Source organism: Mauremys mutica, chromosome 9, assembly GCF_020497125.1.
Source record: "Mauremys mutica isolate MM-2020 ecotype Southern chromosome 9, ASM2049712v1, whole genome shotgun sequence".
Taxonomy (NCBI): Eukaryota; Metazoa; Chordata; order Testudines; family Geoemydidae; genus Mauremys; species Mauremys mutica.
Window position 1 is genome coordinate 52,380,199 of NC_059080.1, and position 72,089 is coordinate 52,452,287.

The 72,089-nt window shown below is 44.8% G+C and overlaps 1 long non-coding RNA gene across 1 annotated transcript; it reads right to left on the reverse strand.

Annotated features, from left to right (window-relative positions):
• Positions 1–6,405: 6,405 nt before the first annotated feature.
• On the reverse strand, positions 6,406–36,886 carry LOC123378012. Its single transcript, XR_006582422.1, has 3 exons — positions 36,796–36,886; positions 9,250–9,342; positions 6,406–6,624 (listed from the first exon to the last, which is right to left on the reverse strand). It is a non-coding gene; the product is annotated as an uncharacterized LOC123378012 (long non-coding RNA).
• Positions 36,887–72,089: the final 35,203 nt, after the last annotated feature.

Consider the following 72,089-nt stretch of genomic DNA (forward strand, 5'->3'; position numbering starts at 1 on the left):
GTCATCCTCAGGAATGGCTCTTTTCCAGCCAGGAGTGCCCTCTGCAGGCCGGTGATCCGCCTGTCCTCTTGGCCCCTGTGTTTCTCCCTGGTGCCCTTTTAACTGGGGTGCTGCCCCCTGGTAGTACCCCACCAATCTGGGTCTCCCCTCCCTGGGGAACCCCCAACCCACTATCCCCACTTTGCCTCAGTTTTGGCTACTGCCCAGTCTCCATCTAGCCCCCATTTACTGGGGCAGACTGCAGTATCAGCCACTCATCATAGGCAAAGGGGTTTGGACCTGCTGCCTCTGCCTACCCATGCAACCCCAGTACCCAGCTGGCCTTACCCTAGGCCTGCAGCCTGGAGGGTTTCCAGGCCAGAGCTCCCCAGCTCCTCTTGCCTTCCCCTAGCCCTGCTCCATCTTGGGCACACTCCCCAGCAGCCAGGCCCTTCTCCCTCTAAAGGCAGAGAGAGGGACTGTTTGCTCCTGGCTTTCCTGGCCTTTTTATACAGGCCAGCTGTGGCCTGATTAGGGTGTGGCCCAGCTGCAGCTGCTTCCCCAATTAGCCCAGCTCTTAGAGGTGTAGCTTTTAAGCCCTTCTTGCCCCAGCCACACCCCTCTCCTGGGCTGTTTTAAGCCCCAAAGGGCAGGAGCGGGTAACCACCCTGCTACAAGGCCCCATGGTTTAGGGGCCTGTAACAGTGTTGGGACTCACGACCACAGCACCTCCTGCTGGTGACTCCAGGAATTGGCTCAGTCCAGTGGAGCACCCCCTCCTGGTGGTGTCCCATCCATTGTCTCACCCTTGGTTGGCATGTGGACCCACATTGCTCCCAACCTGCAGTGTCCTCTTCAAGCCACTGCCCTCTGGCAGTGCCCCTTAGTCCATCCTCATCCCCCTTCCTGTGTGTGTCAGTCAGTCAATCAGCTGTCTCTCTGCACCCTGGCCAATGTGAGCAACTGCACTCTCAGTCACACCCCTCTTGGCAGGGGATTGGTGCAGCCCTAGACAGCCAGGTGTAAGGAAAGGGGGAGACCCAGGCCCACCCACTGCTCTGGGTCCCAACCCAGGGACCCTCTAGAGGCAGCCTTCCTTCTCTCCCTCTGTCTGTCCACATTCCTGGGCCACTTCCCCTTCAGCCTCTCACACTGACTAGGCCCTTCCCCTCAGGGCCTGCAGCCTGGCAGACACCAGGCTAGAGTTCCCTTCTGCTCCCCTGGGCCTGCCCAGCACTGTCCCAGGTGCTAGTCTCCCAGCGCTGGAGACAGACCTTCCCCTGTCAAAGGCCTAGAACAGATTGCCTGCTCCTGCCCTGAGCAGCCTTTTTATAGGGCTGAGACTGGCCCTGATTGGCTGCCTCCAACCTGGGCCCCGATTGGCTCCCAATAAACCCTTCTCTAATTGGCTGCCCATCTGCATAGGCGCACTGGCTTGCTGCAGCTCACTCTCAGGGAGTGGGGCAGCTGTACATGTTTGTTTGGGGGAGGGAGGATGGATCCCAGGGCTGGGATAGCAGGTGGCTGTGGGTCAGGATGCACACAATTGTGCTGCTAATTGTGCAGCACAATTGTGTGCATGGGGATCCCAGTGCTGGAAAAGCACATTGAAATTGAGAGGCTGTGCTCTGTAGGGGGGGGCAACCCAGGCTGGAAGGGCACAAGGAATAGCATGTTGGGAGGGAGTGGTGTTGTCAGAGCTGTGTGTGTGGGGGGGGGGGCCCTGCAGCTGAAATAGCAGGGAGCTGTGAGTGGGGGTCAAGGGGCATTAACAGAACTGTGGAATTGGGGGAGCCCAGTGCTGGAATGGCAGGAGAGCTGTGCATCAGGACTGAGGGGCCTGGGTAGAGCTGTGGAAGATGAGCCCAGGGCTGGGAGAGTGGGCAAGGCTGTGGATCAGGATGGAGGAGCACTGGCAGAGCTGTGTGAGAGTGTGTGTAGTGCACTCTGGGTGAGATTTTATGCAGATCATTTAAAGAGATAGTTCATAACCAATATGCACCCCCCTCCATATTTCCTCTTTAAAAGGTTGATGAGGATTTAGTGCAGGGGAAAGGCATCTACCTATCTGACCACTGTAAGTGACGGCAGGCCTCCAAAACCTTTCTCCTCACAATGTTCTTTGAAGTCACAGCTGCACTTCCTTTTCCATTAGCTCCTTAGTCCAAGGCCTTAACCGGGGGCCTGCTGGAATGAAGGCTATCATGCAAGCTTCGGTCTTTGCCCCTAGTAGGGCGACTAAGCTCTACATAATCCCATTTGATGATTTCCTCCATGAGGGAGCCCCCACCCCATCTCAGAATAGCCACTAGGCCAGTGGTTCAGGCACTCACCTGGGACTCAGCTGAATCTGTCTGATTCAGAGCAGGGATTTAAGTGTGGGTCTCCCACAGCCTGTCTATTGCCTTTTCTAGAGTGGGTTTCTGTCTCATCTCATCTCTTCCCTTCCCATCCCAGCCTCTCAGAAACCTCCCAGACCCAAGTTTAAATGAAGCCAAGGGATTTCTGTGAAAAGTTTTGGCTTCAAGAAATTGGCATTTTCGTACCAAAAAAACAGTTAATCAAATAATACCTGCCCAGCTCCAGTCCTCTGTGGTGTTTAAACCCACAATATGCCAAACCATAGCAAACATTTCTTCTACTGGAGCTATAGTTGAAACTGGATGGAGACTTGCAATTATCTCCCATGTGAGCCAGCCTATGAGGAAGGACATGACAGAATCTGTCTGCAGATTAAATGTCTAACTCCAAGAATGGGATGTTAGGAGACAGCAATAGAATTGATGGCAATGGGACTAAGTTTATGCTCAGCGTTAAGCATCCCAAAACTGGGGAGAGAACCCAGGAGTCCTGGCTCTTAGCCCCTCTACTCTAATCTACCAGACCCCACTCCTCTCCCAGAACCAGTGAGAGAATCCAGAAGTCCTGCTCTCCAGGATGCTGTCTGATGCTCTCTATGATTCTATGTGCTTAATTGGTTTGCTGGGTCAGGGCCTTATGTGAATTAGTCTATTTGTCTCAGTCAAGTCCCTAGAACTGTTATCATTCCATGCCACAAAACCACTGTACAGTTCAGCACCAGTAAGAATCCCTCTCAGAAGCTGGAATTGGAGGGTGTCACCTGAAAGGCTTAAAGTGCAAGGGCAGAACTGGGGTCAGGGCTGGGATAGCAGGGGGGCTGCAAGTCAGGATTGAGTAGTGTCAGCAGAGCAGTTGGGGGGGCTCCATCACTGGGTTTGCAGAGTACATCAGAGGGCAGGGAGGGGCTGACCGAGCTATAAGCAGGAAGCATGCAAAGCACCTGCATCCACAGCTGGGCTTTCTGGAATTCACTCTCCTAAACAGTAAATTCACTCACATTTAAAACATATCTGTTTGGTTGCACAAGATTGATTGCACATTTAATCAGTCCCTGTTTGGGTATAAGGTATCACTGAAATGGAGAAATAATAAAGAAATCATTCTTTTAAGAGAGTAACTGCATTGCAGATCAATTTCTTCAAAACCTTCATGTGCACAGAAATCCTGTGGGATGAATATTTCATAAGGGGAATAACACTGTTAAATTAATAAAACCCTGCATGCCTAGTTATGAACTACAATGATTGCTGAACTTGTTAAAATCCTGTTCATATTTTGTGCATCAATTTATGCCAGATCCAGAGCTGGACCCTGAAGGCAAGTAAGGAGAAAAAGGGAGTCTTTTGAAGTGAGACATTCTCAGAGAGTTTTACGGACACAATGGTCCAGTGAGAGGAGGCTGCAACACTGGGAAGCTGAAATTGGTTCTTGGATGGGGAAAATGAAATGGTTGAGATTAATTAGGCTGGGCAATTCCTTCCATCTGGCCCATATCATTAGTGAGCCATGACGACTTGAGTGGATGGAGTTAGGGGAAACAACTAAATCTCTGAAAGCACGGTTTTGTCAGCAGTGTACTAGTCTCCATTAGAGCCCTCGGGTTCCATTAACTTCTGAGGCCCAGGTCATCAAATCAGGCTCTCTGCCCAGCAGGAAAGCTGGAGCCCTCACTCGAACCTTAGGAGACAGAGGAACAGGTACGACATCCACCCTGCCAATTCTAAGCCATGCTCCAAAGCTAAATGGTGACCAGTGTTATGAGTTGGGCCTTCCCCCCTGGACAAGCCCATGGTCCTCATGGAGGCCATGAAATCCTTAGCTGACTCCGACTTGTCCTCTACATGGATGTTAAAATCCCTGAGCACTCCGGTCAGGATTCTCAAAGTGACCTAAAGTGCCAGGTATCCACCTTTCAATGGCTTTCACTGGGATTTAGGTGCCCAACTCCCTAAGGCTCCTTTGAAAATCCCTCCCCAGGACCCTTGGTGACCCACAGCCTCTGCGTTGAGCAACCTGAGCCACTCCCACCAGCTCTGCAGTGCAGCAGGACAAGCTGTTCACTAGCACAGGATTCACACACCAAGTGAACGCACTGTCAGGTCCAGCGGACAGGACATGCGATGTATGTGAACATGGCCATGCTGCCTCCCCAGCTCTGACAGCATGAATACGTGGCTGCACCAAAGCCTATCCTGCCAAATCCTCCCACTAGGCCTCAGCCATGCCAGGCCAGTGCCCCCCACCCCTTCCCAATTCATGACTAGCTGATGTTTTAATAACTCTTTGTGCATTGAACAGCCCGAATCGCAGCCTGGGATCTGTAACCAGACCCTTCCTCCTGAGAGCTAAACAGACATTACTGCAGGTGACCACCTCACATGAAATTTGTTTTCCCCTACCCAGAAGCATAGGAAACAAATGCCTGATCCTTCACAACCACCCCCACTCCTTCCTGCAAGCCTCCATCTCCCCAGCTCAGGACAGCATCATTCCACCCTCTCAGGCATCAGAAGGTGGCTATAGCAGGGCCATCGTTTCTGTAGCCCAAGGCAGGTTGCAAAGCCCAGCCCGAGCAGTAACCAGCCCTCATGCCCTAAGAACTCACATAAAACTCCCTAATTCCCATGATCCAGCCAAAATACACCCCCTTCCTCCCATTCATCCATCAACCCCAACCATCCCCTGGGCCTCCCATGACCGCTGGGGTTCTACAGCAAGTATCTGCCCTCCCCACTCAAAGTAAACTCCTCCCCATAGTTGCTCTACCCTCCAAGTGTGCCAGCCCTTGTCCCCCTTTCCTCTCAACCCCAGGCACCAAGGCTGGGATTCTGCAAAGTGATTCAACCACCTTTTCCCACCACTGTCACCTGCCCAAAGCGGGCACTCCCAGTGACCAGCCAACAGTGCACCCCTGTCCCCCACTGAATCCCCCACCCTCAGCCCATCCACCACAATTCAACATCCCGCTACCAGGGCCAAAAACTGGAACAAGCTCGCCCAAGCTGACCCAGGGAGAGAAAAGTGGCCTAACAAACCACTACAAAGGGGCATCATTTACTCAGCACCTTCACCCTCCCAGAGGAGTCACACCCCACCTTTGCAACTTCAGAAGGACATACCCCACACCCATAAGCACAGTTTGATTTCTATATTTGAGGGGGTGGTTCCAATCAGGCCAATGGGGCCATGCATGGGTGGGGGAGGGCTGCTGAGGCTTACAGTTTGGAGGCAATGCCTCCCTTGCTCCTCCAAACCATGCCCATGCCCATACCTCTCATTTCCATAGCAACCACCCTCCCCAGGGATTCAGGTGTAACCCCTCCCAAATGCTGCTACCCCAATGCAAGCCCATTGGCCTCGTGCATTGACTCATCACGTTATATGTGCACTTAGCACAATCAAACCAGTGGCAATCCCCCTCTGGTTTGGCCAGTTCTGCCCTCTGACAGATTACCTGCAAAGCACAGTTGCATAAATGAGTATGACAATGAACAGAGACATAACACCTTCCTGACGCCCAATATTATCCATAGCAACACAAGCTTCCCATCTGAAAGGCAAACCATTCTTCTTACTGTCAGTTTTTCCTCTGGCCCTTTCTCTCCCGACTTGCTTGTTCAGCAATAACGTTTGCCAGTGCATTGCTCCTACCGGTGGCTAGGAAATATAACAGGTGCGGATCCGTTTTTACAAAAAAAGTCAGAGAAGGCTCAAAAACACTATATTGACCTTTTTCTTTGAAATCTTCTAAGCAGCACCAAATAAAAACATTGTAACACTATGTCACAACATTTTCTACTGGTAGCCGACTTGTCTGGTTGGCATTATATTTTTTCTCCAGCAGGGTGGAGGGTGTGGAATGGAAAGGGGGACATGGGCATGGAATGAGTAGAGTAAGAATGTAAAATTGGGTGTTTTGATTTTTTTTTTAATGTTAACTAGATAATGTATTCATAATCTTCTCTGCTTATGACAAAAAATGAGGACTCGCCTTTTGAAGCCTTCATCTGGCAGACAGAGATAGCAGATTTCTAAGAGCATATTTTATGCTCCTTTGATGACTGGGAGAGGAAAAAAAATACAGAGAGCCGAAATGACATTTTTCTATAAATTTCACACTGCTCTGCAGGCATGTACGCATGGCGGCATTCATTAAGATTAGTTAGAATTACTTAAGCGCCGTGAATTTTCTCCATCAAGTTGGTAACTGGAACGCTACGGATTAGTTATTGATCAGCTGCCATTAATACTCGGGGCTCTTTCCATGGCTGTTGAGGGTTGGATCTGTGAAATTCACAAATTAAACAGACTTTCCTCAGTCTTGCCTTTGTTTTTGGAACAAAAAATCAGAATAAAAAAAGCATTCCTTTGTTTTCTCAGATCTTTAGCTGCACAGCCCTTCACCCCACATCCAAAGCGATGGGCTGCCCAACGTCCCCCACTGCAGCCATTGCACACAAAGTTGTGAGGGGAGGATCCCCTTGGTGTCTTTGAAAATCTCCCCCTTTATCTTTTGTTTCATCATCTTTAGCAGCCAGGCCCTGTGGAGTTCATATTTTTAGACACCGACCACCACTGATGAAAGCCAGCTACTCATCACCACTGCCTCTGATCCCAGGCCCAACCCAGCCTGTACATTTGGTCACCAATCCACCATGGAAGCACATGTGTAACTTTAAGCATGTGAGTTATCCCATCCCATCAAAGTCAATGTGGATTTACTCATGCTCTTAAATTTATGGGCATGCCTAAGTGCTTTACTGGATTGGAGACCTAAAGTGAGATTCCCAGGCCTATGTTATGCAGGAGGTCAGATTAGATGATCACAATGGTCCTGTCTGGCCCAAATCCATCTATCATGCTACTTTAGGGTCACCTTTGTTAGTTGCTCTCCTCCTCATTGCTCTTGCCACCTGTAGTAGAAAGAGAGTCTGAGGCATATGGCCTTGTCTCAGAAGCCCAGTGTGAGGCCTGAGGCCTGAACTAAAGTACCAGTACTACCCACATCAGAGGGGCCTGGAAAGGCCCACCCTTCACTGCACTGCATCCATTGTCACGGGCATTCATGTGCTAGTGTAACTATAGACATTCATCTAGGGAGCAAGGGCCGTGCTTCATTGACAAAAAACCTGGCCTGGCGCCTTCATATCTTAACAGATCTTGTGGTCATTGGGTGGTTGGCTCAAGGTCTTCTGTGCCAGCTGCCTGCGCAGAGCTAGAGCGGCACACAGAGAGAACACACACACGCAGTCAAATATCTGATCACATTGGGGCCTAGCACTTCTTAGGAATGTGTGTGTTTTTTGCAATACCAACCCTGTCCTTGCCAGATTCGGTGAGCTCGCAAGCAGGCAGAGCCTGACTTCTGCTAACTTTGCTTCTTGCTTTATATCAGCAAAGCTTGACCACTACTTTAGTTCAAGCTTCACATCAGGCTTCTGAGACAAGGCCTTATGTCACAGGCTCTATTTCTACTGCACCACCTTCTCAACTCACAAGTGACATGTCCTCATAGACACCTGCCACTGGAATCTGCATTCCTTCAGCTGATTCTCCACACTCCATTCCCACAGACATGGGGTTCTGTGGTGTTAGAACCATTCTACAGAGTACTGCCCTCTCTTGGAATTTCTGAATCTCTTCCTTTCTCATGTTTCTTTCCTGTGGAGATAACTGCTCTCTCTGCCCTCCCCAACCCCCTGAAACAGCTGGGATCTAATTTCTAGACCCCAAATATGTTTTAAGAGATACCTTCCTTTTAGCCCTCATGCGGCCTCTTTTGCATAACCCTGAGATTCCATATGTAACAATTTCCTTGGATACATAAGGTCTGACCTCAGGACCTGTGGCTATATACTGCACAAGGATGTATTGCCTGAGCTAAAGAATCACATCTCTTCAGGGAAATAGCAGATTTATGAACCTCTACACATGCTCTAGCTACTAGCAAGCGACATGCTGTGTTAACCTGGTGTCCAGCCACACTCCATGATGTGCTGCCTACAAAAGCTACATCATGATGCCAGTAGCATCAACATGATGGGATCACTCACTGAGCAGGTTTATTCTCCATGCCAGGAATATGGGCTCCCAAATGTCTCCCCTTGCCTACAGCCTTTGCTCTGGATTGGGCCAGCTCTCTCTGATTGCCAAAGGCAGCCTGCACTGAGCTGAGAGAAGCTGCATGAGTATGTCTCCGCTCAATACATCTCTTCTTAAAGCATCTGCTCCTCAGTAAACGACGGGGGTTGGCCCTGCAAGTGAATAGTACAACAGAGCTCAGGGGAGCAGCTGCTTCAGGAGCAGGTTAAGATATTTTTTTCTCTTCCTACAGTTGTTTATGTTCCTGCTGTCACTCTCCTTGCATGAAGGTCAGTCAAGCCACTGAAAACAATGAATGCAGTCACTGCGGGCTCTCGTCAGCTAAACATGAACATGGTGCCTTGAGCTCTCCTAGAATTAGGGATGCATCAAGGTGAAGGTTTTGATCCCCTCAAAGGCATGGAAGATAATGCTCTCCATTAACCAAATGGAGAGTCCAGAGGGCCTTGCTTAATTTTTAAGGGATAATTTAAAGGGGGAAAATAGAAAAATTCTGTATGCCTGAGAGAGGAGGGAAACTTGGCATCTCAGTGCATAGCGCACCTCAGTGACAACTGGTCCTTCCTCATTAGAATGATTTTATATTAGGGCTAATGAGACGTCACTAGCATTCTGTGTCTTGAGCAGGAAAATCAAAGCTATTCACGTGTGGACAGATGAGCTGGTGGTTAAGGCACTGGCTTTAGCTTCACAAGATCTGGGTTTAACCCCAGCTCTTCTCCAGGCTTCCTATGTGACCTGAGACAAGTCAGTTAACTTCTCTGTACATCAGCTCCCCATCTGTACAGTGGGGTGAGTAAGACTTACTTTGTCTGTTTATTCATCTTGTAAGCTCTTTGGGGCAGGGACTGTTACCGTGCTCTTGGCCAGCATGTAGCACTACGGGATCTGTAGGTCCTTCTGTAATATAAAGAAAGACAAAGAAATACCCATTGTTTAACCTTGAGAAAGTCACCTAAACACTCCATGCCTCAGTTTCCCCTCAGTAAAAATGGGAATGGGGCCATTATAAACAGACAGAGAGGCTTATGCCAGGATGCTCAGGCTGACAAATATCTCCAAGAACTTTACAACCGAGAACTTTGGAGAAGTCCCTGATCTTTCAGGTGTTGCCAATCCTAACTGAACCCACCCTCCTCACTTTTTTAAAATTCATGCATCACCAGAATTGACCAAATGAAACTGTTACCTAGGGAAAGAATAAGGACTCTGAAATGGAAGCTGTTCTCTGGATTTGAAGCAGGAGCCTCACATCAGTTGACAGCAGTGGTAAGAAAGCGATTCTTAACTATCCCTCCTTAGGGATGACTGATGACTTGTAGTATGGTATGTCTGCCCCTTCCCTTCATGTTTTCTGCTTCATTCGATATTTCACCTTGGCGAGGTCTAGATGAGGCTGGGCGGATTTTTTGTGCTGCTTAAATTCCAATTACAGAGGGATATTGAGGGCAATCCATGTTCTAACTTCCTCTCTTAGTGGTGCTCGCTCAGGATCGGGGGAGGGGGGGAACCCTTGTCTTTCCTGCCTGATTTTCAATTATCCATTTTGCATATGCTGTGTGTCTGATGGAGCCTTAACTTAACTGTTCCTTCCGCATTCCTTTCCCTGGCTGTGCACAGACAGCACTGGCAGTCAGCACAGCTCTGGGAATACCCTTTACTAATTAACTGCTGTTGCAGAATTAGCACCAAACGTTGGGCCTAATTCAGCCGTGGGCTCTGCCAGTGTAACACACAAAGCCCATAGCTATAGAGAGTGTGCCAGGCAGGACATTTCCCCAATTGCCCTTTTAAGCTGCCCTCCTCCTGGGTAGGCGGGTGCTGGAAACAGTTGTTGCTCACCCTGCTTCTGGGATGAATCTTCCCTTGAGCAGAGAGGTTACTGCTTGCATGCAGGTCCAGCTTGGGAGGTTCCCATCAGTCTGAGAATGCTATTGACAAACAATTATAACTCATGCAGAGCTTTGCCACAAGCCCTGAGTAGCCAGGACCCAGATGTGACTCGGGGACTCAGGGTCATGGTTCCCCTCTTGTTCCTACCTGGTGCAGATTGTTCCACACTGACTGAGCTGCACTGGCTAGTGCATTCAGGAGGTGGGGATATTCTCCACTCCCCACCCGCTTGCTCTTCCCCCATTCTGCTACCTGAGAGATAGATAGCCAGGGCAAAGGAGCAAGGGGCTGCCTTGAATCCCCTTACCGACCTGAACGGGTGCACAGAGCATTAGAGTCCCTCCTATACCAATAAAATGTCAAATCCAAACTCCTGTGAAGTCAACAGAAACGTTCCCATCAACCTCAGCAGGTTTTGGATCAAGCCCTAACAGGCTTGGAATTTCTTACAATATTCCCTCTGTTATAATTCAAAGAGTAAGTGCCCTAAGCACGCTGGGTTGGGCCACACTGTCTTGCCCCTAAGCATTCAGCCCGGAGGATCATGGGAAGGCCTCTGTGAAGGAGAAACACCCGACATGGCCAGTTTCCGTCAATGCAGCAAGGAGGGGCAAGAGGAATACTCCACTCGGAACACAGGGGATGGAAGAGGGCAGGACTCATGACCACACTGGTGGTGGGGTGCAGGAGAGGAGAGACAGTGCTGCCAGATTGGAGAGAAGGAAAGAGTAAAGGCCTGGAAGCTAAGAAACCACATCTATCCTGAACACCTCACCCATTCACTCCCATCAGGGATAGCAGCTCATGGGCCACCTTCTTAAAAAATTGTTATGCTGTGACTTGATGGACTGTCAAGCCCATGTCAAACAGTGGAACAGGTGCCACAGTTCAGAAACCCCTGGTGTAAATAACTTACAGAGACATTTACTTGAGCTATAGGTTTCCTGGAATGGTGGGAAAAGACATACATAAGTGAGGGGATTAATGACCCCATAGGCACCTCCTAAATTCAAAGAAAAGCTTAGCCTCTATTTCGAGAGAGAGACTGGGAGTCCGGCACTGTCTCATGAAGGAAAGTGACTCCATGCTTCACCAGCCTTGTTAGGAGAGATGTTCAGGCCTAGTTAGGAGAAAGAGAGATTTTGTGACTTTTAATGAGGTAAGAAACCTTCTGACTTTCACTATTACTTTTAAACAGTTTTCTGTCTTACAAGGTTACGACCTAACACGAGAAAACGTGACCAAGTTGTGTAATCATGCTGATGCATAATTTCAGAGTTGTTTTTTTCTGTTGTATGACTTGACCTTGTCTTTGTGAATAGTTTAATAACAGAGTATGATTTGACTGCTCAGTGGGCGGGAGCATGGGCTAGTTAGAGCAGGGGATGAGGAATCAGGACTTCTGGGTTCTTCTCTTCCTGCCTCAGTCACTGACTAACCATGTCCCTTAGGGCAGGTCACGGCATGTAGGGCTAAGCTGTGGCTGTTTGCAGGCATTGCAGAGCCACTCTGCCTTGGGGGAGCTCCAGGAGGGATTGTGCCCAGAGGGGGACCCACAGCAGGTTTCTCCAGACCAAGCCTGCAGTAGCTTGTGTGGTTTCCTCCTTCCCTGCTGTGGCTGGGAAGGATGGGTTGTAGATCCCTGATGATGCGCTGGAGGGGTTTTAGCTGGGGACTGTATGTGATGGCCAGTGGAGTCCTGTTGGTTTCTTTCTTGGGTTTGTCTTGCAGTAGGAGGCTTCTGGGTACACGTCTGGCTCTGTTGATCTGTCTCCTTATTTCCTCGTGCGGGTACTGTAGTTTTGAGAATGCTTGGTGGAGATTTTGTAGGTGTTGGTCTCTGTCTGTGGGGTTAGAGCAGATTAGGGTGACCAGATGTCCCGATTTTATAGGGACAGTCCTGATTTTTGGGTCTTTTTCTTATATAGACTCTTATTACCCCCGACCCCCTGTCCCGATTTTTCACATTTGCTGTCTGGTCACCCTAGAGCAGATCCGGTTGTACCTCAGTGCTTGGCTGTAGACAATGGATCTTGTGGTGTGCCCGGGATGGAAGCTGGAGGCATGAAGGTAGGCATAGCGGTCGGTAGGTTTTCGGTATAGGGTGGTGTTAATGTGACCATCAATTATTTGCACCGTAGTGTCTAGGAAGTGGACCTCCCGTGTAGATTGGTCCAGGCTGAGGTTGATGGTGGGGTGGAAGCTGTTGAAATCGTGGTGGAATTTTTCCAGAGTCTCCTTCCCATGGGTCCAAATGATGAAGATGTCATCAATGTAGCGTAGGTATCATCCTGGAGAATGTAGCGTAGGTATCATCCTGGAGAATGATCCCACACTTTCACAGGCCTTGGGTGGCAGGCCAGTCCTCGCCCACAGACAACCTGCCAACCTGAAGCATATTCTCACCAGTAACTGCACACCGCACCATAGTAACTCTAGCTCAGGAACCAACCCATGCAACAAACCTCGATGCCAACTCTGCCCACATATCTACACCAGCAACACCATCACAGGACCTAACCAGATCAGGCACACCATCACTGGTTCATTCACCTGCACGTCCACCAATGTAATATATGCCATCATATGTCAGCAATGCCCCTCTGCTATGTACATCGGCCAAACTGGACAGTCTCTAAGGAAAAGGATAAATGGACACAAATCAGATATTAGGAATGGCAATATACAAAAACCTGTAGGAGAACACTTCACCCTCCCTGGCCACACAATAGCAGATCTTAAGGTGGCCATCCTGCAGCAAAAAAACTTCAGGACCAGACTTCAAAGAGAAACTGCTGAGCTCCAGTTCATCTGCAAATTTGACACCATCAGCTCAGGATTAAACAAAGACTGTGAATGGCTTGCCAATTACAGAACCAGTTTCTCCTCCCTTGGTTTTCACACCTCAACTGCTAGAACAGGGCCTCATCCTCCCTGATTGAACTAACCTCGTTATCTCTAGCTTGCTTCTTGCTTGCATATATAAACCTGCCCCTGGAAATTTCCACCACTTGCATCCGAAGAAGTGGGTATTCACCCACGAAAGCTCATGCTGCAAAACGTCTGTTAGTCTATAAGGTGCCACAGGATTCTTTGTTGCTTTTACAGATCCAGACTAACACGGCTACCCCTCTGATACTTGACTCCATGGGTTGTAACTCGCAGAGCTTCTACTTAAAGAAACAAGAATAATCCACATAGAAGGAGCAGGGCACTGGGTGTGTGTTATTTCTGTCACTGTGTGTGGCCATGATCACCATGTGATACAATACATTGTACCCTATGAATCCTTGAGTTCTTAATTTGCCCTTTCCCCACTCATCCAGGACTCCGTCCGCATTTCAGAACTGAGCCCTTTCAAGAGCAGCCGTGATTCCAAAAATAACCTGCCACTCATATCCCTTCTCCATTCCCCTCCACCCCCACACAGAGACTCTTGCTCCCTGGCAAAGTTAACATTGGCCAAAGGTGCAGGATAAGCAAAGTTCAGTCCTGAACCAGTGGGCTTAAGGCTCAGTAGGTCATGAATAAGCTTGGCAAGTAATCAGAGATTTATCCCTCCAATCCAATGGAGTACAACACTTTTTCTAGCAGGGGAAAATCTTGAATACAGCTGGGTAAACAGTGGGGGAAATTATCTGTGAACATACCACTGAATTAGAAATTGAATTTTCGCTTGCCATGTTCTCACCATCTCTGCATTTGTTTTTCAGGAACTTCCATCCAAGTGAAGTTTAGAGTGTATAAACATTCCGCAAAAAAACAAGAAAAACCAAATTCTGGTCTGTAGCCAAAATTAGTTTTGTGATTAAATGAAATTTGTTTCAGATGCAAATGAAAGTGTCAGCGTAACAGCTGCCTAAACTAAGGCCCATACATTAAATTAGAGATCATATTCACTGACAAAAAACTTCATTAACACAGAGTTAAGGATGCCTGGTTGTATCTTGTGCCCTTCCAGAACGCTGAATTCAGCAGAACTCCTACCTCTGAAAACCAGGAAATACAGAATTAAAGTATTACAAACTTAAATTTCTGAAAACCGAAGCACAGAATTAAGGTGCATGCTGGCACCCTGCTATTTTAGGATTAAATGAAGTTGGTTTCAGTGTCAGCATAACAGCCACCTAAACTGAGGCCCATAAATTAAAGTAAAGAACCATATACCAGCAATAGCAACAGAAGAGGTGGAATATCTTCTCATGCAATATACAGGATGTCACAAATAATTTTTGCTGACAGATCTGCTATGCTCAACTAGGGAGATATGCTGCTTTTTCTTCAACAGAGTGCAGCCATTCCAAGGTATACACAGAGATCCCTCCTACAGATCCTGCATATTGTGTGATTATATATGAAGATAAAAATTAAGAAGTGGTTGAAATTGTTTGCCTAAAATTTTCTCCAAAAAAATAAGACATTGAATGATAATGAGCATTTTCACAAAAACTTTTGCATCTTTGGAAATGTTTTAATTTCTTAATCAAAATGAAAACATTGTCACGTGATGACATCAATGGAAAACAAAGAGCATACACACACCCTGAACACAGATTGTGGGCAGGCATCTGTTGGCTGCAATCATGTATCCATTGAATGATTATGAATAACAGTTTTACAAAATCAAAGTCTGTTCCAAACAAGCAGTTTGCCAAAACAGGCCCAAATTCACCAAGAAATTGGTTACAATGTTCACTCAATTCTTATGAAACATCAAACTTTCAAATCACGTTCATATTTCTAGAAAAGGTACTTTAGATCATCTTTGTAGATTCCAATACCAGAAGGGACCACTATGATCATCTAGCCTGACCTCCTGCATAGCACAGGCCAGAGAACTTTCCTGCTTTAACTCCTGCAAGAACTTGAGCAAATCTATTAGAAAAAAAAATCCAATCTTGGTTTTAAAACTGCCAGTGGTGGAGAATCCACCCAAACCCTTGGTCAGTTGTTCCAATGGTGAATTAGCCTCACTATTACAAATGTACTCCTGATTTCCTATCTGAATTTGTCAAATTTCACTCATTTTCTCTTGTTATATCTTTGTCTATTAGACTGAAGAGCCCATGATCAAAGTTTTTGTTCCCCAGGAAGATCTTTATAAACTGCGAGAGGTAGAAAATATTTATGAATCTCAATTTTTGCTAAGACCTGTAGAATAAGAATCATGTCTGATTTTGCAGACAGGGGGATATGAAAAATAGCACCAATAAAATATTTAAGATGGTCTAAAACATTTCCAAATGGGACTTTTTGTAAAATATGAGGCTTACCTAAAATAACGGCTGATGCGGTATGTGTGGTGCATCGGATCATGGGAACTGCCATACTGGCTCAGTCAAATGATTAGTGTAGTCCAGTATCCTGTGTCTCCAGTAATGTGCTTGAGAGGAAAGTGCAAGAAGCCCTGCAGGAGGGAAAATGTCTTCCTAACTCCTATTCGTTACAGGCTGGTTCATGCCCTGAAACATGAGGATTTATAGCCTGTCCATTTTTTAAAAATCATTACCATTATAATATTAGGGGAAGGATCCTCAGCTGCTGTGAATTGTACTAGTTCCTGGGTGTTCTTGTTATTCACACAAATGTCCAATTCTTTTCTGAAGCCTGTAAAGTCTTCAGCCTTGATGACACCACTGGCAATGTATTCCACAGGCTACGTGAATGAGAAAAAATCTCCTTTCCTCGGCTTTAAATGTGCTGCCCTTGTTCTTAGATTATGAGAACAGAAGTTCCTGATCTACTTTCTCTGTTCCCTATGTTATTTTCCACCCCTCTGTCCTGTACAGTACTATGCTGCTATGGTGCTGTTATGCATTGTCAGTACAAAAGTCTGCAGCAGGTTGGAAAAAGAAAACGATAGGACAGCATAAATTAAATTGAATATCAAAGTAAATAACTGCACAGGCTGGGTTATTGCAGTGTAAATTGAATTCATTTAACGCTTCTAATTTCAATGTAAAAGAAGCTGCCACAGAATTTTCAGGCAGCCCCACCAGCCATGGAATCTAGGGACCTTACTGAACAATTGAAGTCCAGTTTGCTGTAGAATTCTCCTTCCCAGGAGGAGGGCCTTGTCTTTGACATAGAGATTTTCTGTGACCATTGCAGTGGGAGCTCTTCTTTGGCTAGATCTATACTGTTCCCTCTGACCTCGCTGATATATTTGTCAAATATGTTTTACCCCAGAGCCAATATAATCTATTTCTCCATTGGTATTCCATCTGCCTTCCACAAATTCCGAAAACCTTGCCTTGGCCGCTTCATTTGTATGCACTTAATCTGGCTTTATCCTGTTTTATGGAGTGCCGTCTTTAAATTGATTCAGGCAAAAGCATAGCAGGGGCTTTGCATAGATTTTGCATGCATGACATTTCTGCACAGTTGGGGCCCATTATACACCTTACTGAGCACATTCGGCACATAAAAATTCCATATTAAAAAAAAAGGCAAATAAATGTGTACAAATAAATACAATTGGGGGTGGGAAAGACAAACTGACCACTGCCTGCCTCATCAATACGTTTAGTGGTTTTTCCATCTTTAACCTTTGGGGATCTAGCTCTCCACACCACTCGACTATAGTTCCCCTCAGTTTAGGGCCCAATCCTGCAGCATTGAATGCAAAGGGAGTTTTTGCCATTGATTTCAATAGGATCAGGGCCAGACGCTTTATTTCTCAGGCGTCCCCCTTTCCCAGTCTGGGAAAGGCAAGTAAGTATCCCAGTTGCCAGCTCTTCCTCTCTGCTGTGCAGGGAGGAAGGTGTATCCAGCAGGGGGATGGATGGCCTCTTTAGAGCAAACACACTCACATGGGTGGCGGGAGGGAGGGGACACAACTTGGCTGCCAGTGCTAGGGGGTACAGCTAAAGCAGGGGAGAGAGTGATGAGACAGATACTGCTGTTGGCCATGTCAGATCTCATGCTTGGTAGGATGGAACTGGGGCTCTGTGCTGGCTGTGCGTTGGTTTCACCTGTTGAACAGTTTAGAAAATCTCATTGACCTCTATGCTCCCCCTGCATGGTGCCTTACAGAGTCATGAGTTCTCCAGCCACCACTGCTTTGACAGAGCACCTTCTCCTCTTGTAGCACAGGCTCAGCCTCCGGAGAGGCATAACTGAACCCTTAGAGGCAGATACCCAGCAGGGGAAAATCTCTGTAGCTGCATTGACTTCAACCTGGCCCTTAATCCTCATATTCAAACCCATCCCAGGGACTTCTGCCAGCCTCCAGTTAATGTAGAGTTCCCTTAGCCTTGTCTCCAGGCCTACATATTCTTTCTTATGCAGACTTTTCAATGAGGGAAGAGAGAACACTCTTGTCTTGGGAACTCAGGCTTCCCTGGCTCTTCAGAGACTATGATCATAGAATGTCAGGGTTGGAAGGGACCTCAGGAAGTCATCTTGTCCAACCCCTGCTCAAAGGAGGACCAATTTCCAGACAGATTTTTGCCCCAGCTCCCTAAATGGAGCCCTCAAGGACTGAACTCACAATCCTGGGTTTATCAGGCCAATGCTCAAACCACTGAGCTATCCCTCCCCCCTTTGCCTGCCCCTACAGAGTCCTATAATAATTTCTGGGGAACCTGTAGCTCTTACTACCTTGCTCAGAATATAATATCAAAAATATACATGCTAGGGCTTCCTTGATAGTAGCTCCTATAGATCCATGTCCTATCAAGATGTGCACGTAAGTGCTCAGTGACATACAGTGTGATGTCCAGTAAATGCCATGTTCACATATATGCAAGAGCCACATCAGCCTATGACCTCTGGCACCTTACCATTCCAAACTGGTTGCAGTCACTTTACAGAAGATACATTATAGCTTAACAGTGCAGTTTGCAGAACTGTTCTAATGAGCTGGGGGGAGGCAGAGGAGGATGAAAGATCTCCTATGACTTGATTAAGAAAGTGATTGAGAAGTAGCATTGTGGCTATCTCTAGGCAAAAGGATTCCAGAGGGAAAATGCTAAATAGCTGAAGCAACATCTGTCCATTATGGCACATATAAGCACTGGAGAGACCTGGGTCCTAGCACTAGATTAAATCATCTGAAAATTGTGGAATAAGGGATAGATCAGAGAGAGAGAAAGAAAACTCTGATCAAGATTTCAGCAGGGAGATTGGACTGGTGTAAACTGAGCCTGAACTGAAAACATATACTTATATGTTTTACGTTGCCACAGAACCATAGCAGCAACAGTTTTGATCAGCTGAAGACTGTTAATTTATTTGGCCAGATGCCAGCAAAAATGTGTTAATCAATATTTTATTACTGAGGATTAATAATTTTAAAGGAAACTTAATGATTTAATAATATTTTTGTTATGTTAGAGACAGAAGAGAGTTAGCAGCAGAGCACTTACATTAATATCTACGCACATTAAAAACCCAACTCCACTTAAAAGGACATTGTCAGGTTACAAATGTTATATTTTTAAAAGTCAGATTTCCATAGCTATGCTGCAAATAACACCTTAGATTACTGAAACTGAAAGAATAGCAATACTTGTAATTTACTTTTCACTATCATGTTATTTGGTTGATAATTGCATTTCTCAAAATGGGAGATGACTATAGATTAGTCAATTTCACCTTTGTTTGCAGTCAATTTCTTGACAATTTCACATGTAGTTTCCCATGTGCTAGAAGAAATACTATGAAATTAGGCCCAATGCTGAAAGCACTTGGCTACTTGAGCAAATCAGGCACCTTATCTGGAGTGGCTTACAAATGAGAGTGCCAACCTCAGTGCAGACTGCCAAAAGCAGGGTAGACACCCCAAATTGCTGGTATGTTCTATAATTGGATTTCACCAACCCAGTAACAAATGCGAACTCCTAGATCACTGTAACAGTCCTACCATGGAGTGATAGACAGTCCCCTTGGCCTCTCCGTCTATCTTGCCACCCATGCAAGCTGGATTTAGTGATAAATGGTCACGTACTCCAAAAATCTTCTATTGCACATCAGCACAAGTCTCCTGAGGTGAATGGAGGAGCTGTATTGATTTATAAACCCCACAGAGTCTGGCCCCAGGCATTTTGAAAACTTCTCAAAATGTTAAACAAAGTTTAAATTGTGGCTGAAGAGGGCACAAAGCGCTCCCATGCAAACAAACCCCACATCTACTCTGGGAACTCAGGGGGTGAGGACTCGGCTGACAAGAGGCTAGTCAACTACTCCTATTCACAGAATGGCCTAAATCCCCTTTACTGTTTGGAAATTTCCCTTTTTCCTTAAACAGACCAGTACTCACTAGACTCCACTGCCTCAGCAAGAACCCCAGTCTTCTCACTACTCTGTACAATACAAATGTTCTAAATGCTTTGAAACAGACCCGGCAGTACACTATGGGTCCTTTTGAACCTCCACAGTGCCACCAAGAGGCCAAAATGCCTGCAGAGCTGGCTACTGGGAACTACCACAAGGTGGGATTTCCACCACAAGCGGTCCTGGGCCCTGAGTTAGGGCTGCAGCTGCCAGCATACCCTGCCCTCAAATCCAGCCCTTGGTTTAGTGAACAGTTCAAGTAGAAAGAGCCCATCACTCTTGAGTCAGGCGATTCAGGTTCTGTTCCCACTGCTGCCTGTGTGATCTGTCACTGACTCTGCACATCACCTCCTCATCTGTAAAATGGGGATAGTAGCACTTTGTCTTGTCTATTTACATTGTAGGATCCGCAAGGCAGAGATAGTCTCTTATTACCTGTTCTGTACAGTGCCCAGCACAATGGGGCTGAGGTCTCAGCTGGGACCTCTAAGGCATGACAGCAACATAAATAATAAAATAAATGTGCATTTCCCCCTTGATCTCCTCTCCACCACTGTTGCAGAAGCAAGCTTGTCTATGCCACAGAAAAGCCCATACTGAGGAAGCATCCTCCACAATGGAGAAGGAACTGGGCCATTTTCAGAGCACCATTACCATCAGATCCAGAAAACTGAAGCCATCATGTCAATAGTAATAAAAGATAACCCCCACTCCAGAGGATGTGAGACCTGCGTACTCGGGAGTGCTGTCTCTGCCTCCTTGCCCTTGGGATTCCAGCACTCACAGTATAGTAGATGAAGCTTTCAGCACAGTTGTGCTTCCCAGCAAACTTTAATTTCTCCACAGAGAAGCCTCACAAATCATGAGCCTTTGCTTTGTGACGGAACTAGAGTCAAGTCCTATCATTAGCAGCCTTAGAACTATAGAATCATAGAAGGGTGCCTCAGGAGGTCATCTAGTCCAACCCCCTGCTCAAAGCAGGACCAACACCAACTAAATCATCCCAGCCAGGGCTTTATCAAGCTGGGCCTTAAAAACCTCTAAGGATGGAGATTCCACCACCTCCCTAGGTCACCCATTCCAGTGCTTCACCACCCTCCTAGTGAAATAGTTTTTCCTAATATCCAACCTAGACCTCCCACACTGCAACTTGAAACTATTGCTCCTTGTTCTGTTATCTGCCACCACTGAGAACAGCCTAGCTCCATCCTCTTTGGAAAGCCCTTCAGGTAGTTGAAGGCTGCTATCAAATCCCCCCTCACTCTTCTGCAGACGAAATAAGCCCAGTTCCCTCAGCCTCTCCTCATAAGTCATGTGCTCCAGCCCCCTGATCACGCTTGTTGCTCTCCACTGGATTCTCTCCATTTTGTCCACATCCTTTCTGTAGTGGGGGGACTAAAACTGGATGCAATACTCCAGGTGTGGCCTCACCAGTGCCAAATAGAGGGGAATAATCACTTCCCTCGATCTGTTGGCAATGCTCCTACGAATGCAGCCCAATATGCCTTTATCCTTGTTGCCATTAGCAACAACGGCACACTATTGACTCATATCCAGCTTCTCGTCCACTGTAATCCCCAGGTCCTTTTCTGCATAACTGCTGCTTAGCCAGTCAGTTCCCAGCCTGTAGCAGTGCATGGGATTCTTCCATTCTAAATGCAGGACTATGCACTTGCCCTTGTTGAACCTCATCAGATTTCTTTTGCCCAATCCTCCAATTTGTCTTGGTCACTCTGGACCCTATCCCTACCCTCCAGCATATCTACCTCTCCCCCCCATCTTAGTGTCATCCGAGAACTTGCTGAGGGTGCAATCCATCCCATCACCCAGATCATTAATGAAGATGTTGAACTAAACCGGCACCAGGACCAACCCCGGGGCATTCCACTGGCTGCCAACTAGACCTCAAGCCATGGATCACTACCCATTGAGCTTGACAATCTAGCCAGCTTTCTATCCACTGTGATAAAGTTCCTCCTCTACCTTGGTGCGTCCTGCACTTATTGGCAGATTTTGCTAGTCTCGGAGATCTTCCTGTGTTGGATCAGGAGTTGGGAGGTTTTGGGGGGAACCCCGGCCTGCCCTCTACCCCGGGTTCCAGCCCAGGGCCCTGTAGACTGCAGCTGTCTTGAGTGCCTTCTGGAACAGCTACACAACAGCTACAATTCCCTGGGCTACTTCCCCATAGCCTCCTCCCAACACCTTCTTTGTCCTCACCACAGGACCTTCCTCCTGATGTCTGTTAACGCTTGTACTCCTCAGTCCTCCAGCATCACGTCCTCTCACTCCCAGCTCTGGAGTGAGAGCCTTTTTATACCAGGTGTCCTGATTAGCCTTAATTAATTCTAGTAACTTCCCAAGTGGCTACAAGTGTCCTAATTAGCCTGCCTGCCTTAATTAGTTCTAGAAAGTTCCTGAGTGTTCTGGAATAGTCCCTGTTATCTTACCCAAGGAAAAGGGACCTGATTAACCTGGAGCTAATGTCTCTACCTTCGACCACTCTCTTGTAGACATCTGGCCTGACCCTGTCACACCACCTTATAGTTCATTCATTCAATCCATACTTTTTTAACTTGCTGGCAAGAATACTGTGGGAGACCATATCAAAAGCTTTGCTAAAGTCAAGATATATCATGCCCACTGCTTTCCCCATATCCACAGAGCCAGTTATCTCATCATAGAAGGTAATCAGGTTGGCCAGGTATGACTTGCCCTTGGTGAATCCATGTTGACTGTTCCTGATCACCTTCCTCTCCTCCTAGTGCTTCAAAATGAACTCTTTGAAGACCTGCTCCATGATTTTTCCAGGGATTGAGGTCAGGCTGACCATTCTGTATTTCCCTGGATTCTTCTTGTTCCCTTTGGCCACAAGCTGAGGGTAAATCCAATAAGTTAATGAAATGCAAATTAGATTTGTTAGAATTAGACCATTGGGATGGGCGGGAAGTGGAGGGGACTCTTGGGAAATAAAGCACAGTAATGCCAAGCAGACACAAGCTCTTAGAAGGTAGAGGTAGATTTCAGTTCATACTGAGAAAAACACTACTGCTGTGAGAAATATATTGTACTGGGGGGCTGCAATGTCAGTGCATGCAGTTGGGGGATGCCCTTTCTGGTCATCCTGAAGATCTAAGTGTGAATGCAGATTGAGATAATGAAACTGGTGTCCTTAGTGACACAATCTAAAATTCAGTACAAATGAGGACTCAGGAGACTTCCAAGGACCAAACAGATTCACAGCTTTTATGACCAGCAGGAACTAGCAGGATCATACAATCTGTCCACCTTCATAACTCAGGCCACTGAATCTCAACCACTTGTCCTGGCAGGTCAGGGCTGAAGCACAATGACAGAGACATTGGTGGTTGTGTCCCATTTTTAGTTTACGTTTTGAGCTCCTTGGGGCAAGGACCAGGCCTTTTTTCCTATTGGGCTGGCATCTAGCCCATCACTGCCACTCCTGGCAATTTCCTCATGGTTAGATGTTCACCTCACCCATAACAGGGCCATCCTTGTACCAAACTGGCTAATTGCATCATGTTCCTAGTCGGTGGCCAGTCCATATAGAAAATAAGGGCCTTCTATTGCTCCTTTAGCTCAAGTGGAAGAGGTTTGTGGCTTTGGGGATGAAGGTCCCATATTCCAGCCTCACTCATCATCCATGATATGGAATTGTTACAGTAATGTCTGACAAGATGTGAAGAACTGGATGGGCACATAAAGTGAGCTTACCTTTCACCTGTAACAGAGACTCCTTCAAGTAAGAAATGAGCTACAATGCGTGAGATTTGCAAGGATATGTGAAGGGGACATTGTGGATCAGGACTGAGGTTCTCTGCCTGAGCAGTACTGGAACAGAAAGTAGCTCTGCAGATCAGGACTTATTGTGGACAAGAACAGTAATGCCAAGCAGATATTATTTATCATAGACGAAGATGGCAATGCTGCCTATAATTAAGGTTGCCTGACACTTGCTATTATAAGATCCTCTTTCAATAGTTTATAACTTTGCCAAATTGTAACTATTAGAGCTGGTATTTTCCCTGCACAGTGTTTGCTTCAGGCAGAGTTTTATAGAAGTTTCAGCTACTACGTGGCAACTGTTTCCAAGAATAGGATTAGAGGAAAATATGTTGTTTTGCCCATGTTAAACAAAATCATACAACCATTTGGGTGAGAAGTGCTAGAGTATAACCCTGTTTGTTAGCCTGAGATAGAATTTTGGGTTTGACTTTTAATACTTACATCCTTACTAATATCTGTGAAGAACAAAGATGCTGTGTGTTGCATTTCCCACAACCAGATGGGGCTTTTAGTACAATGAGACAGATAAAGGATGGAGATAAAAGTGTTACAGGGTATGGTGGGAGTGTAATATATGAGTGCACACTTGATGACTGCCTCAACTCCTTATCTCAAAGCAAGGTCAGGCAATCAGTCAGGAGGGGCAAAGGTGAATTGTGGGGGATGAGGTAAAACATTAAAAGACCAAAGAAATGCCTGCCTCCGACCAGAGCAAAACCTCACTCCTCACCCCTCCCATGGGGTACAAAATGGGTGGGATGAAGACACCAACTCAGGACCCTCCAGAGCAGAACATGACCATAAGTTATAAGTTATGCAGTGCAGGGTATATTTGGGCCTGCTAAGAAGAAGTGGGGGAGTGGGAATGGGAATGATAATGGTAAAGGGGAATGAGGAACAGGGACACAGGCAAGGCTCTGCAGCATCAGAGATGGGAAGCCCCCTTCACAGGGTAAATGCTCCGCAGTATCAGAGCTGGAAACAGAACAATGGGAAGAGGGAGCTCCATCAGTGTGCAGAGCTAGGGTTAGAAGAAGGGGGTCTATTGGCATATAGAACTGTAGTTGGGGGAGGGGAAGGGGAAAAAACTCTATCGACATATAAAGATAAGCCTGACTGGTGTGAAGGGCTTTGGAACTTGGTTAAACTCTATCAGTGTATAGAGATACGCCAGACTGGTATAAAGGGCTTCGGAATACGTTTGCTTGGAACTAAAACCTCAATAAACATTGCATTGTTTGCACTTTGGACTTCTGGTCTTCTTTCTGTCTGTGTGACAAGAGTCTGGGAGAGGGTGAAGGGAAAGCCCTCTAACAAGAAGGTCTAGGACTGCCAGGCTTTGATGCAAGGGACTTGAAATGTGGTGGAGGTGTTGTCTTGGTGTGAGGCCTTTTGCTGGCTCCATGAAAATTCATACAAATTTGTCCACATTATAAGACTCCAAAAGAGTCACAGTTCACCCATACTCAGCCGCTTGCTAGAGTTTGCCAAATAAACTCTCCAAATTGCACATCAGCAGTACAGAGATTCCATGCTGCATGCGCCAGCCCAAGGCTGCAGGGCCTGAGCAGGACTTTTCCTGCAATTCCTCCTCTCAGCTTCCAGGGCCACTGTAGCACCAGACACTGGAACTGAGATCTGAGAGATTGTTTGTCTTGTGCTCTCAATGCTCCTGTGGCTGGGGGCTGGACAGCAATGGGGAGCAGCAGCCTGTCTGGAATGCAGTGGGATGGAGACCCTGCCTCATTCAATATAGTGGAGAGACCTGCTATGGGGGTGGAGCAGGGATGTGCAGTGAAGAAGGCTGTTGTCTGCAAATCCCTGCCTCATTTGTTGGAAGATGTGTAGTGAACAAGGGACAAGATCACAGGAAAAGAAAAGAGGGTCTCATGGTTAAGGCAACTGAATGCTGCCCTGGAGAACTGGATTCTACCCCTGCGTCTGCCACAGAGTTCCTATATGATGCTGGGCAAGTCTCTTAAACAAACATTTTCAGTTAGCCTCTAACTAACTGTGTTCTTCAGTTTCTGGATCCCCTGGAGACTTCAATAAAAGCTATTGATAATACATGGAAGGTACTCAGCTATTTCAGTAATGGGAGGCAGGCTAAAACCCCAAGATAGATAGATTTGCAGAAGTTCTGAGCACTCCCAATTGCAACTGAAGTCGACTGGAGCTGTTCTTGGAACATCTTAAAGTGTGATATAATGATAAATACCCTGAAAAATCAGATCCTAAGTGTCTCAAATTGGGCACTCAAAATTATTGGATACTTTTGACTTTTTTCCTTAAGCGCTATGTGCCTCAGTTTCTCAGAGCCAAATGGGGTAATAGTACCACCTAATTTCACAGAGGTGTGATAAAGAGAAATTCATTAATGTCTGTCTTATGCTTAGATACTAAGGTAACGCAGCCTAGAATGACCAGAAGGAAATTCATTATTTTGTATTCAATGTAGGGTTTGGATGGTATGCAGAAAATAAGGCCTGGGACCACACAGAATGAGGATAAAACATATATATTGCATAACTATGTGTTCACTAAATTAGGGTATGGCTACACTGGCGAGTTGCAGCGCTGGTAGTTTGCAGCGCTGGTCGTCCAGCTGTGCAGGGCCAGCGCTGCAGTGTGGCCACACTGACAGCTACCAGCGCTGCAGTGTGGCCACATTTGCAGCATTTGCAGCACTGTACTGAGAGGTGCATTGTGGGCAGCTATCCCACAGAGCACCTCATCCCGTTTTGGCGCCGTTTTGGTGCTGAGTATTGTGGGAAGGGGAAGGAAGTGTGTGGGTCATTCCGCTTCCTGTTCCAACGCCCCGTGGTGCATCGCTTCAATTCCCAGCAGTCACAGTTTCGCCGTCCACGTTTCTTGCCATTGTGAGTGCAGCACGCTTTCTGTGTGAAATGGAGCCTGAGCTGCTGAGGACTTTGCTGATGACTGTCGCCAGCACATCACGTTTGGCAGTTGAGCAATTCCTTCAGCTCCAAAGTGACAGTGAGGAGTCCGACGATGATATGGATCTGCCTAATGCGGGTGACATGAAATTGCTTGTGGCGGTAACGGAAATGCTCAGCACCGTGGAACGCCGCTTTTGGGCTCGTGAAACAAGCAGTGAGTGGTGGGATCACATTGTCATGGAAGTCTGGGATGACGAGCAGTGGCTGCAGAACTTTCATATGAGAAAAGCCACTTTCATGGGACTGTGTGCTGAGCTCGCCCCCACCCTGCGGCGCAAGGACACGAGATTGAGAGCTGCCCTAACAGTGGAAAAGCGGGTGGCTATTGCAATCTGGAAGCTGGCAACTCCAGACAGCTACCAGTCGGTCAGGAACCAGTTTGGAGTGGGAAAGTCGACCGTTGGAATCGTGTTGATGCAAGTTTTCAGGGCCATTAATCGCATCCTGCTAAGGAGAACCGTGACTGTGGGGAACGTGCAGGACATTGTGGATGGCTTTGCAGAAATGGGTTTCCCTAACTGTGGAGGGGCAATAGATGGGACGCATATTCCTATTCTGGCACCACCCCACCTAGCCTACGAGTACATTAATCGCAAGGGGTATTTCTCTATGGTTCTCCAGGCGCTTGTGGATCACCGTGGGCGTTTCATTGACATGTACACAGGCTGGCCTGGAAAAGTGCATGATGCACGCATCTTTCGGAACAGTGGCCTGTTCAGGAAGATGCAGGAAGGGACATTTTTCCCAGACCGAAAGATCACAGTAGGGGACGTTGAAATGCCCATTGTGATCCTTGGGGACCCCGCTTACCCATTAATGCCTTGGCTCATGAAACCCTATACAGGGAAGCTGGACAGGAGCCAGGACCGTTTCAACTACAGGCTGAGCCGATGCCGAGTGACTGTGGAGTGTGCTTTCGGCTGTTTAAAGGGGCGCTGGCGGGTGCTTTATGGGAAGCTAGACTTGGGGGAAAGCAGCATCCCTGCGGTTATATCCGCGTGCTGTACCCTCCATAATATTTGTGAAGGGAAGGGTGAAATAGTCAGCAAGGCATGGACCAACAAGGTGCAAGTCCTGGAGGCTGAATTTGCACAGCCAGACAGCAGGGCTACTAGAGACGCCCACCACAGGGCAACAAGGATTAGGGATGCCTTGAGGGAGGAATTTGAGGCTGAAAGCCAACAGTAATGTTTTTTGCCTTGACCAGGACTGACGTGCACTGGTTACAGTGCTTTTAAGTGCCTGTGTTTTCCTTGCTGTTTGTTACCTGTGTTTTCCTTGGGGTTTGTTATCTTTCACTTTATGCAATAATAAAAACTGTTTCATAATCAAAGAAATCATTTATTTAAAAAAAAGGAAGTAAACAGGCATGGGGGTTGGTTGTTGAACTGTACATTCATAGGTTTGCATATGTACTGCCAGGAGTGCTGTGCACCTCAGGATTGTACTGTTGCATGGTGATGGGGGTTGAGTGCAGAGGGTAAGGGTCGTAGTTCTCTGGGCTCATAGGTGACCATACAGGTGTCGGGGGCAGCTGGTGATGGTGTAGGTAAGAACCTGGATGCTGGAAAACGGGACTTGGAGCTGACATTGGTGCATAGGGGAAAGAGGTTTGGGAGGGTGGGGATTTGGCACGGTAGTGCTCTGTCTGCATTGCTACCAGTGACTGCATACAGTCTGTTTGGCGCGCCATGAGGTTTATAAGCTGCCTCGTGGTTTTCTTCAGCATCAACGCCTTTCTCCTGCTTTCTGTTTCCTTCCAGTGCTGCATCTTTTCTCTCCATTCCTGCGCAGTTTTATTCTCTGTTGCACACTGGTTCATAACTGCCTTCACCAAATCTTCCTTGCTTTTGTTAGGCTTCCTTCTCAGGTTTTGAAGCTTTCTTTCAGTCACTGATAAGACCAGTCCAGGACTAGTCAAGGACACTATAAAAATATCGCAAATGATACATTTTAAGAGAGCCTGCATTGTGTATAATCTGAAGTTAGTTTCAAGTCTCACACTGTAGCATTCCTCAGACATTTCAAACACAGCTAGAGAATTCACAGCCTCCCAGAAATGGTAAGTGAGGGTATCGCATAGTAGAAGTAGAAGTCAATAAAACATGGGAGACATGCTGGGAAACACTCCCTCCATGTCCCTCAGGAATTAACCCTGGGGTTCCTGCCGCAGTTTGCCTGGGCAGGCAGGGTGCTTTTTGCTTCATGGGTGCACTGCTTTTTTTGGGCTTTGGTAAAGGCAGGAAGCAAGCAGCAGTTGGGAGACCTGCACTGAAACACTCCCTCCATTTCCCACAGGAGTTAATACTTGAAGATATCTCCCTGCTGCGGGTTACCTGGGAAGCAAGGGAGGGTCTCCTACAACAATGCGGATTCCGCCCTGGCCCCTATGCAGCTTGCCTGTGTGCAGCCATGGTCCCCCCACCCCTCCTGGAACAGTGGCGCGGATGCGTTAGCCTGACTGGGACAGGGACCACACTGGCTTTCCCTTTAAACTTGGTCACGCGAATTGCCTATGCTCTTGCAGAAACTTTTGAAGAGATTACAGAGGCAGATTACCGCGACGTGATAGACCACATCAATGGGATATTCCATGTCTAGGCATGCAAGCATGCAGCCATACCACCCCCCCCTCCTCTCCCAAAACCTTTGCATTGCAATAAAAGCTGCTTACCTGGGACCTGCTCCTGTGATTCTTCTGCACCAAGTCCCAGGGGCTGCGACTGGCTAGCTTCCTCCTGGCTTGAGAAGAGCTCCTGACTGCATGCCTCCTGGGACTCCGGGGTGTCTTCCCCCACCACAGTAGCCTCACTGTCTGCCTCCCCCTCCCCCTCCTCTACCGGCTCTGAACTGTCCATCGTGGTCCTTGGATTTACAGAGGGGTCACCCCCATAAATTGCATCCAGCTCCTTGTAACACCGGCAGGTCGTGGGGGCAGCGCCGGATCGGCGGTTTCCCTCGCGTGCTTTGCAATAGGCACTCCGCAGCTCCTTTACTTTAACCCTGCACTGCAGCGCGTCCCGCTCATGGCCCCTTTCCAGCATGGCTCTTGATACCTGGGCAAAGGTATCATAATTCTTACGGCTAAAGCGCAGCTGTGCCTGCACAGATTCCTCCCCCCAAACACTGATGAGGTCCATCAGCTCGCCATTGCTCCATGCTGGGGCTCATTTGCCACGTGGAGGCATGGTCACCTGTAAAGATTCACTGATTGCACTCCACACCTGGCTGAGCAAACAGGAAGGGGATTTTTAAAATTCCCGGGGCATTTAAAGGGTGGGTCACCTGAGGCCAGGGCAGTAGAGTCTGACCTGATGAGCAGAGTGGCTGAACAGGCATTCTGGGATACATCCTTATACCCTGGAGGCCAATCACAGTGCTGGTGCGTGGCCACACTTGATGACCAGCGCTGCAGCACCAGCGCTGGAATCCTTATTCCCCATGCTGAGTGAGGTGTACGGCCAGCGCTGCAGCCAGGGAGTTGCAGCGCTGGAAGTGCCCTGCAGGTGTGGCCACTTACTAATTGCAGCACTGGTGGAGGCTTTTCAGCGCTGCAAATCGCCAGTGTAGCCATACCCTTAGATAGGAGTCCTGTGACCATGTGTGATGATACGGTTCTGGCAGGACCCAACTGAGAGTGCCAATTCAGGACAAATCGCTTAAAATAGGGCAGTTACAACCCAAGGCTGGGGTTTTTCCACTTCTAAGGCAAACCAAACCAGCCAGACAAAGAGGACTTTCGTCTCACCCCACTGGCTAACCACAAATCACACAAGCAATTCCCTTAGACACTCCAGTTTCCCCAGTATCACCACCAGTGCCACTCGTCCTGGGGATGAATGGTTATGAAAACCAACACCCCAATAAAAGAAAAAAGGTTCTCTCGATCCCAAAGAATCAAGCCCCAGACCCAGGTCAATATACAAATCAGATCTTACCCACAAATCACGCTGTTGCCAATCCTTTCGAATCTAAAATCTAAAGGTTTATTCATAAAAGGAAAAAGATAGAGATGAGAGCTAGAATTGGTTAAATGGAATCAATTACATACAGTAATGGCAAAGTTCTTAGTTCAGATTTGTAGCAGTGATGGAGTAAACCACAGGTTCAAATCAAGTCTCTGGAACATCCCCCACTGGGATGGGTCATCAGTCCTTTGTTCAGAGCTTCAGTTTGTAGCAAAGTCCCTCCAGAGGTAAGAAGCAGGATTGAAGATCAGATGGAGATGAGGCATCAGCCTTTTATAGGCTTTTTCCAGGTGTAAGAACACTTCTTTGTTCTTACTGTGGAAAATTACAGCAAAATGGAGTCTGGAGTCACATGGGCAAGTCCCTGCATACTTTGCTGAGTTACAAGGCGTATCTGCCTTGTCTCAATGGGTCAATTGTGTAGCTGATGGTCCTTAATGGGCCATCAAGCAGGCTAGGCAGAGCTAACACCAACTTATCTGGGGTGTCACCCAGAAGCACAGCATAAATTTGAACTACAAATAGTATAGACCCAATATTAATAACTTCAACTAAAAAATGACACATGCATATAGACAGCATAATCATAACCAGCAACCCATAACCTGGTCTTAGACACCTCATATGACCCCCTTTACATAAGATTTGGTGTCACTACAGGACCTTGGTTGCAATCATGTTCTATGTGGTCCCAGATTATATCAATAACGTCACACCATGTAAATAAAGACTGCATCACAATATGAACGTACGAGGGAAGAGGGGTGAATTAAGACTGCACAGGCAACCTGGAACCAGGCACAGGCATTTCCTAATTCCCGAGTGCTTGACTTTGCAACCTTTACATTCTTTTTGTGTAATGGTGTATAAATACATCCAAATGCATTGAGTGCGGATGATGCTTTACAAAGAAATACAAAAGATTCAAGCACATTCTGAAAAGTGGTCACTAATTTTCTGTTCCTTCGTTTGAGTGGCTAACGTAAGATACTCGGGGGCCTAATTTTCCAAGGTGCTGAGCACCTGCACCTCCTTTAAAATAAAGTACTTTAAAGTGTTGTGATTCTAAATAAATTGGAGAGGAGGCAAACCATGGTGATATGGTTCAGCTGCCGCTTATAGATGCATAGATTTTTAAAATCAGAAAGGACCATTGTGAATATCTACTCTGACCTCCTGCATAACACAAACTAGTGATTCTCTCCCTGCCATTCCTTTATCAAAGCCAGTAAGGATCATTGGCTCTCTAGCAAAGGGGAACAGGTCTGAAGAATGCAAGAACAAGTATTAAATTCTGTTTGTTTTGAAAGTTTGCTAATGAGAAGAAAAAAGATATTTATCTGTAAACAATTATATAACTGAACTCCAGTTCAAAGACCTGAAAACTACGTACACGGTGAGATGAATTCAGAATAAGGTTCTGAATTAATTTTTTTTAATGTGCGGATCATCAATAAATCCTCAAAGACGCTTGTATCAGAACAAAAGCCAGCTATGAAAATCATTAAATCTACGGTCAATAATTAATAACTCGCATTTCAAACACTGAAATAAATTAGTTTTTAGCTTTTTTGGATTTCAGGCTGTATCCAATTTCATTAGCCAGGACATTTAAATGATCAAGGAACAGCCTTAAATTGTCCTCTTCTTAAAAATGTATATTTGTTGTCCCATTATCTCCTCTGAAGAGTCTGATTTGTTATATTCAAAGTAGAAGAAATCACAACAGAGTATTCATTATCCAAGAGAGTTCTGACTTCAGAAGCTTCACACACACATCTTCCTTTCAACAGTCTACAGGTTCTCCATGAACGAAAATACTCTTGAGTTGCTATTAGGACTAGACATGGCCTGTTGCACCTGTTCTTTCCTACTCTGGCTGCTTCTGCTGCTGCCACCACCACCACTTTTTCAAAAGCTTTCAGTCCAGGAACTGAAAAGAACTTCAGAGGTGAGATTTCAAATATAAACTGTTCTAGAAAGCTCCCTCCGCCTAAATGCCACTGACAACCGGGGCGGCCGAAGATCCGGCAGCCGCAGTCACCGCCGAAGGATCCGAAATGCCGCCCCCCCCAAATGCTAGTGCCCTAGACGACCACCTAGGTCGCCTAATGGGTTGCACTGGCCCTGGGTGCAAGAACTTCTCAATGAAACTGTTTTAAGAAATTTTTTAACATTGGCAAAACTTTATATTTTCTCCTAAATGTGTTCTGAGGAATGGCTGTAGCATTTATGCTGAAATTTTCCAGAAAGATTCAGCCTAAGGCAGACATCCTGCATGGTAAATTTTAACACAGGTAAAGGTTAGCAAAATTATGAGCAATTGAAAACAGAGTCTTGTAATGGAAAGCATTGGGGAACCTTAACTAGCAGCCTTGCTACCAGCAGTGCCCATAGAAACATGATTGTAATTATTCATTTGTTCTAAATTGATTTTTGTGTTCGTTTGCCTCCCGGCTCCTGTCACAAGGAAGTGTGTGTGAGGCTCTTCCTTGAATGATGTGTGGAAAGGCATAAATTTCTGCAGCGATTATGGAGCAGTTTTTGCATAGGCAGGGAAAGGAACCAATGACTCCAGAGTCAGGAACAACATGCTGCTTACGGAGAGTGCTGACTGATCTCTTTCCTGCTCGCATGGGTGCTCTGTGCTAGGACACCCTGATGAACTGCAGATGATGCACTATTCACACCATTAGTGGGAGGGAAAATAATTGAGGGGTTGTAAATTTATGGGAACGGGAGCTCATTAATGATTCTATGTGAGGGGGACCCAGCAACATCAGATGTTATCGTCTGCTGCTGTGGACCCAAGCATTCAACCCCTTATGTAAAATCAATAGTACCCATGCTAAATGGATTTTGAATTTGAGAGCAAAGTCCATAATTTTCCAGGAGCTTCTGCAATCTGCAGAACCAAAGTAGGAATAAAGAGCTCCCCCCTCAGAAAAAAAAGCATATTGAATTACATTCCTGTGTACAAAATAATCAGCTTTAACCCAGACATTTAAGTTTTAACATATTTAGCCCAACCAGGTCTGGTTCATTAACATCCAGCCTGCAATTTCAGAAGGTGGAATTAACAATATCTTAAACAGATGTTACCAATAAACTCCCAAAATATGTGTTTCTTCCCCCCAAGTAGGGATTAGGAGGATATTCAGTAATTAGTTCTGAAATATTTTGGCTGGATTACCGTGTATGGCTATATGAAAAGAATGTAACTATTTCTCATTTGCCTGGATAATACATTCCATTTTGTGTTTCAAATACATTTACATTGTCTATGGATTTGCAAAAATATAAATGGAACAAAATCCCCATCTATGTAACTGCAGGCAAAAGAATATTTTAAAGACTGGAATAGTCATTAGACCAAAAGTTATGGGCCACATTTTCAAAAAATGGCTGCTAATTTGGGGCACTTCAGTATTTGGGTGCTCAGCTTTGGACAAAGAGATTGTCCAAGGCTCTCCTCTGGGTACTCTGCAGTGAATTTGGCTAGGTGGTTTTGAGCATTCAGAGCCTGATCTAAAGCCTCTGGTGTCAATGGACAGATTCCCACTGATGGCAACAGGCTTTGGGTCAGGCCCTCAGAAAGGAAGGAGAATTTACTAAACACATGATCAGCTGTTTTGCGCCTACTCAACCTGTAGCACATTTTACTCTAGGGTCTGAGTTTCAGAAATGTTGAACATCCAGGTTTCTAATGGGGATGGGGGACAGATAAACCAGGGGGCAGGCTCCACACTACATCCCCTGTCTCCCCACAGCAACAGTCGATACCCCCACCACAAAAGCAAAGTTGGAAAGCTACTCAGTCCTTCAGGAGGCCCCTCCACTGTGTTTGTAGGGTTCCTGTGCACTCCCACAGCAACAGAGGTCTCCTTCTTCCTCCTCGAGGCACCAGCAAGCTCCCAAGAAGCAGGCAGCACCAGTCAGTCTGGCAACCAGGCAGGAGGGACCTCCTCAAGTGGTGGCAGCAGAAGCAGGGGCAGGGTCTCACTCCTCCTGTAGGAAGCAGGTCAGCAGCCTCCCCCAGGAGCAGCAGCCCAGATAGGAAGCTGAGGCAGTAACAGTCATGGATCCAGCAGAAGAAGCAGCAGCTCCACACCCCCAAGAGAGTGGTCTGGAAGGCCAATGTACTAGCCCTAGAATATTAAAGACCCTTTTTCCTACAGCTGCTAAGTGGTTACCTCAGGTCAATTAGGGACACCTGAATCCAATTAAGGGCTGCCTGAGGCCTTTAAAAACCCCTCCTCTGGTGGAGAGCAAAGGGAGAGAGAGAGAGAGACAAGCTGCAGCTAGGCTGTTTGCAGTAGGGAAATAGGCTGTGCTCCTTCCCATAGGGGAAACAGCCAAACCTGAGTGACAACTAGGGGAAGGACTGACACCCCAGGGCAACCAACCGGATGACACCCTGCCCCAGCAAAGGGGGCAGCAAAAGATACACCCCTGGGTTTTTGTTTATGAGACTGTTTCCTTTTTGTTTGGTGGAGGATCACCACTTAGGCTAACCCTCAGGTCTACCCTGAAAATATGACCAAGGGAGCACCGAAGGGGAAAGGCAAACCCTACCTGCGTGGGGCTGATTACCCCTGGCCTGCCATCACCAGAGGGGAAAGTGTTAAGTCTGGTGTGAGAGAAATATATATATGTGTGTGTGTGTGTGTACAAGATGGAAATAGCATATAAATAACATTCAATTTTTCATTAGTTGCAAAAAATACTGGAATGCTTAGAGGCCACGCAGGACATCAATTATTAAAATGACTAAATAACAAATAAGTGAGAATGTAACCTATGAGTATCAGGGACTAATGTATACTAAACTGCAAAAGAGTACAATAGCTCCATGTATGACCAGACAGGCATCCTCCTATTTTCTCTGTGTTTCATTTGATAGTCATTTTTTCTATCAGTGCAGTAACAGAGAGCTCTCTGAATCAGTCTGTGTATGAGGGAGGAATTGCAGGTTTCCATTTTCTCAAAATAACTCTTCTGGCCAGTTCATTCTTACTGGTAACACCAACTCCTCCAGCACCCATAAAATACACAAGATTGGGGAAGGAAATATGATGACACTGACAATTTTTGAGAGAGCACGGAATTAGGTGTTCCAGAACATGTGCATTTTTTGACATGGAGAGAGGATGTGTGAAAGGTTGACATGTGGCTGTTTGCATCTCCAGTATTCACTCTGCATTGCTAACCGAGTCTTAAACAAACCTTCTGGAGTCCAGTCATACCTGTTTAATATCTTATTCTGGAAGAATCACAAGGATAAAGAACTTGAAATATGTTTCACATGAAGCCAGACTTCTTCCCAGGTGTCTGAAGTGATAGTAAAGCTAAGCTCTCTTTCCAATCTTTCTTTGAGACTGGGAAGGCATGAATCCTTGAGCATAGCCACTGAAGAAGGAACTGTGAGACAGCGGTAGCTTGTATGTATTACACATGTAATCGAAGGAAGGCTGGTGCACTGCTCAGCACTTCTAAAGATCAGGTGCTAGGGTGAAGTCAATAAGAGTTTTGTTATTGACTTCAAAGGGGGCCGGATTTCACCCTGTATATCTAAACGCTGGGCACCAAGAAAACAAGGTACTGAAATCTGGAAGACACTTTTGCGAATTATTGTATCCATGGCTTTAGAATGCTAGATATGAGAGGACCTTTCTGACTGGCTGCCAGTGATCTTCCACCTTTCTTAGGAATAGGCAGTAAAATACCCGAGGCTGTGACAGCTTTCCTTATTTGTATATGTACATTCCATTTGGTAATAACCACGACAGAGGCAGCTCCCAGTGATCTGTACAGGGGCCAGTCATGGTACTAATGTCAAAGACAAAACCAAAGTAAGGGAAGGGTGACTTATCATGAGATGGGATTAAAGGGTTTTGGCAGCAGCAGAACAATGTTGGAGAATGAGCAATATTTGCATTTTGAAATTTCAATAAATGTTTGGCAACAAAATTTTGAAATTCAGTAAAAAAAAAAAATCAGGGGGAAAAAAAGACCAGATTGGAGGTAGGAGAAAATTACCATTTTTTGACCAATTATAGAGGTGGTCTTAATTTTCAGATTATGAAACGTTGATGGAATTTCAGTCAGGAAACAGAAAAAAATACCATGTGACCTATATATCCAACCAAAACCAACTAATGGAGCTTGAATTGGAAATAGAAAATACTCACCACCAACTGTTTATGAATAAAGTCTATACACCAAGATATATTCCCACAAATTTGTTTGCAATTATGAATAATGAATAAATGTGAGACAACTGTTCACTGTCCACAGGCAATTCAAATAGAAAAAAGTGGCAAAATACATGAAGTAAATTATTCACTATTAATTATTTGCTCATCTCTGTCTGCTACTGTGCTACATGAGAAGCCAGAAACAGACAAGCTTTCAGGTAGAGCGTAAATATTTTAAACAATAGTCAGACATACCTTCTCAAGAGAGGGAAGATATAATATTCTATCCTTTCTTCTAGCATCACTTCCGCCTTGTCTGGGTTGAGACAGCTGACTCCTGTTTGTCTTGATTAAAACATATTGGAACAGTTTAGTTTATGTCTATGGAATCTGTTTTTTCCCCACACATCAAAGGGCCAGATTTTCAACTGGTTCATAGCTCCATTGCATTCAATTGACAGCAGCTGAAGTTCTGGCCCGGAATGTCTTGCCCTTCCATTGATATGCCAGAGAACAGAGGTCTTCATATATACCCTCAAGGTGAAGTACAGGAAGACCCATGCTGTGCTTTTCAATTTTCCATCTGCTCTATGATTCTCCTAAAAAATTACTTCATTTTGTTCTTAAAGAACATGTTTCCAGGGACAAAATGTTCAAATACTAAGACGCCAATAAAATGAACTCTTTTTACACAAGGATTCTCTCTTTGATACTTCTATTTCTCGCATTTCACTTAGGTGCTAGCAATTTTGGTCTTGGCTCCAGGAGCAGAAGATGTGAAATATTTATAACATTACTCCTTTTATTTTCCAGGCCTACATATCACTTAAGTTTGGAAAGCTTGTAAGAGAAAGAAAGCAAAGGATCTTTATTATGCAGTCTTTTATATATAGATATAAAGAATTTACAGTCCAAATGAACCAATTTCGAAGAGTAAGAGGAGAGGTTTTTAGAGGTCTTATCAGTTACTTTTCCTTGTTCCATTCTCTTGGAAGAATATGTAATATTTATAAAGGGAAGAGCTGGGTACATTTATGCAGCAGTTCAGAGCCAACCTTTTTGTTTCTAAATATTCATGAAGGAAACTGCAAGAATATCAATAGCAAGAGACATACTTTTTAATATATTTTCCACATAATTCTCTTTTTACATTTATTACCTGTGCTGTATTTTTTATCTTTAAACCTTTTCTCTTCATTACATGGTTTTGAGATATGGAGATCTGTAAAATTGGCAATCTGCTATAGTGGCAAGCAACATACACTCATCGTGTCTCCAATTTCCCGCATCATATTGCTCTGGCTAGCAGCAATCTGAAACCACTCTTTCTACAGAGGTATATTACAGTAACCTGTGTGTTACATCATTCACATCTGTTGCAAAATATCACCATACATGTAGACCATGTCATGCCCGTGAACCAAACCTGGTTTTATATATTGTCTATAGACAAAGATAATATCTGTGACAGATATTGCAACCCTATGCAGGACCATTGTATTAAATTTATGAATGATTTATGTATATTTGTGTTCTTCTCCGTTGGGGGGAGTGACCACAGCTTCTCCAGGAACTAATACAGTAGTGGGTGATTACCCTGCAAATTGTAAATAACTCCAGAAAAGTTCCCCTGGGGTGATTTGCATGGACTGGTACTGGCTGGGTTTTCCAGAGATGAGAAAACAAAGAAAGGGCTTTTGGTATAAAAGGATGAGCTTCCATGGACTCATGGCCTTAAATGTACATGACTCTTTGTCTAAGGGGAAGCCCCAAGCCTTGCCAAAGGGTTGGCAGGGACATTGGTCTATCGGCCTCCCCATGTGGAAGACTGGTGATTTCTGGTAAGTTTAGTATGTGTTTAAATTTGTTTTCCCTGTAATGCTTTTACCCTAAGAATAAATGTGCTTGCTTAGATAGAGCTGTGTGGTCACTTGTAGCTGCTGGCCACACACTGTTCATAGCCCTCAGAGAGAAAGCAGTGCACAGGAGCTAGCCACTAGGTTGACTGGCTTGCTGGGGATATCACAGCTTAAGGCAGGGAGCTGGGAAGCCTTAAAACTCCCAGTCAGAAGGGAGTGGGACAAGGCTCCCTACCCAGAGACAGGTGAGTTGGAGACCTGACTAAGCACTCATGCAGAGGTGAGGGTGGATACAGGTACAATTACCTTAAAACTGTGACATCAACTTGAAGCCACCAAAGAATCCTACCCTACAACAAGGTAAAGAGTTCATTGCTTTCTTAGAGGTCCAATAAAAGGGATCTGCTTCTTCGATGTTTGGTTGGCAGGTAACATTTAAAGGCAGAGGAAATGGCAGTAATAGAACTACAAAGTCAAGCAAAGGTATTTTTCAAGTGGGATACTCAGAAGGCAGCTCCATGGAGCACCTCAGAAAATCTTGCAGTAGAAAAAAGGGACATGGAAAACAATGAGAAGAATCTCCCTCTGCTTAGTGGCTCCTAGGCCACAGAACAAGTGACTAAGGACCCAGTCCAACTCCCAATATAGTAAGTGGAAGACTTCTTTTGGTATGGTATATTGATCAGGCCACAACTTTAAAATTTGGGGCCAGATCCTCAGCTATTTTAAATGGGTGTAGCTCTATTGAAGGCAATGTAAATCAGATTTCATTCTTTGATGAGATTATAGGGTTGGCTGCATGGGTGTAATATACTTAGAATTCTGTAAGGCATTTGACTTAGTACCACATGAGATTTTTGATTAAAAAATTATCACTCTACAATATCAATATAAGAACATAAGAATGTCCATACTGTGTCAGACCAATGGTCCATCTAGCCCAGTATCCTGTTTTCCAACAGTGGCCAGTGTCAGATGATCCAACCTTTGTCTTCCAGTCCCAGCTCTTGCAGTCAGAGGTTGAGGGATATCCTGAGAATAGGGTTGTGTCCCTGATCATCTTGGCAATAGCCATTCATGGACCTACCCTCCATGAACTTAGCTAACTCTTTTTGGAGCCCATCAATACTTTCGGCCTTCACTACATCTCTTGGCAATGAGTTCCAGAGAGTGACTGTGTGAAGAAGTACTTCCTTTTGTTTGTTTTAAACCTGCTGCCTATTAATTTCATTGGGTGACCCCCGATTCTTGTGTTACATGAAGGGGTACATTACACTTCCTTATTCACTTGCTCCACACCATTCATGATAGCACACATGGATGAAGAACTGGCTAGGTGACATCTCAAAAAATAATTGTCAACAGGGAATCATTCTCAAATAAGAGTGTTTCTAAGGAGGGTTCCATAAGAATTGGTACTAAGCCTGATGCTAATCAATATTTTTATAAATGATCTGGAAGTCAATATAAAATCACTGCTAATAAAACTTGCAGCTGACACAGAGATTGATGGAATAATAAGTAACGATGGGGATGGTGCTGTCACATAGAGCAATCTGGAACACTTAGGCCTGGTCTACACTAGGACTTTAATTCAAATTTAGCAGCGTTAATTCGAACTAACCGCTCAACCGTCCACACCAGGAAGCCATTTAATTCGAACTAGAGGGCTCTTTAGTTCGAATTTGGTACTCCACCTCGACAGGTGGAGAAGCGCTAAATTCGATATGGCTAGCTCGAATTAGGCTAGGTGTGGATGCTAATCGAACTTAGTAGCTCCGGGAGCTATCCCACAGTGCACCACTCTGTTGACGCTCTGGACAGCAGTCCGAGCTTGGATTCTCTGACCAGCCACACAGGAAATGACCCGGGAAAATTTGAATTCCTTTTCCTGTCTGGGCACTTTGAATCTGACGTCCTGGCTGGACATCGGGGCGAGCTCCGCAGCACCTGCAACGATGCAGAGCTCTCCAGCAGAGGAGTCCGGCCAATCCAAGAATAGAAAGAGGTCCCCAGCATGGACAGACCGGGAAGTCCTGGATCTGATTGCTGTGTGGGGCGAGGAGTCTGTGCTCTCGGAGCTGCGCTCCAACAAGCGGAATGCAAAGACCTTCGAGAAGGTCTCTAAAGCAATGATAGAGAAAGGATACAGCCGGGATGCGATGCAGTGCCGCGTGAAAGTCAAGGACCTGAGACAAGGTTACCAAAAAGTCAGAGCGGCAAACGGACGCTCCGGAGCACAGCCCCAGACATGCTGCTTCTACGAGGCACTGCATGCCATTCTCGGTGGGTCTGCCACCACTGCCCCACCAGTGACCGTGGACTCTGAGGATGGCATAGTGTACCTGGACAGTTCCTCGGCGATGTTCGCCGATGGGGAAGATGAGGAAGGTTTGTGGAGGACGGCGCAGGCGACAGCGAACACAATACCGCTTGCCCTGACAGCCAGGATCTCTTCATCACCCTCACAGAGATCCCCTACCAACCCTCCCCGCCCGTTAACCCGGACTCAGAATCAGGGGAAGGATCAGGCGGTAAGTGCTATAAACATGGAAACTTTTATTTTTTTAAAAACGGGTATAGAAAAAATAGAAATACTATATACAAAATTTTACATGTCAAACTATATAAATAGTAGGTCCACACATATAGGGATTGAACAGTAATCCTCTTGGGACAGTTCAACAAAGCTCTCAGAGAGCAGCTCGAAAAGCCTCCGCAGGAGGTTCCTGGGGAGAGGTGCCTTATTCGGTGCTCCATGGAAGCACACTCTTCCGCGCCAGGAGATCCTAATGTAGAGAGGAATCATCGCCTCCACCAGCATTGCTGCATATGGTCCTGGTCTGTGCAGGGCTTCCAGTAGCATCCGCTCTCTCTGACTGCGAGTGACCCGCCTCAGGGTGATGTCGGTCTGGACAGGCTGCATCTAAGTCGGGCAATTAGTCTATTGTTACTATTGTTAACGGTTTACAATTAGGTTGCATAACAACGACCCTCGCTTAACAGCCACGTGCTGGAGGCCACAGAGAACAAGCAGACATTGATCTTTCCCGTGCACTGGCGGGAGGGGCTGGAAAAGGCTCAGCCTTTCTGCTTTCCAGATTGCCTTTAGCAGGAGAGCACAGCTATCCACTAACTGATAAGCATGATCTACTTTAAGGCTTACCAGGACTGTCTGCAAGATGGATTATGCTGTCTCTCCCCGCTTGTCTGCTCTCCTGTGCAATGGCGCCGCCAATGAGAGCGTATTCCGAAATCTCGAACTTTTCCTGAGATCTTGTGAGACTTGGTGCCCTGTATAGTCTTGTTCAGAGAAACTGACTAGACTGTGTTCACTGTTCGCAAACATGTATCTGTTCAAGGAAATCATTTACTGTATCCCATCACACAGCTTCTGATCTTTCCCGGACTGCCCCGGCATCCCCCTCGCAGAGGCTGGCTCAGATTAGGCGGCGAAAGAAAAAGACTCGGGAAGAGATGTTCGCGGAACTGATGGCCTGCTCCAGAGGCGAGGCGGCAGAGCAGAGACAGTGGAGGGAGCACTCACAGCAACCTCTCTCAACAGCATCGCACACACATCGAACGGGAGGATAGGTGGCGGCAGGAAGACCATCAGGCGACTCAAACACTGCTTGGGCTAATGAGGGAGCAAACGGACACGCTCCGGCGCCTTGTTGATGTTCTGCAGGACCGCAGGCAGGAGGAGAGAGCCCCCCTGCACTGTATCTGCAACCACCCTCCAACGCCAAGAAGTCCTGTCCCCCCCTCACCGAAAATTACAAGACGGAGGGGCGGTAGGGGCCGTGAGAACTGTCACTGCACCACAGCTGAGGCTAATGTTCCACACACCTCTGACGCTATAACTGTTTAGAAGCTCTTCCCTTACAGGATCACCCAGTCCCAAATCCAAGTTTCATCACCCCACTATGTAGTAGATTAATAAAAGCTGTTTGCTGTTGTTCACTCTTTCCGTCACGTCTTTTGTGTCAGAAGACTGTGTATGTAGGGGGGGGGGCAGGGGATTTATAATTGCACGGGATAGCCTACATTAGCAGGGTACAGACTATCGGGGGCAGGATCAACTGCAGGGCACACACAGACTGCATTCAGTAGTCACCAGGGTCCCTCTGTGTGGTGTATGCTGCCCCGGGTCATTCTGTGATGTGTACGCTTGTCCACGGTCCTAGCGCCTGCCACCCCCTAATGTTAAGGCATGCTGCCCTTACCATGCACTTCCACCGTAGGCGCGATCCTCTCCGCTGCCCTGAGCCCCAACAAGAGCCCTCATCCACGGACAGATACTCACCCTTCCCCCACACCCCTCACCCCTTCCTACGCCCAAACCCACAGCCCAGAGCCTGCATCCAATTCCGTATGCAAAGACGGCACCACTTGCCCCTTCCTGCAAGCCCACCCCTACATGCACAACCACTTGAAACCGTCCCCCACCCCAGAGACCTATGTAGGAGCAGGAGGATGTCCGTCCTGTATTGTACAAGCGGTCTGTACATCAGTGCACACCGTACCCAGCACAGTATGCATCCATGTTTCAAACCCTGAACAGAAATGCAAAGTAAAGGAAAGATTTATTAAAAATAACTGTTCCATTTAATTTGTTTAAAAACGTGTTTTGGAAGTGGGGGAAACTTGGAGAACGGGGTATGTAACCGCAGATCTCACTCAACACATAGAGACACAGGCCCAGGATCAGCTTCTCTTAAAATCAAGTGTAGAGTCATAGGTTACCCTGCTCTCCGAGGAAACTTGCTTTCAAAGCCTCCCGGATACACAGCGCTTCCTGCTGGGATAGTTTTTCGGCACGGGTGTCTGGCTGAGCGTAAACAGCAGCCAGGCGATTTGCCTCAACCTCCCATCCGGCCAAAAAGGTCTCGCCCTTGCTCTCACAGACATTGTGGAGCACACAGCAAGCAGCAATAACTACGGGGATATTCTTTTCGCTGATGTCCGAGCGACTCAGTAAGCTCCGCCACCTCCCCTTAAGACGTCCGAAAGCACACTCCACCACCATTCTGCACTTGCTCAGCCGGTAGTTGAAGAGTTCCTTCTCTCTGTCCAAGGCGCCTGTATAGGGCTTCATGAGCCAGGGCATTAGCGGGTAGGCTGGGTCCCCGAGGATCACTGTAGGCATCTGCACATCCCCAACCATTATTTTGTGGTCCGGGAAGAAAGTTCCTGCCTGGAGGCGTCTAAACAGACCAGAGTTCCTGAACACACGCGCGTCATGAACCTTGCCCGCCCACCCAACGAAGATGTTGGTAAAACGTCCCCTATGGTCCACCAGTGCTTGCAGCACCATTGAAAAGTAGCCCTTTCGGTTAATGTACTCGCTGGCCTGGTGGGCTGGTGCCAGGATAGGGATGTGAGTCCCATCTATAGCCCCACTGCAGTTTGGGAATCCCATCGCGGCGAAGCCATGTATGATGTCCTGGACGTTTCCGAGAGTCACTACCTTTGAGAGCAGTTGCTCAACGATTGCGTGGGCTACTTGCATCACAGCAACCCCCACGGTAGATTTGCCCACGCCAAAGTGGTTCGCTACTGACCGGTAGCTGTCTGGCGTTGCAAGTTTCCAGAGGGCTATGGCCACTCGCTTCTGCACACTCAGGGCTGCTCGCATCCGTGTGTCCTGGCGCTTCAGGGCAGGGGCCAGCAAGTCACAGAGTTCAAGGAAAGTGCCCTTACGCATCCTGAAGTTTTGCAGCCACTGTGATTCATCCCAGACCTGCAGCACTACGCGGTCCCACCAGTCCGTGCTGATTTCCCGGGCCCAGAATCGCCGTTCCACACCATGAACTTGACCCATTGCCACCATGATCTCCACGGTGCGGCGTACCCTGCTTTGTGAGAGGTCTGTGCCACTCTGTGACTTCCTGTCCTCACCGCGCTGCCGGAGCCTCCTCGCCCGATTTCTCAGCAGCTGACTGTGGAAGAGGTGGATGATAAGGTGCGAGGAGTTGACAACGGCCATAAGTGCAGCGATGATCGCAGCGGGCTCCATGCTCGCAGTGCTGTGGCGTACGCGCTGTAACTGACAAGAGAAGGGCGCGAACAGATTTCCCGCCGGCGCTTTCAGGGAGAGAGGGCGGGAGTGACGGTTCAATAATGACAGTTACCCAAAACCACCCTCGGCACATTTTTTCCCCCAGCAGGCATTGGGGGCTCTACCCAGCATTCCAATGGGCAGCGGGGAGTGCGGGAACTGTGGGATAGCTTCCCACAGTGCACCGCTTCCAAAGTCGACGCTGGCCCCGTGAATGTGGACTCAGAAATTCGAATTAGTGTATTTAGTATGGATACACAAATTCGACTTCATAAGGTCGAATCCACAAATTCGAACTAAGTTGATTCGAAATAGTCTTGTAGTGTAGACAAGGCCTTAGTAACCTGGGCCCATTCAAACATAATGCAGAGTAACACAGTCAAATGCAAAGGGATAGATCTAGGAACATGGAAAAAAAATAAAAATAAAAAATAATTGGAGATATACCAATCTCCTAGAACTGGAAGGGACCTTGAAAGGTCATTGAGTCCAGCCCCCTGCCTTCACTAGCAGGACCAATTTTTGCCCCAGATCCCTAAGTGGCTTTCTTAAGGATTGAACTCACAACCCTGTGTTTAGCAGGCCAATGCTCAAACCACTGAGCTATCCCTCCCCCCTGTGGAAGGATGGCTACACCTCCAAAATGCAGGACTGTATCCTGGAAAGCAGTGTCCGCTAAAAGGATTTAAGAGTCATAGCGGACAAACAACTCAACATGAGCTATTAGTGTGACGTTGTGGCCAAAAGGGCAAACTGATCCTTCAATGTTTAAATGGGGGAGGAGGGAATAGGGGTGGGGAGGTTATTTTTACCTTTGCATATAGCATTGGTGAGACCCATCCGGGAATACTGTGTCCAGTTGTGTACATGTTTCAAAAGGATGTTGAAAGTGGAGAGGGTGCAGCGAAGAGCCACACGTAGGATTCGAGGGCTGGAGAAAATACCTGATTGAAAGACTTACAGAGCTCAATCTGTTTAGCTTCTCGAAAAGAAGATTGAGAGGTCCCTTGATTACAGCATATAAGTATGTTCCTGAGAGATAATACCCAGTACTAAAAGGCTCTTTAGTTTAGTGGAGAAAGGCATGACAAGAACCGATGGCTGGAAGCTGAAGCCAGACAAATTTGAATTAGAAATCAGGCACAAATTTTAAACAGTAGGGTGATTAACCACTGGATCAAGCTACCAAGGGAAGCACTGGATTCTCTGTCTCATGATATCATCAGATCAAGACTGGAGACCTGTCCGGAAGATGCTTAGTCAAACACATTTATTGAGGTCAATGCAGGGGTAAGTGAGTGAAATTTAATGTCCTTGATACATGTGTCCTGTAATAATGTTCTGTGTGGCCGACCTGTTCCTGTCTTTAAACTCTATGAATCTATTAAACCGTAGCCAAGTCCTTGCTAGTATTCATGTTGCCTCATAAGTAGAGGTGGTCAGTGTCAATAACTGGGGTGTGGGCAGTCAGGCCCACTGGTCAGAGCCAGAATCGGGAACCACACAAGGAACAGAGCTGAAACAGACCAGGACAGGAACAGGGTTGGAGCAAGACTGGGAGACAAGGCAGGCATAGGAATGATCGCAGCTCTGGGTGTAACCATTGAGCAGCTGGTGAGCTTAAAAGCAAGGCTGCTGGCTCCCTCAGCTAATCAGTCAGTTCTATTGTAGCTCAGATGTGTTCATTAGTCTGCCTGGAGACTAGTTCCAAGCTCAGCTGCAGACCCTCATTCCTGACAGTCAGAACAAACTTTGACAGAGAATGCAACTCTGTTAAAAGCAAAACACTTTGCAAAATCTTGTGGATTATTGCCAACATTTCGTTTAGAAGACAAAATAGGGAAAAGTTCCCACAATATTTCAGAACAAAATGTTCCTTTTTTTTTTTTGATTTGGAAACATTTAAATGTTGCATTATATTATATATGACAATATAATATACCATTTTTAAAAAGTCACAATCAAAATTAAACATTTGGATCCATCTGAAACAAAGAAACAAAATATTTGGAGTTGTCCTTTCTGGAGAATTGCAACATTTGGGGGTTTTGTTCCAATTCAGAATGAAGCCAAATTTCAAAACCTTGACCTTCTTTACGAAACGGAATTTCCATTCTCCAAAAAATTCTACTTATAAGTATTGTCCTAGTATTGAGGCTCGATTGTGTGACTGTGTTCTAGGATGGATTGTGGTGGCAAAGGGGATAAGTCATTAAATGCAACTAATCATGAATTACTGAAATGAACATACAAGGTGAAACTTTTCAAAACAGATTTGAACTTGAGTCACTGTACTCTAATATGAATAGCTGTGATTTATGGCCCAATAAGGATATAGATATAAAGTACACAGCACAAATGAACATAGAGGGTGCTGAATAATATGTGGTATAATGAACCCTTTTTGATATGGGGTTGTTTATGGAGGTTTTTTTTGTTTGTTTGTTTTTTTATATTGGAAACCTATATAAACTGGCTATTTATTAAAGTTGGTGAGAAAACCAAAATATTTGCTGTGACAAATTTCAGCTAAAAAAACACTCATTCAAAATATTTCTGTCGAAAATGTTGGTTTTCCTACAGGAAGTTTCTGGCCACTTCAAAAGGAAAATTTTATTTTTGAATCAACATTTCTATTTATTCTTTCTTTGCTATTTACCTTAACTGGAAATAAAAAGTGATTTATGTATGGAAATATATAACAATATGTTCTGAGAAAGGACAGCCCGATACTTGGGGTCTAATTAAGACTCAGGCCTAGTCATGAAAAACTGAGACCGACTACAGTAAGATAATCACAAAACAGTTGCAATTAACATTGTTGCTCATGGAGACTCTACCCTAATTTGCAGAGAGGTCTCCCCCATTCAGTTTCAAGAAGGTGAACAAGCTAGATTGACATAGTTGCTAAATCTGCCTGAGAAGCAGATTTAAAACAATAGTAATAATTAATATAATCTACTTTGTTCTGTGCAGAACAGGAACTCAAACTGAACTATCAAATTAAAACAACATTTAGCATGCTGTACAATATTGTTTATGAAAACATCTATTGATACCTGCAATCTGTTATGCAAATATGAAGTTATACAGTGACCTTGCGGTGCATCATACAAAGGAGATGTAAATGGTTAAAGACCAACTAGAATTTTCTAGGGTAAAAATACCCCAGCCAGGACATATCAAAATAACAGAATTATTTACCTGTATGTTCAAATCATGGCCAACCCCTACACTGCCGAGTAGTTCAGGTTCACTCTCCAGCACAGTAAGCATTATTGTTGAGCCAACAGTGAGTCAAAGTATTTTTCATCTAAACTTCTTTTTTACTTTTTCTTTTAAACAAAAAATAGCTTTTCAACAAAATAAATGTTTCATAGTCAGTTTTCATTTTCCTTGTAATTTTCCAGTTTTTCACTGAAGAAACATAATCTGGAATTTTTTGGTAAAAATAGTTTTCAGGAGAAATTTTTTTTGAAAATCAAAACATATTTGGGTTGTGGGTTTTCAATGAAAACCCTGAAATTTGGGAAGGAAGTCAGTTTTTCTTCAGCATTTCCTGTGGGGAAAAAAAGTTGGCATTTTTCAAATTGATGTATATGAATGACTTTGCTGTGTTAATTCAGAGATCAAATTATGTTACTGTAGAGATTAAATGTTGCTCCTTGGAAATGATGGGTCAGATTCAAACCTGGAGTAAGATGGAATAACTCCACTGAAGGTTGGATCAGGGCTGAGTCTGGCCTCTACCATACCTTCTGCCACAGCCTCTATTAGCATAATGGAATCAACGAAACCCCACTCCTAACTTGAACCTGGAGGGTGCTCTGGGAAACATGCCCTGGCTTGGTAAGTATAAAAATAACAACGTGAAAAGAGACTCAGTCTATTTAGTTTATCAAAGAGAAGGTTAAGAAGTGACTTGATCACAGTCTACAATGACTTACATGGGGAGGAGACTGCTGATGTTAAATGGCTCTTTAATCTAGCATATTAAGTCATAGATTCTAGGACTGGAAGGGACCTCAAGAGGTCATCAAGTCCAGTCCCCTGCCCTCATGGTAGGACCAAATACTGTCTAGACCATCCCTGATAGACATTTATCTAACCTACTCTTAAATATCTCCAGAGATGGAGATTCCACAACCTCCCTAGGCAATTTATTCCAGTGTTTAACCACCCTGACAGTTAGGAACTTTTCCCTAATGTCCAACCTAAACCTCCCTTGCTGCAGTGTAAGCCCATTGCTTCTTGTTCTATCCTTAAAGGCTAAGGTGAACAAATTTTCTCCCTCCTCCTGATGACACCCTTTTAGATACCTGAAAACTGCTATCATGTCCCCTCTCAGTCTTCTCTTTTCCAAACTAAACAAACCCAATTCTTTCAGCCTTCCTTCATAGGTCATGTTCTCAAGACCTTTAATCATTCTTGTTGCTCTTCTCTGGACCCTCTCCAATTTCTCCACATCTTTCTTGAAATGCGGTGGCCAGAACTGGACACAATACTCCAGTTGAGGCCTAACCAGCGCAGAGTAGAGCAGAAGAATGACTTCTCGTGTTTTGCTCACAACACACCTGTTAATGCATCCCAGAATCACGTTTGCTTTTTTTGCAACAGCATCACACTGTTGACTCATATTTAGCTTGTGGTCCACTATAGCCCCTAGATCCCTTTCTGCTGTACTCCTTCCTAGACAGTCTCTTCCCATTTTGTATGTGTGAAACTGATTTTTCCTTCCTAAGTGGAGCACTTTGCATTTGTCTTTGTTAAACTTCATCCTGTTTACCTCAGACCATTTCTCCAATTTGTCCAGATCATTTTGAATTATAACCGTGTCCTCCAAAGCAGTTGCAATCCCTCCCAGTTTGGTATCATCTGCAAACTTAATAAGCATACTTTCTATGCCAATATCTAAGTCGTTGATGAAGATATTGAACAGAGCCGGTCCCAAAACAGACCCAATGGTTGGAAGACAAATGCACACTAGAAATAAGACATAAAATGTTAACAGTGAGGGTAATTAGCAAATGGAATAGTGTACCTAGAGATGTGGTGGATTCTCAAAAACTCTGTATTTAAACAAAGACCAATTTTTTTTTAAAATATGTTCTAGGTCAACCAGAAGTTATGGGCTTGATGCAGAAATTACTGGGTGAGATTCTCTGGCCTATGTAATGCTGGAGGTCAGACTAGGTTAAAGCATAAAATCGGGTCTTAAAATCTATTATTTTAAATCCCCAGTATTGTAGCAATCCTACAATACCAGAATACCCATGACACCATTCCACTGTGTACCCCAAAACTTTTTCTAAGCTGATGCTTGTAGGAATTACATAATAGGTCCAGTCAGTCCACATCATCTGAGATTGTTATATCACTGCTAGCAGTCACGCTCACAGGACAGCCTCATTAAAAGTGTATGAATCATTTCTTCTATATCATGATTAATTTGGTGAACAGCGTATACTTATATTTTGCAATGCATGAATTTTAGCTTAGGGAGGAAAGCAAGAGCAGGTCACATACACAGCAGCGATGGGCCCTATCTGATTAGACCCTTTCTCAAGATTTACAGGATGGATTCCTGTCTTCTGCCTCATAAATGATGCCATCATAGAGATGCTGGCTGAAGCATTGACTTCACCCTCCACTGAGTACACCTGTTAAAGTACTCTGCTCTCTTGGGACTGCTCATAGAGACATACATTGGTACAATGCTAAGAAATACCTTCTTCAGCCAGCCCGGAGGCTTTGCCCATATCTTTTAGATGAAGACATACCCAGAGTATCCAGGTGTTTATCATCACCAGGTTACATCACCGCATCTCTAGATGGGAAAGCTACCCAGATACTCCAGCTCGTGCAATATGGAACAGACAGCCTCTTACAGAAGAAAGACTGAACGGGGTACCAAACACCAGTCTCCTATGTAGCAAAGCACCTCACTTTTGGATTCAGATCCAATTCAAGGCCCAAAGCCTCATTTTAAAAGCCTTTAAAATGCAGCTGTGCTCTGAGAAGGGACTGTGAAATTATAGCACTTTCCCCCACTGTCACTTCTGCTAGCTTTACTTACTAAAACAAACAGGTGCTGCATTTTACTCTTGGTTGTCCTGCAGCCAGCTCAGCGAGGTGACCCGGAGCCTGCTGTGCTCCGAGCATCAGCTGAATTGGTAATTAAGTTCCACCTGCAGAATCATCACTGCTGGGGGTGACTCTCTGGCTTGAGGCTGAGTTTGCAGGGATACACCAGCTAGGAAAGAAACATTTTTTATTTATCAACTAAGCAGGTTTTGTCTGGACTCCCAGTGAGATAATAAACATGAAAACCTCACCAGTCCAGTGACTTTGCAGAGTAGAACCATATTCTAACAAGCTCAGACCTAGCTGCCTTTCAGGCTGCATCCCAGCGTTCCATATCACCCGGGAGCATGCACAATGGATGGAGGTACCCTCACATGCTGGCAAGGCAAGGATACAGGGGGCTTACCAGACTGTAAATCAGCCAGCAGGTTATAGGATCATAAACTAGGACAGCTAATGCTGAGCACAGGGTTACAACTTCAGAGCACTGAGACTGAGCACTCATTCACCTCTGCAGACCTAGGGTCAGAACCTCTTTGAGTCACAGATGAAACAAATTTACTAGCCTCAGCCTCATTTAGGGCCTGACCAAAGCCCACAGCTAAACTCAATGGACATCTTTCTACTGACTTCAATGCATTTTGCATCAGGATTCTCATTTCCCACAGCACTGTATATAATAGAGAAATACTGTCCTGTTCTATTCGGAGAGGCACTTGATCTTCACAGAAATACCTTGCGTAGCACCTACCACTAAGCTCTGTTTGAGAAAATGCCATTTCTGCATCAGTTTCACGGGCACTAAAATTCACTGTCTGTCTCCTCTGATTTTTGTTTTCAAACACGGCACAAAGAGCTGACTTTGCCATGAAGAAACAAAAATGTGTTTTTCTCCTATGTCGTTGCATGAGAGAGTCTGGATTTTGCCACCCTGGAGCAGCCTGAAGATAGGAGAAATGTACCTTACAGTGATGCATGTCGATGAGCTAGGATGAATGGAGTTCACATCAGGGTTAATTTAACTACTTTATACAGATCAATAAATCACTGATAAACATAATGCAGAAAAGTTGCCACTCCTGTGTACAATAACAGTCACACATGCAAAGATAGAGACACAGCCATCACCCGGCCTGCTCAGAAATGGAGTAAAAAGCATCGAAGACTTTTGCTCTTGTCCTCAGATTATCAGGTATAATAGCTGGGGCTGACTGGATGATAATGTTCTAAACTTAAGGCATCTTTGTATTCTGAGGCCATGGCAGGGCACACGCTGTGCGCTCCCTGTGGTTTATGACCCTATCAGAAGCTTTTTGATTGATTTACAGCCCACTTACCTCTTTGACCCTGTTCATTATCCCAGGCTGAAAGCATGGCACTTATGCTCAGTACAGGACACAGTGGGAAACTCCCAGAGAAACAGGATGAATTCTGTTGTCTTTGTCACTAACCTGAAACACCTGCAAATATCCAGGAGAAACAAAAGGTATTGTTCTCATCTAGGCTAGTCCCTAATTACGCGCTGCAGTCTTCAGCGCCTTCCTCTGAAATATTTGATACTGGCAACTGTCAGAGACAGGTGACTGGACTAGGTTGGCCCCATGTCTGATCTGTTATGGGCACTTGTAATTGCCTGATCACTGGAGAAAGTGAACAGTACAGCTAGTTGAAAATGAAAGGGACATTTCAGATTCATTCGAACCTTTCAACATGAATCAAAATGTTGATTAGTTTTGAGAGGAAGGCTGGTCCAGGGGGAATGGTTCTAGGCTAGTTCTCAGGAGAACCTAATTCAGTTCCCTACTCCCTGACGGGCTTCGTGTGTAATACTGGGCAAGACACTTAGCCTCTGTTTTCCATGGGGATAACAGCACTGCCTTGCCTTGCAAGGCATTGTCAGGATAAATATGCTAAAGAGTGTGAGCTGCTCAGATGCTATGTTAGTAGGGCAAGATAGGGTCCATTTCAAATACAACATTTTCATTTTGTTTTCTCCTTTGCCCCACCCACCCCAAATGCCTAGAATCATTGCACTGTTACATTCTCCTCTTTTCCCTCATCTTCATCTCTTTCTAGAGTCATAGATTTTAAGGCCAGAGGGACCATTCAATCATCTAGTCTGATCTTCTGTATAACAGACCAGAGGATTTCACCCAGTTACCCATGTACTGAGCCTAATACCCCTGCACTGATACTAATGCATCTTCCAAAAAGGCCTCCAATCTTGATCTGAAGACATCAAGAAATGGAGTATCCACCACTTCCTATATCATTTTATTCCTGTGGTTAATCCCGCTGTTGTCTTGTTTTACATCTTTGGGGCAGGGATTGTACTTTTTCTTAGATGTGTATTCAGTGCCTAGAATGATAGAGGCCTGATTGAGATTGCTGGGTGCTACTATACTATTATTAAAATTTATTTAAACACTAGAGCTGGTTGAAATGTTTTTGCCAGAACAGCTTACTAGAGGAAAATGCAGCTCCATAAGAATCAAAACCTTTCGGGGAAGTGTTGATTTTGATGGAATTGTACGCGTGCAACTGGTGAGATGAATCATTCTGATGTTCTCGTTTCATTTTGATAATGTCAGTATGTTTTGTTGTGATAAAGGAAAGTGGTTCATTTGGACTCTCCTGTTTCATTTCATTTTGACTTGGATATTAGAATAAAATTATACATGTAATATTATGTGGCATTTAATATCTCATGTTATATTATAGTATTTCTACACTATCAAAATATTTTTTTGCTGTTTCCAAATCAAAGTTATTCAAAATTTCTATTCTGCAAAGATTTATCCAAATTTCACCCTTTGGTTTCAATTCAGAACAAAAACAAATTTTGGGATATCAGAATTTCCCATGGAATGGAAATTCTGTTGTTTTGTTTTTGTTTTGTTTTGTTTGTTTTTTGACCGGCTCTAATTAACACCTGCTTGGGTCAAGAAGAAAGCTCCACCATCCACTTCATCCTCACTCCCCAGACCCCATACTCATCTTATGGGAGAGTATTGAATTCAAGCAAGTACATTCTCTTGTGGTTTTTTTTATTCTGTTCTCAGAAGTATCCAGTTTGGGCAGCTGTCAGAGACAGGGCAATAGATTAGATGGGTCCTTTCTCTGCTCTAACACTGCAGATCCTATGTTCTTCTTTGGTGACCCGGGGAGAATGAGACAATGCTCACCAGAGTGCCTTTTGGGGCAATATTTTAAACTTCACTGTCAGATAATAATTATGATAACAGCACAGTAAGGGTGTGAGTGCAGGGCAGCAGAAACAAAGTTTAATCTCCAGTTTTATTTAGTCCTTTTCAGATGACCATACCATTAACTGCCTTTTCACAAGCCATTTGCTACTGCTGTAATTATAGCACAGTAATGGCCATCATTGCTTTATAACTCACAGCTCTGAAACTGACATGGGCTAGCAAAACAGAAGACCAGACACTGAGCCAAGTTTGGCTCTGCGTATCTGGCATCTACAGCTGAGCAAATGCACACAAAAAGCTTCTGATTTCCTTTACAGACCATTGCAAACCCACTCATTAGTGAGCATGCCAGTGAAGGAGACTGTTTGGTCACAAGCAGCTTCGTGGAAAGCAAAAAGTTTGTGAGCATGAGTGTCAATAAATATTACCCACAGCAGACATGCTGAAAACACTCCCCCAGCCGTTTTATTATTATGTATATTCCTGGAGCACCTAGAGGCCTAAATGAGACCATGGCACCATTTTGCTCTTCAGTCCCTGCCCTGAAGAATTTGCAGTGTAAATAGACACTGTAAGAAAGGGTGGGAGGAGAAACTGAGGCACAGAGACTGGCCTACTGCCTCACAGGCAGGGAGAAACAGAGGAAGAGATAGAACTCAGGATTTTTGAGTCCCAAGTCCGGTGGGACATGCTGAACTTTATATTTCTCCCCAAGAGTAGATTTGTCCTAGCCTGTCTGACCTCCTTCCAACTGCAGCCCAGTGGGAAGCTGCTCAGGGGTCACTGGCAGCCACACAGGGCACTGCCACTGGCAACTCTATGCCAGGGTGGGCTTTCCAAATCCCTGGCACACCTGGGTAAGCCCTGCAGCACCAGCTGCCAGTGGGGGAGCAGGGAGGAGGCTCCTCACAGCCTCTCCCCTTTGCTTCTCGTCTGCCACCGTCCTTAGTGTCCCACCAGCCGTGGCATCATCTCAGGACCAGGGCTCCACTGAGCCAGAGTTAGAACCACTGGAAGGAGCTTTTTGGCTCAGAGCAGCACCTCAGCCCTGCCAGGGTCCCAGGGAAGGAGTCTGCAGGGGCTTATGGGCCAGTCCATCCATTACCTCCATACAAGAGCCTCCAGGTGCTACAAAAGCTGCCAGCATGGTGCCTTTCCACCAGCCTCCAGATGCTTCAGGCTTTTGAGTTTTCCCAACATCAACTGACTCTCTACTGCCACCTGTTTCAATCCACAGGCCTTTATTGGACCCAGCACACCATCCTGCATGCTGGCTATCTGCCTTTGCCTTCCCAGGGCGTGATTCTACATCACCTTGGATCTTCTGCCGTTATTCCCACCAGTGCAGAGTAAGTTCAGTTCAGTATGGCTGCATTTTACATGCAGCTTGCACAGGTGTAAGTGATGAGATAAGATGCAAGGCAGGGGTGAACCAGACTACAAATACTTCTGTCTTCCTGCCCCTTTCCCTCCTCTACACCTGTCCTCAGCCCACCCCTCCTTCCTTCCTCTCCCTCACTTCCCTCTCCTGCCCTCGCCCCACTCTCCCCTTCCCTGATGTCTCCACTCCCAGCTGTATGGTTTCACCCCACTCCATCTCCGCTCCCAAACCCCAGCCCCCAACTTCACTTATATGCAGTTGTAATGTGTGAAATAAACAGAGGCAATTAAACTACCTGTATAAACTCTATGGAATCACTGGGCACACAGCTTACTTGAGTATCCACACCACCATATTACTAATACCTTGTCCTAGCATCCCCATTTCGTAAGCTCAGTCCTTGCCTCTTGTCTGAAATTAGGGCCAGAACTTGATACTTTTACTCAAATTGAGGAGCAGCCTACTCTCCAGTACACTTGAGGCAGGCTACTCAGAGAGTAAGGGACAATGTGAGCAGAAACTGGTCCATACATTGCAAACTCTTTGTAGAGAGGGAACATGAGCCTGATCCAAAACTCTCTGAAGCCAATGCAAAGACATTCCATTGGCTACCGTGGGCTCTACACTGTCTTTTGTATGTAGCTCACTTTGGGGTTCTGCAATAATAATTAATAATAAATAACGTAGAATCCCAACCATGGCGAGGATTTTACAGAACATCTGAAAGACATAAGACCTGATTCAAAATTTAGGTCTACTTTTAATGTCAGATGTTTTCCCCTCCCTACTAACAGGCATTTGTTACTCAAAGGAAGAAGAAGAACCTGCTGGAATGCTGGGAGAAAAGACAAACCAATCATCTAAGGAAGGTGATTAAAACAAGAGTTATAGCCATAACACTGAAATTAATCCTAAGAGAATATATAAATGAATAAAATAAAATGACTCCTCTTCCTCAGCTTATCTGTAATACAGTCTAGTTATTAGTTTCACCACAGTGCACATTATCACATTGTCAGGAAAATCAGTTCAATAGTTTCAAAGTTATGAGCATTAGAAAGAGCCAATTTCATATGCACGCAGTAGAAATGTTCTGCTTTATCATTTGTTTGTTTGTTCTTTTTCTTAGAAATTTGGGATTTATTTGCTAACTTGTACAGTCGTCACTTTAAAAGTAGCAAACAGCTTCACTTCAAATGTGGCTTGCTTTTAAGTCTCAGACATGCCTAAGTAACCTACTTATTCATTATTATTATTTATTTGTATTACCGTAGCACCTAAGAGCCCTAGTCATGGACCCGTCATGCTAGGTGTTGTACAAACACAGAACAAAAAGATGGTCCTCTGTCCCACCGGGCTTACAGTGGAAATTAACCTCTCTGCTTCAGTTCTGGGTGGAATCGGCACTCATAAACCATTTACATGGACCAGCCACTAGAGGGAAACAAAGACCCACAACTTCCTAGGGTAGCTGACATCTAGACAAAAAGTGAAAGGATGGTAGAGATGGAGGAAATTGGCTGCCTTCCAGAGGATTCTGGAGAGAGAGGAAGTAGGTTGAGTGGAGCAGTAGAGCCAATCAGAGAGTGGGAGAATAGAATCCAACATTTTAAGGGGAGATGGAGGAGTTCTGGGTGCCTAGAGGAGATTCACACACAAGGGAGGACAGGGCCTCGTTCATTATGGACAAGATTCTTTTATCACATGAATGAACATTTGGCTGCTTCGCAGATACAAAATGAGCCTCAACCTCCTGAGGTTTGCCCATCGTTAATTTAATGGGTCCAATTCAGTGCCCCATACTAGCGCAGTGGAAATCAATAGGGTCATATGGAGTGTGTTTTATGAATTCATTAAGAGCATGACATCATACGGAGTCTATTAAACAAGTAAGGGAACTCTTATTAATCCCAGTGTAACAGCAGCTTTCCATAGGCTGCTTTTCAAGGGCAAACTACGGTATGGTTGTGTTCATGCATCTGCGTCTGATCTCTTAGCTGTCCCTCTAGCACGCACCACAGTACATGGCTTCTGTAAAAGCAAAGTACCTTGTAGGGATCAATGAGTGAAATCACACACCACAGGGTAAAAGAAAAAAGAAACAGTAAAAAAAATCAATAGCTCATCGTGTTTTTATTTTAGTTCTAGTAAAAGCCCAAGATTATTCCCGGGGCCCTCGCAAGTTCATAAACACCTTTATTTGTGGCTTCCAATCTGACTGTGTTCAAAACTGGAGGGTCAGAATGTGCTCCTGTCGCCAACTGCTAAGGTTGCTGAATCTCCAAAAAGAAATGGTCTGCCTTTTTTTGTGTGTCTCATAAAAGAGGGTAGGGCTGTCGATTAATCACAGTTAAGTCATGTGATTAACTCAAAAAAATTAATTGCAATTAAAAAAAATTATCACAATTAAGCACACTTATAACAATAGAATACCAATTTAAATGTGTTAAATATTTTGGATTTTTTCTACATTTTCAAGTATATTGATTTCTATTACAGCACAGAATACAAAGTGTACAGTGCTCACTTTATATAATTATTTTATTACAAATAAATGCACTATAAAAATGATAAACAAAAGAAATAATATTTTTCAATTCACCTCAGACAAATACTGAAGTGCAATCTCTTTATTGTGAAAGTGCAACTTACAAATGCAGATTTTTTTTGGTTACATAAGTGCATTCTAAAAAAAAACAGTGTAAAACTTTAGCGCCTACAAGTCCACTCAGTCCTACTTCTTATTCTGCCAATCGCTAAGACAAACAAGTTTGTTTACATTTACGGGAGATACCGCTGCCTGCTTCTTATTTACAATGTTACCTAAAAGTGAGAACAGGCATTCACATGGCACTTTTGTAGATGGTGTTGCATGGTATCTATGTCCCAGATATGCTAAACATTCATATGCCCCTTCATGCTTTGGCCACCATTCCAGAGCACATACTCCCATGCTGATGATGCTCATTTAAAAAAAATGCATTAATTAAATTTGAGACTGTACTCCTTGCGGGAGAATTGCATGTCTCCTGTTCTGTTTTACCTGCATTCTGCCATATATTTGTTGTTATAACAGTCTTGGCTGATGACCCAGCACATGTTTGTTTTAAGAACACTTTCACAGCAGATTTGACAAAATGCAAAAAATAGCTACAGCACTTGAGCCAAGGTTTAAGAATCTGAAGTGCCGTCCAAAATCTGAGAGGGACGAGGTGTGGAAAATGCTTTCAGAAGTCTTAAAAGAGAGACACTCAGATGTGGAAACTACAGAACCTGAACCATCAAAAAAGAAAATCCATCTTCTGCTGATGGCATCTGACTCAAATGATGAAAATGAACATGCATTGATCTGTTCTGCTTTGGATTGTTATCGAGCAGAACCCGTCATCTGCATAGACGCATGTCCTCTGGAATGGTGGTTGAAGCATGAAGGGACATATGAATCTTTAGCACATCTGGCACGTAATTGTCTTGTGACGCCAGCTACAATAGTGCCATGCGTATGCCTGTTCTCACTTTCAGGTGACACTGTAAACAAGAAGCAAGCAGTATTATCTGCTGCAAATGTAAACAAACTGGTTTGTCAGAGCGATTGGCTGAAGTAGGACTGAGTGGACTTGCAGGCTCTAAGTTATCCATTGTTTTATTTTTAATGCAGTTTTTTGTACATAATTCTACATTTATAAGTTCAACTTTCATGATAAAGAGATTGCACTACAGTACTTGTATTAGGTGAATTGAAAAATATTATTTCTTTTGTTTTTACCGTGCAAATATTTGTAATAAAAATAAATATAAAGTGAGCACTGCACACTTTGTATTCTGTGTTGTAATTGAAATCAATATATTTGAAAATGTAGAAAACATCCAAATGTTATTCTGTTATTGACAGAACAAGAAGCAATGGTCTTAAGTTGCAGTGGGGGAGGTCTAGGCTGGATATTAGGAAACACTATTTCACTAGCAGGGTGGTGAAGCACTGGAATTGGTTACCTAGGGAGGTGGTGGAATCTCCATCCTTAGAAGTTTTTAAGGCCCAGCATGACAAAGCCTTGGCTTGGATGATTTAGTTGGTGTTGGTCCTGCTTTGAGCAGGGGATTGGACTAGATTGGACTCTTCCAACCCTAATATTCTATGATTCTATGATTGTTTAATGGCGCGATTAATCACATGAGTAATTGCGATTAATTTTTTAAAATCGCTTAACAGCCCTAAAAGCGGGATTAAGAGCAGTTCTTTTAATTTCGTTTTGTAATAGTGCGGCCCCACACCCCTTCAATCAGCAAACTTTAGCACGACTTGACAGACTAAATTGCCATTCCTTAACCCGCAGGACAAGAAGCATCATTTGCACATGGTCAAGCGGCGAGTGAGAAAGATTCATGCTGCTTGCTAATTGCCTCTGGCACCGAGATCTCTTCAGCACTGATTGCTTTTCTTTTCACAATTCCATCTATTCAAACATCTGTTTCTGTATTTTAATGACTTTGAAAAGCATGCATCAAGAAACCATTTAATGTGGTGGATCTCTGATAGCATGTACCTAGGAAGGACACAAATGGGAAATGTTCTGAAGCAAAAGCATCAGAGGGGTAGCTGTGTTAGTCTGGATCTGTAAAAGCAACAAAGAGTCCTGCAGCACCTTATAGACTAACAGACGTATTGGAGCATGAGCTTTCGTGGGTGACGAAGTGGGTATTCACCTATGAAAGCTTACGCTCCAATATTTCTGTTAGTCTATAAGATGCCACAGGACTCTTTGTCACTTTTTACTGAAGCAAAAGCAAGTCTCAAGCAGACAGAAGAGACTTTCTGGGGCATGACATGTAACATTCCACCATACACATTGCACCATTTACACCTGTGGGAAATAGGTGCAAAGGGGTGTGACGTAGTGCTAAAGGTTCAAGTCCTGATGATAAACAATGTAGGTACTGATATGAAAGTTCCTATGGTGGTCAGAGGAAACGCTACAAAGACACACTGACAGCATATCTCAAGAAAACTGATGTGGACGTCATAAGCTGGGAGGAGCAAGCCACCAACTGACCCCGATGTCACCACATCCTCCATCAGGCAGTGGCCCGCCTCAAGGAGAAGCGCCTTGCCCTCAAAGCTGAAAAGAGAGAGAGAAGGGAGGAAAAGGAAAGAACTTTCTTCCAGAAGGCAGCTGGCCACCAGGAAATGTCTATACCTACTGCGGGCAGATCTGTGGTTCCAGGATCAGACTCCTGAGTCATCTCAGGATCCATATGTAAATCCGTGGTAGAGATCATTTTCGAATCGAGGAATCATTGCTGCTGATGCTGATATCAACGTAGTGTCTAATGATGTTCTTGATTTCTGGTGGACTTCAGATGGTTGGAATAACTCACCCTAAAAAAGGGAAGTTGCTATTTCAGTGGACTGTGAGTCAATTTCAAGTAATTGCTGCATGTAGGATAACAGCTTGCTACAGCTGCCAGCTGACAGTTATTCCTTTAGCTCAGGTGGTAGATGTCTATGCCATGGAATTTGAAGGTGCAGGGTCAAAGCCTACTAATGACCCATGCAGAGATCTGTCACAGCTGCATGTAGTAGATTTTTTTTTCATTTCTTTAAATCCTAGAAAACTCCATACCAGACCTTTTCTTATTTGTAGATATACTAAGCATACGCAACTGCACTAATATCAGTGGGAGCTGCAAATGCTTGGTCCATCAGGAAAATCAGGTCTCAAGTACGCACCCAAAATTAGCTGAATTTTTTGCAAGTTTTGGCTTGAACCTCTTTGCGTCTCAGCCCCCCACTTTAGTATGGGGATAATATTTCCCTACCACCTAGGAGTGTTGTGAAGGCAAATCCATTAGTATTTGCCCACAATGAGGAGTGACACAGAAAACCCATGAGGAAATGAAAAATGCTGTATTCAGTACAAGGTTTGGATGGTGTCTCTTAAATAAAACGGGGGATGCATGTTGGATGATGAGGTTAACGAGATACATTCCCTGAGCACTCCCAGCCCTCTACCTTGAGGGTCCAATGATGCTGACCCAATGCCATTCACTCCAGAGGAGTATGAAGCAGGGGCCTATGGAGAAATTGGCACGGTCATGTCATTAGAGATTGTCTCATAATATACACAAAAGAGGGCCGAATAAAGGTTACACGGGCAATGCTAATTCAGGCATTTCCTACATTTTGTGTGCCTGACTTTTCAACCTTAATAACTTTCTTTTAAGGAAGTTTTGCGCATGTTTGCCATAATATAATGCAATGCTGTGTATACCTATTAAAAAAGAATTAAAGTAGCTGGAACTATTCTTTCTGAGAAAAAACATCACATATGGAATTGTTATTAAAAGCATCCTTAAAGGAAGGTAACAGAAGCTGGAACCAGCATGACTTGTTAAGAAATATAATCTGTTTGTTTCTCAAGAGCAAAGACCTGACAATGAAATATATTCCTCTTCTCTTGTTTAAGGAGAAGAGAGGAGCATGGACCTTGAGTTACTGTATTTATCCTTTTTTTACAGATGGTATTTACAAAGAAGTGCTTTTACGGACTCTGTTAATTCATATCTGAAAGATTTTTGTGAGTATCATAACCTGAAGTATCATAATGGAAAAAGGAATGTGTTTATAAATATAGATGTTCATATAAAATATGAAATTTACTATTGTATAAAATGAACTATAAGGATACAGAGAAACAGATTTAAGTTTGATTTTAAATTGTGAGTTACATTTTATTTTGCGATAGGCATCCAACAATTAAAGAAAGGCATACAGGTCTCGAACCAGAAATGAATAAAAATTTGGAAAATGACATTAAATGTACAACGGATGTCACGTGGCGTGAACTTTGTGAAGATAATTATGGACTGTACAAAGTCCTGGAAGAAAAGATTTCTGAATCTGTGCCAGCATAATTTATGATCCAGATGCCACATGCTGACAAAAGATTATTCTTGCTGCCAAAGCAACATCAACCAAATGTGCATATGAGGTATTCCAATAAACTAATGCATTCCTCAGGTAACCCAAACCAGAGATGTTCTGTTACAGCCTTCATGCAAATAAGTGAAAGACAGATGCAATAAAATAAGACCTTCTAACATCCGCTGATCTCCACTGAACAACTGTCTGGACTTTGCAGCTACCAGAGAACTTGAAAGAGAAGAATTTTTAATTCAGCAGGTAGTCAAGACAAAACAGTTGAGGAAAAATCTCTAGCTATGCATGCATGAAGACGGCTTCTGCAAGTAAGTAGGAAAAGATTTGTCTGGAGATACACCACATTCGTGCTCAGTATTGTGAATGCAGGAACCATGTTCACAGGCTTTCACAAGTTTATGGAGTTTGAGCGAAGTACCACAAAGGAATTAGTGAACTTCAACAGTTTTCTGTGACTTGTTCAGTGGGAGTCAGGTATCCATAGCTGAAGAGATCTGAGTAATGGGACACTTTCTGAAAGAAGACACAAATACTATTGATTATAGTTGCTTGCTTTAGCTAGAGAAGGATGGTCAAGTGGCCAGGGCATTAGGGTAGGACACTGGAGACCTTGATTCCATTCCTAGCTCTCCTCCCCCCAACTTTCTGAGGGAACTTAGGCAAGGTACGTAGGGTACGCGAACATGGCAGCTGGGAGTTGTAATTCCCAGCTCATGTAGACTACATGCATTAGCTCTGCTTGAACCAGCTCACTGAAACAGCAGTGTGGTCACAGCAGCTCACACTAGCCACCCAAGTACATACCTAGGATTTCTGAGGGGGTTGTACACAGGCAGTTTACCACAGCCACATTATTTTAGCATGCAAGCTCAACAGAGCTAGTGTGAGTATGTCTACACAAGCTGGGAATTACATCTTTCAGCTGCAGGGTAGAAATAACCTTAGTCTTTCTGTGCCTCATTTTCCAACCTGTAAAATGGGGATAATAGCACTGAGGTACCTCTCAGAGCTGGTGTTAGGAGAAATACATTTAGGCCGTGAGGTGCTCACATACTGTGGTGATGGGGGCCTGACAAAGTAGCTAGTGTTTTGAAAGATAGCTAGCAGTTTCAGAACACAGTCTCGGGGGCCATTAAGAACAACAATCGATCTAAAGTTATTAAGTCATTTCTCTCATTAGCCATTTATAATTCTAGTTTGATATTTTCAAAGCAGGCCAGGGATTTAGGCACACATCTCCCATTAAAATACTCTCAATGCTTCTGCTTTGTTAGGACCCAGGAGAGGACAAGCATAAGCGACTCATGTAATAGAACAGAGGTTTGGTCTGCTGAAGTATACAGCTGGAATGCAGTGTTACAAGGTATGCACAGCTTATTGAAGCACATATTGAAATACAAAGCTAAATATATTAAACTGAGATGGGCTGGACCACTAGTGATCACCTACTGATAGTTAATAAAATAATTATTTAGTATTGACATGTCACTTGTTCTCTATTAATTAAACACTGGTAGCTGAAAGTCTGTGCTGGTCAAGTAATCCACCATCTGTGAGATTCCCCCTCATATAACGAATGGAATTGTTGCATGCAAATTAGTCATAGAGTAAGGGTGGTGACTGGTTGAGTTACCTCTGCTATCACAGTGGTCTAGGACTCCTCGCATGGCATAGGTGCATGTTTTACTGTAACTGTACACTGCATGGGTGTAATTCATAAATGAAAAATGGCTGAGAACTTAACTGGACAGTAACAGACCACGAATTCCAGTGATGACTGAATCTGGTGACATTCAAAACAAAAGGAGCTCTCAGCCATGTTTGGAGCTGTTTCCATCGCTTCACACTGACTCAGACACTGTAGGTTTCAGGGTGATTATGGAATCTTACTGTACAGAAATACTCCAAGATTTAAGATCCAAGAGTTCACATAACTCAGTAAATGATTTTGGGAAGTGACGGTGAGAAATGAATTGAAACATTAGCAGATTGGTTCTTATTCGTGATTATTAATGATTGTTTATTTACTAAGTACTTATATTCTTGAAAGGACAAGCCATGAAAGCTAGTATGTTATTATTTACTGCTAAGGTGCTTTTTATATAATTTGCATCCAAGATCCCTCAACTCTTCTTTCATAACATTGGTTCAGTAATTTTCTCTCTCCCATGTTACAATATTAACCCCTATGTATCCAATTTAAGCACTTTGCAGGGACACAACTGTTGTTAGAACTTTCTCATTCCCTTCTGCTCATTCTAACTCCAAACCAGAACTGGAGGAATAATGGATTTTTTGCTTCACTGGTAATTCCCAAAAATCAGAAAAAAAATTGTTTTGGGTTGAACATTTAAAACAACACATTTTGTTTAGTTTTTGAGCCTATAAACTTTTTTTTTAAGTTTTGAAAATCTTTCATTTTTAAAAAAAGGGAAAACAAAAAAAAATTTAAGGTTTTTTCCCTGATGAAACAATTTTACAAAACCAACATCAATTCAAGGAATGTTTTGGTGTTACTGAATCTGCATTTTCTGCTGATCTGATCAAGCCCTGGTGTAACATTCAGCTCTGCACTGCAGCTGCCACTGCCAGTCCAGTCCCGCAGAATCAGTCCAGGGAATGCAGAGCAAAAGAGGGACCATTCCACAGAGATCGTGGTCTCTAGGACAGAGCCCTGTACTCTTTCTTGTTGTATTGGAATAAGATTCCCAAACCAGAGTACACTGTCAGCTCCAGGGCATATCCTGCACAGTTCCTATGCCCTTTCATAAGTGCAGACTCCATAACTATTTCTTATAGGATAGTCAATTTAGGATAGTCTTATAGGATGGCCAATTTTGGTTGGACGTATTCCTGGAGGTTTCATCACATGACATAATCTTTCATTAAAGATTCATCTTTAATTCCTGGAGACTCTAGATCAATTCTGGAAGGTTGGCAACTCTAATCTCTTATCAATTTATCATTTGTACAAACAGAGCAACAGAGCACAGTATGTGGAACTGTGGGTAACAACATTTAATTCAGGTAAATGTGGCTGGCCAGAGCTGACTTTTCCCCTCTAGAGGGATCAGAGAGTTCCAACCCTCTAAGCTTTATAATTAATTTACTATTATTATTGCAGTAGTTTTTAGAGACCTCCTATCAGTTGAGGCCCCATAGTGACAGATACTGTACAAACATGTAGTGATAGTCCTTGTACCAAAGAATTTACATGTCTTAGTACCTAGATTCCTTATATAAAAATGAGAATCACCCTGATTCTGCTCCTGAAGGCTCCACCCCTCCATAGAGTCGACGGTCTTTTCAAGCAGATTCAGTACTTGGAGGCTGTCATCGGAGAGGTATTGAGAGCAGAACTTGGCAAACATTGCTAGACATTTTCCTTGAGTGCTTGCTTATATTGGTAGATGAATCTGGTCAATTCTACTGAGAACCCATTTGTTCTGGGTTTTCTTTCTTTTTGTAGCCAAGAATAAAAGTTATCAAGAATATTTAGGATAAAGGGGTGAAATATAAGTATTAATTAATTAATATTGCAACACACGTCCTACAGGCCTCAGGCCTGTAAAATATTCAGCTTAGCCACATAAGGCCTTAGGCCTGAAATCGTTTGGCATGACTAGTTTACCGAGCTATGGCCCTGTACCTGTAAAATTGCAAAATTACAGTAAAAAATGTGTTAAATGCTGATGTTCCAGAAAATATTCTGCAATGTATCAGTTAATTCCACTAGGTGATCAGTCGGTAAAATCTTGGGGACTTCTAAATTGACTACAAGTTGCTACGGTAACTATTTGATGGAAAATAGTACAAAAGGAACTAATGAGATAGCCTATGAAAAATGGGGCTTCCCTAAATTAGTGGGCTGTGGCAGTATGGGTAAGGAAAAAGGGGTTGGAACCCTGATGCCTATGTATGAGCCTTGGTGGCCGTAAGCGTCATTCAGGATAAGAAGTGTTGCTCGGCCTGTGTGCTGTGAAGAGGTGGGGAATGCACAGGGAAAGGCCTGGATGACAACCACAGGTGATGATGATGACAATGAAGATGATGAGGAAGATAATGACTGACACTCCAGGGTCCCCATAGTCATAGGGCTAAACACTTTGCACTCTGACTGCTGTTATATTTCACTGTTAGTGGGATTGTTCATCTGTTTAGAGGATTTGTTAATAAAGGGGCCTGTGATAAAATTGCAGTCGTTATTTGTGTGCTCATATGGTCTTATTCTAACAATACTGATAATAATCTTCCTGATGCTGCAGTCCTCAGGAGGCTGATGACCACTGCAGTCTAAGAGATTAATCTATAATCAATGCACCATCAATAAGGCTACACTTTCCATCAAGATTCCAGGGATTGATGAGTGGCTAGCGTGAGTGTGGTTCACACAAGTGCTTGGAGAAAGTGTAGTTTAAGACTGCACATACAGGAGATCAGAGACAGTGAACTTTCCATCTGAGATTGAACTGTTTGTGTAACACACTTATAAAATGCCTTCTGTGTCTCCCAAATGTTGTGAATCCACAGAGGAGAACAACCTACTAGAGCTGCCTGCTAAAGGAGTTATTCTTTCAGTTGAAAAAGGTAGACATATGTCTATACAGCCATCAGACTGTTAGCTTGGGAGATCTGAAAGTATAATTCATTTGTGTGTGTGCACAGAAACAGGACACGACTCCTCACATCATTACCTACCATAAGCAGAAGAGACAACTCCTGAGAGAAATCCTCACACACTCATTCCCCAGCCTAGAGGTCACCAACCAAATGGATTCAAACATCCCCAGTATCTGCAGGTTCTGGACAAATTGGCAGCCATGCCCATATGTGCTAAGCCTGTCCTCAGACCCAACCATTCTGGTGATGTGTACTCAAAGCTGACAGAAAATCTTTCACTTACCAAACCTTCACAACCGCTGAGAGTGTTCCTTGCACAAAGTATTAAGAAGAACTGCAAGGAAATGCATTGTAACTCTGGGGCTTACCAAAAGAAGCCCTGCAATTGAGGCAGCATTGCATTAAACTCAAGATCTTAAAGAGATGTATAGCAGGCTGCAGTCTTGAAGCAGGAGTTTCCCGGTTTCTCTTTAAATTGCCCTCCTCCAGTGCCATCCAGATTTGCAGCAAAGCCTTTCAAACAAAACTCAGAACTGAAACTTCATACCCAAAATCCTTTCCTCCCAGGTGTCTCTGCAGGGATGCCATCTTCTGTCCTTCCACCACCACTTGGAGGCTAGTGCAAACCATCTTAGTCCTTTCTCCCCTTGGCTGAAAGGTAAGCAGTCCTCCTGCTGCTAATGCTCCCCCACCCCCATTACAATGGACAAGGCAGATTACATGCTGCCCTCTTTCCCAGAACTTGTCCTAGTTGGCTGAGACAGAGTGGAGCTTTGTCCTCCCATACACTATAGGACTCCTAATCCCAGATCCTTAAAGAAACACAGCCTTGGATTGTAACTTGGACACTGTCACCCCAGGACCATGTCCTCTCTTCCAGCATCTGCTTCTATCATTCCTTAGGTCCCCATATGATCCAGAATTCCTAGAATTGGGTAGCCTGGCCTCCAGAACATCTCCCTCTGGCAATAGAGGGACAGTATACCCAGTTACAAGAAGCAGTGACTCACAGCTCAGATTGGACAGTCCCCAAATCTGCTGAAAAATCACTGGGCTGTAGACAATGTTGTGCTTACAATATGGCAGAGACAAAGTTAAACATCAACAGCATAAAGCTGAAATAAAGGATGCTGCATTGGACCTAGACAAGATGTGACCTTGTCATATGCTGATACCAACACACACACCCGCTGACAATACAAACCATACTCCATCACGGGCTACACTATTAGCACCAGAGTTTCTGCTCTCACAAGAAGAAAAGCATCCTCATCACCATCTAATGGTTTGAAGAGATTATTTAAAAGGCCCAGTGAAGACAGCTCTGCTATAAAATGTTGTTGAGTCCATGTTTATTTGGTGTACTAGTAGAATAAATAATTAATAATAACTAATACTGTACTAAGGACAAGTTTGACACCAAGGGCAGTGTAAAAGAGGAATGCTCACCACCAGTGCCATCTACAGGTCAGGCAGGGTGCCGCATGCGGTCACCCCTTTTCAGTTGCAGCTCACTTCTTCGGATGCTCACGAAAGCTCATGCTAAAATAAATTTGTTAGTCTTTAAGGTGCCACAAATACTCCTGTTCTTTTTGCGGATACAGACTAACATGGCTGCTACTCTGAAACCTTTTCAGTTGTAGTCCTGTCCATCAGCTTCCCCTAAGGACTTCAGGGCTTTCACCTTAGTATGGGGATTTTGGGGTCTGGGACCTTGAACAGTAAGGGTCTTCCCCAGCTGGCCTCTCTACCCAGTTAACAGCTTCAGTTGATGTCCCATATTTTGGAAGCAAGTAAGGAAGCCCAGGCCCACCATCTCCACTGGGCTCCAAACTAGGGCCCGATGGTGGCCAGCTATGTTCTGCATCTTGGGGTGCTATGCAGCTAACCCCCAGACCACTTCCTACTCAAGTTTCCCTTCTCCCCACAGAGTAGATTACAGAATCACAAATAATGTCTCTGATCTTCCCAACCAGTCCCCAGTCCCTCCTTTGCAGATCCTATCAGGGCTTTTTTTCTAGCTCTGAGGCCATGAGAGCGCAGGGGCTTTGCAAGTGCAGCTGGACAGGGCCACGTGGGCCCAGAGCTGCTCCTTAACCCCCTGTTCTCCAGTGTGAGGTTTGTACACCCCATCACAGACAGTAATACTGGCCCTTTCTGGGACCTGAGAGAAGTCAGAGATCTAATAAGTAAATTGCAGATCACAGTAGTTTTATCAAGCCCCAAATAAGTCACCAGAGCTAAGACTAATGTGGATGAATAGTGTAGTACAGTCCAGTGACAGCCTATGCTAGGTTAGTTAATCAGAGTGAGTTCTCTCAACTAATTTAGGAAACATTTTGGCTTAGGTGCCTGGTTTAGTTTTTCCTCTGCTTTCTTGTTTATTTAGTGACCTCACAATCCCCATGGTACCACAGAGCTCTAGGGGATGGTTGTAGTATACATGATTAAAAAGTGGAATAAAATAGTACATGATCATGTTATTAAAAAATGCATATGCCCCCTCCCCGACTCTCCTCCTCCCCTGCCTCTATGTCCTACCTCCTGGGGTTCTCCATGCCAGTGCATCAGGAGGAGGCAAGTAGTGCTGATGGGTCCAGGGCCTCCCTGACTCTCCTCCTCCACCACCACCAGGCTGGGGGAGCTGCCATCTGACCCCCTCCATCTCTCACCCCATAACTGTCCTCTGCACCCCCTCAGCTTCCTTCCTGCCCCCCATTCCCTTGCAACTCCCAAATCTGCCTCCTACTCCTCTTCACTCTTGCCATCCCCCTTTCACTGTGTCTTGGCAGCCATTTTGCCTGTGTTTTTTTCAAGCAAACTGTCATTTGGCGAGTCTGCATGTGATCGGCAAAAACTCGAGCTTTGAGATTGGCCGTAGTGTGGCAGCTTTTCATCATGTTTTCACAAGACAAGGAAAAACACAACCCCCAAATCACTACAGTCATGATAAAATTGCAAGAGCTAGTAATACTGGAATGGAGCATGCTCAGTCGCTGACTGAGTTTTGCACTTGCACCTAGTTGACAGGTAGGAGCTGTGGGGGTCTAGACCATGCTCAGTGCAGACAGAATCTTTGGGGAATTTAGCTGCAAAACTCTATCACGCCTGTACAGAACATGTATGAACAGAGGTTTTCAGAAAGTCATAACTCAACCACATTTGAGCAGAATTTTACAGGGAAGCAACAGACACATCCCTGAGACCAGGACAACTCCCCTGCCAAATATCAAGACCCTGCTCCAAACCGTGCTTCTCAATGAAACAGTTGTAATAATTTATTTAACATAAGCAAAACAACATATTTCCCCTAATCTTATTCTTGTAAATGGCTGGACCATTTTAGCTGAAATTTTCCCAAAAATTTCAGCCTGAGGCAGACATCTGGCATTGAAAATTTCAGCCCCAATGGTAAACTTTGGTAAAGTTAAAAGCAACTGAAAACAGGGTCTTAGAATGGAAAGATGGCAGCACTCTTGTGTACAAGAGCTCCTATCTCATTGATGGGTATTATGTTGGAAGCACACACTTCACCTCCCCCACCAAGCAAAACAGGATATGGCCAGAGGGCAGATACAATTTAATTCTGAGTGTCTCTGTTGCTCACTTACAAAATTACAATGTGCTAGTTTTGGCAACCAGACTGCATGCAGACTTTTCCTTTTCAGCTGTGCTATGTACCTCTTTTCTTTGATGCTGTAAGGTAATTGATTCATACACGCTCTCACACACACATCCCTACCTCCACCTTCCTAGGACACTTACATTGATTACCTGACAAATAGGAATAAAGAAAAGCTGTATGGAAAGGATTAATGGATGATGAGATTTATTTTCCAAACACTTGTTTGCTTTGATTGTAATTTGACTATATAAACTCCAAAGGCAGCATAACTGGTTATTTGCACAAGAGTGTCATTCCTTTAGGAAAGAACAAATTACAAAGCAAAATATGGCAAGGAACTAGAGGAGGGAGGGCAGGGGTGGACATGGGGAAAGCTAAAACAAATGACTAAACAGCCAATCGTTAAATACAGATCTAGATGCGGGTAGAGGCAGAGCGTAGGAATAAAAGATGATGTATGCAGACACAAGCATGGACTCTACTGATCTATCAAAGAAAGAATATGTACACTGTATAATAAAGTGAAGCATTTACATTTGTATGTTTTCCAGGATTTTTGGAAGGATGGTTTTGATTTTAAAGGGAAGCCTGGAGGCATAAATATCATTAGGAGCTGGGAGTTTTTTGTTTGTTTGTTTAATTACTATCTGTGGTTTTATCCATGCATGATCAATGTATCCCAGACCCTTCCAAACCAAACAATCATAGCTGCAAGAGGGGTGTGTATGAGGGGACTCCTATCTCCTGTGTTTAGCAACAGAACATCTGGTCCCAAGCAGGAGATGGGAAAGACTCCCAGAGTCCTTCAGTGTCAGCTCTCTGCTATGGGAAGACCTAATAAATCCACCAGAGGGTCCTGGAGCAGTTTGGAACCAGTCATAGGTCTAAGGGTATGTCTGCACTACAAGAGTAGTTCGATTCAACTTAAGTCGAATTTCTGGAATCGACCTTACGAAGTCCAATTTGTGTATCCACACTAAGGACACTAATTCGACTTTGTGAGTCCACACTAAGGAGGCAAGCGTCGACTTTGGAAGCGGTGCACTGTAGGCAGCTATCCCACAGTTCCCGCAGTCCCCGCTGCCCATTGGAATTCTGGGTAGAGCCCCCAATGCCTGCTGGGGGAAAAAATGTGTCGAGGGTGGTTTTGGGTAACTGTCATCATTGAACTGTCACTCCCGCCCTCCCTCCCTGAAAGCGCCTGCGGGCAATCTGTTCGCGCACTTTTCTGGTCAGTGACAGCACGGACGCCACAGCACTGCGAGCATGGAGCCCGCTGCAGTTATGGCCGTTGTCAACTCCTCGCACCTTATCGTCCACCTCTTCCACAGTCAGCTGCTGAGAAATCGGGCTACTTTTCAATGGTGCTGCAAGCACTGGTGGACCATAGGGGATGTTTTACCAACATCAACGTCGGGTGGCTGGGCAAGGTTCATGATGCGCGTGTTTTCAGGAACTCTGGTCTGTTTAGACGCCTGCAGGAAGGTAGTTTCTTCCCGGACCACAAAATAACTGTTGGGGATGTGCAGATGCCTATAGTGATCCTCGGGGACCCAGCCTACCCGCTAATGCCCTAGCTCATGAAGCCCTATACAGGCGCCTTGGACACTGACAAGGAACTCTTCAACTACCGGCTGAGCAAGTGCAGAATGGTGGTGGAGTGTGCTTTCGGACGTCTCAAGGGGAGATGGCGAAGCTTACTGACTGGCTCGGATCTCAGCGAAACCAATATCCCCATTGTTATTGCAGCTTGCTGTGTGCTCCACAATCTCT